This window comes from Aphelocoma coerulescens, chromosome 3 (assembly GCF_041296385.1).
Source record: "Aphelocoma coerulescens isolate FSJ_1873_10779 chromosome 3, UR_Acoe_1.0, whole genome shotgun sequence".
Classification (NCBI taxonomy): domain Eukaryota; kingdom Metazoa; phylum Chordata; class Aves; order Passeriformes; family Corvidae; genus Aphelocoma; species Aphelocoma coerulescens.
In genome coordinates, this window is record NC_091016.1 from 41,344,940 (window position 1) to 41,408,046 (window position 63,107).

General features: G+C 43.7%; 2 protein-coding genes across 2 annotated transcripts; one reads left to right on the top strand and one right to left on the bottom strand.

Moving 5' to 3' along the window:
- Positions 1–17,971: 17,971 nt before the first annotated feature.
- On the top strand, positions 17,972–21,081 carry COX20 (cytochrome c oxidase assembly factor COX20). The gene is made up of 4 exons (XM_069009926.1): positions 17,972–18,169; positions 19,609–19,723; positions 19,866–19,929; positions 20,352–21,081. The coding sequence occupies exons 1-4, from the start codon at positions 18,137–18,139 to the stop codon at positions 20,491–20,493; spliced, it is 354 nt and encodes a 117-aa protein (XP_068866027.1). The 5' UTR covers positions 17,972–18,136; the 3' UTR covers positions 20,494–21,081.
- Positions 21,082–32,460: 11,379 nt separating this feature from the next.
- HNRNPU (heterogeneous nuclear ribonucleoprotein U) lies at positions 32,461–46,254 on the bottom strand. The gene is made up of 14 exons (XM_069009927.1): positions 45,286–46,254; positions 44,326–44,434; positions 44,128–44,201; positions 41,647–41,786; positions 39,942–40,041; positions 38,730–38,842; positions 38,067–38,330; positions 37,683–37,802; positions 36,925–37,053; positions 36,391–36,559; positions 35,617–35,856; positions 35,161–35,363; positions 33,999–34,070; positions 32,461–33,581 (listed from the first exon to the last, which is right to left on the bottom strand). The coding sequence occupies exons 1-14, from the start codon at positions 46,019–46,021 to the stop codon at positions 33,528–33,530; spliced, it is 2,523 nt and encodes an 840-aa protein (XP_068866028.1). The 5' UTR covers positions 46,022–46,254; the 3' UTR covers positions 32,461–33,527.
- Positions 46,255–63,107: the final 16,853 nt, after the last annotated feature.

Genomic DNA, 63,107 nt, shown 5'->3' on the forward strand with positions numbered 1-63,107 from the left:
TTGGGATGCAGCCTGACCCCTGTCTGGTTCTGTGGCGTGGTGGCACCTCTCCTTAAAGATGTGGTGGTCTGGGCTGCGGAGCTGGCAGCTCCTTGCAATGACTCTGGCAGTGGGGTGCCATGGGGCAGCTGCATGGTGAGCCAGCTGGCCCAGCCTCTTCCCCAAATATCCCAAGCGCCAGAACAGAGTTGGCAGCAGCCCCTTGAGGACACGCTTTGCCAGCACCGAAAGGTGTTGGTGCTGGAATTTCCAAAGGGCAGATGAGTGCATGTGTCTTAACTTCTCTGTCAGAGAGACTTCTCTGCACGTTGAGGGCACTGATAAATGGGAGTGCTGTTCTCTGGCTGTCCAAGCTGGTGCTGCCCCCACCTGTCTCTCTCCACAGCTGGGGGAGGGATGTGTTTTGCCACGTTGTACATTCTGAGTATGGCATCTCCATGTGCACTGCTAATGAACAGGGGCTAGGAGAGGCTGTTGGAGAAGTTGCCCAGACACAGATGTGTTCCCTTTTCTGACTGCTAGTGGACCCTAATCACCAGCAAACCTGCAAGAGAGTTTGAGCAACTTGTAACCTATTGAAAGGCAACTTGGGAACAGTTCATCAGATAAAACTAATGTGAGTTCAAGATGATCTCACTTCTGGCATCCAATGGCCAAGAGTGCTTATCAGCTTCTAGCAGGGTGATCAATACACGAAACCACCTACTGCATTGTTGGCTAGTGGGTGAGGGGCTGCATTTAACTGAGCTGCTCTTGAAGAAAAAATAAATGTTTCAAATGAAATTTTATTTTCTAAAAGTTTCTTCAGCCATGCAGAAGTATATGACAAACTTGTCATTGGAACAGCTTCACGAGACAGAGGTTTTTTATGGCTGTAAGCACCTTGGTCCTATCACCCTGCCCCAGAACAAATACATTCTTTCTCAGCGCTTCATACAGCGCCACAGAAATGGCTATTGGCCAGTTCCTGACTTTGTCTGATATCCTGTGGTTTGATCTAAATCAGATCATTAAAAACTTCAAACTTGTCGATGTAACAACTTGTCAGGAAAAGCAGCCATGCTCCACTGGCTGCTCCCACTCCTGCTGGGCTAGAGTAGGAATCCTGTATTTTTCACATTATCTGATCCACTGAAATTAGCACATAGCAAACTAAATCAGGATCTGCCATAAAGAAATGCAAGATCCTTTGCTGGCATAGTTTTAGCTTGCTTGGAGCATGATAGAGGCTACATCCATCCTTGGGTCTCCATAGAGAGGGACATTGCTCATACTGGAGCCATGCTCAATTCTCCCCACCCCATCCAGCTCTGAGCAGCAGCTTGGGACACCTAGGACTAAGGGAACACCGCTCCTGCAAGTTTAAGACAGGTGGTCAGCAGTTCTTGTGGTCTTCTCAAAGTAGTCTGTTGATCTGGAATCCTCAAAGCAGCAAGCCTGCTGCACCTGCTGCTTACCTGCTGTACTGCTTCTGGACCGTGTGGCTGTGTGAGACAAATTGCTGTTAGTGTCTCCTGAATGAAGGTGAAGGAGGGGCTTCATGTGTGCCCTCCAGGAGCTTTTGTTCATGGACTTTAACTCATTATTTCCTTTTAGGGAGCCATTTTTACCTTTTTATCCCATTTCACCTTTACACAGCCTGAAACAAGGCACCCAGATACAGAACTTCAGGAAGCTGGGACTGTGCTGATGAACTGTTCCTGCTGGGGCTCACCATAGCTTGGGAGGAGTGTTAGGAAGGGGGACAAGCCATCATGGAGGAGAGAAGCCTTTCCCACGTTCATGATACCAGCCCTGTCTGCTGCCCCAGGCAGCTGTGGGATAGAAGTGTGGGGGTTTTCAAATGCACCCCTTGTGGGGTTCTGCTCTGGTCCCAGCATGGCTGATGGTCAATATGGGTCCTCCTTTACAGTGAGATAAGGGATGTGAATCAGACACCCCCTGGCCAAACAGGGCACAGACAGGTTTTTATCAGGCTCCAGTGAAACATGTCCAAACTCCCTCACCAGGCAGGGATGGGGGCGGAGGGGACCCTCTGTTCCCAGTGAGCGCCTGGGTGATGTGGAAATGCTCCCTCATGTTTCCAAAGTTGGAATGATCATTACTGTTAGCTCAAGCAGAGCCAGGGCTTTCCTCCTAGAATAAGTATAAAGCCCTATTAAACCCACCTAATGACAACACAAATCAAATTGAACAGAAAATGTCTTGTGTTCCCTACTTAGGCTACGGAGGCTTGCGGCTTTTGTCCTGGTTTTCCCATTCCTAATTTGCCTGTGGGAAACGCTGCCTTCCCCCAGCCCTCCCCGTGCCAGCACACAATAGCTGCTTGTTTTTTGCCTGGAAGGAATTGCTGAGCCTTTAAATAGCTGGAATTGGGTTTATTTTTCTTCTGTACTTCAGCTCATTCATTACTCAGTCATAGCATCCTAAAAGTGAAGATTTCCAAAAGCATTGCCATTTCCCTCCTTTGTTTTGTTTTGTTTTTTAACCACAGAAAGATGCTCTGCATCTTAAATTTCATGCACCAGCCCGGTGTTAGTGTCACTAACTAATCCTGCAGTGAAGTGTCAGCTTCCAACAAATTAATTCACATGCCATTAAGCAAACATGAACTGAGTAGTGAGGACTAGCAAGAGCTGATGGCAATGTACCTGGCTCAAATGCAACTGTAAAGGTCAATTATTTTTTATGTCAGAGAGACTTGGAAAGTTTAGTAAAAGCACTGTGGCAGCTGTCCGGGCTTGCTCTTCCCTCCAGCACTCTGGAGTCGAGGGCAGAGAAACACCTCAGGGAGTGTCCGGCTTTTGTGGATGCTCTCATCTCTGCAATTGCTTTCTTTAAGCTGCTTTGCCCTTCCAGGAGCCTCGTGGCTTCTGTGCATTTTAAGAGGTTTAAAGGAAGGACAGACTCCGTGGCCTAGAGCGCTGCCTCTGCCCGTGGCTCCCTGCACAAACGCTCCCGCAGTGAAATGCCACACCATGGCATGCACCCAGGGATGCCATGCTTAGCCCATGCTTTTGGAGAGTAGGGATGAGCATGGTATGGGAACCTGCAATGCATCCTTCAGACAGACAGGCAGCTTCTAGCCCCTTTCCAGCTGGCACTGAGCTTCAAAGGTGTAATGATTGGTGCTAATATTGCTGCAATTATTGGTGTTAATGTTGCTGCCTCCAAATGAGAAAGAAAAAAAGGCTTTTATAGTAAATAAACTGACATGTCATTATTTACTGATAATAAACTAATACTGCAGAATTAAACTAAGTACAAAATGGAATCTGCTCAGAGCTAGACTATGCATCTTCCTGGTTCTGGCCTGTGGCATGACCTCTATGTACAGTACTTCCAGAGCAATCAGCTCCTGAGAGTCATCTTTTTCTCCCTCAGTCTCTCCCCTGCAGATGTTCAACTTCCTAAATGGTCTCTGAGGGTCTGCTTTTTACTTGCAGACCAGGTAGCCCTATTGGTCATGACAGTCTTCCCTGACTGTGTCATGAGCTGATCTATACTTCTTCCTAATCTGGGGAGGTTTACTGAGAATGTCTTGCAACAGCAGCAACTCCCCCAGAAATGTGCTCTTGTTTAATGTCCACCGGGGGCAGCCTTTGCAGCATATCCCTGGTAGCCTAGGAAAGCTCACTCGCTCCCTCCTTGCAGGCTTCGAGGTGATTTTCTGGCCGCTTTCCAAGCTCACAGCTGCCTTTAAGCCATGTGTGCGAACACGAGGAAAGAGATGAAGTAGGATACTTTTTAGCTGCTCACCTTCATAAATTTTAATATTTCAGTTTCATAGGAATAAAAACCCCACCCTAAAAGTGCACTTTGAATGCTGGCTTGACTTTGAGTAGCCAGTCTGTGAGAGATGTTAGAAACTCCACATCCATCAGCAGCAGGAGAGGCTAAAGTACTTGATTGACAGCTATATTTTCAACTGTGAAAGCCTGTTCTGTTGGCATCATCCTTCCATGATAACCTCAGAACACGAAAACCTTTGCCCTCCTCTCTGAGCAGCCCACATAAGCTCTGTGCAACAGCAGCTTGCTTTTGGGACAAGAGCCATGGGGTGCACTGTCTGCAAGGCTGCTGCCACTGGAGTGCTGCAGCAGACACAGGGGATGCCCTGTGAGGGGACCTGAGCCAGTGCCACTCACATGAGCAGGATGGGCTCCCAGAGACACAGCAAGGGATTTCAAGGGCTCCCCCCTCCTCACAGCATCACTTTACTCATTTCAGAAGCTGCCCTGACACAACTGTTCTAGCATTAAGTGACCTTCCAGCATGAGGGGGGTTGCCACTCAGGCCAAGAGCTACAGCTGCTTTTAAAATTAAAACCAAACATACTCCATGCTGGTGCCTGCAGTTTGACGAAATGCAACCAAAAGCTGCAGCTGAGCCTGGGTCAGACAAGTCCCCTCTCTCTTCCTAAATACACAGACAAAACTGCTAGCTCTTGAAGAGTGTGACATAGGTTTGTGGCTTTTTAAGGACCACCACAGGTAACAGAACCTTCACCTGGAGAGCAGATATTTCTGGTAGTAGTTAGGAAGAACTGCAAAAATATTTGCAAATTTAATGCAATGCATATAGGGCTTTATTATAAATATATATATCTTTATTTTATTATAAATGTTTATACCTTTAGCAAGTTGACCTATAGGAGTATTCCAGCAGCAGTGGAATAAATAAGTGAGACCAAAGTATCTGGAGTAAGTGGGTAGCTAACCACAAGTCCTTCCATCTACTGCTGAGGCCTGGGAATGATACAGGGATGGGAAGGGGAAAACACCTATAGACCCTTCCTCCCTCTGCCCTCCTGCCCTGGGTGCAGGACAAGTTGCCCTGAGAGGCAGGAAGGATGAGGTAGGATGAGGAGGACATGCAGCAGCCAGGAGAGACACTGCACTCAGGCTGCTGCCAGTGGAATGAGCTGAAGCCTTTGAGCCTGGGCTTGTCCACCTCATGGCAATGAGCAAAGGATGTGTATGTGCAGACTGAGGGAAGCCCATCCACAGGGGCCAGGAAAGGACAATCAGGTCAGCTGTCTTCTTTCCTACACATGCTGTCAGTCGTTTCTTGGTTTCCATGGAAACTGGCTGCTGCAGAAATGATGTTATGAAAATTACTTCCGAGATTTAAAGCTAACAGATTTGCCTTGCTCTAACGGGAGCAGAGAGACTCATCACTGTATTGCCCTGTGTGTGGTGTGAAAGTGGTTTCAGAGAAGCTGCAGGTACCCCACAACAGCCTGCACCACCTGCCCTGTGTCACTGACAGCCTGTGCAGCCCCAAACCCCAGCCAGGGCTGAAGGGGAGGAGGAGGAGGAGGAGAAGGAAGGAGCAGAGACTTCAGTTCTCACTAGCTCCGTACCGGTGGGTACACCTCACACCAGCACAAGAGGCAGTGCTGTTGCCATCTCTGGGGGCAGAAATTTATTGTCTGCCCTGCCAAGTCCAGGCCACCATCAAGCCAGCAGAGGCACCACAAATGTATTGAGCTTGTGGTGAGATATCCAAGAGGCTGCAAGAAGACTGTGCTGCAGCACCTGGAGTGGAAACAGTAAAGGCAGCAATGGTGGCTTGGAGCCAAGTGCAGCCACTGTGAGGCTGCCTGTCCCTCTTACCCAGGTACTGAGCAGGGGACTTTATTCAGTGTTTGCTTTCATATTTGCCATGGCCACTGAGTGGTCAAACATCAGTCTTGTTGGATAGGCCAACTCTTACATAAGTTGCTCTCAGAAATACATGTATTATTTAATAAACCAAGGTCATGCCTCGCTGAGAAGCTCTGTAGCAACAAAGCGAGCCAGTCTTAGATGGAATAATTGGCAGAAAAACATGCAGAACTTAAAAAGCTTAACTCTCCCTCCATTTTATTAATTACTCAATCGAGTTTCATTTGGAAGGAGTCCATGAAAGTATAAAGAGGCATTTAACCTAACAAGAGAAACTCCACAGCCCAGGTTAGACAGTGTGGTGGAGGCCTGTGGTCGATGATCAGGACTGGTGGTGTGAAGACCAGCTGTACCCACCACAGCAGTGACTCACATCTCCCATGGAAGGAGGCAGGATAGATGTGTAGAGCCCTGTGCCTGTTCAGCTTAATGCAGTGCTTGCTGCACTTCAGCAGAAGAACAGCCTTCCTTGTGGATAATAATCAGGGAAATCACAAAGAACATCTGGAAACAGATGCCAGTAGGGTGAAATTAATTTCTAGCATGAATTTTGATGTTTCTAGAAGTTGATCCAACATTTTACAAAAATGTTGTCAGTAACACGGAAATGTTGAAGGCAGCCAAATCAGACATCAGTTCTTTTTTTTTCAGGTTCTGCCAAATGTCAAATGACAACTGATTATAGCACTAGCAAACAAGTGTTTGTAGTTGAAAAGTTCCTTGGTGCAGTGAGAGCTACTTGATCCTGGTATCTTTCTGTGAATATTTTTCTGCATCTCTGCTGCAAAATCCACTCAAAATTACTACACCAGGTTACCCATGACCCTGTTTCTGGAGAGACTCCCTCAGCAAGGCTCTACAAAACTTGAGGATGTAAAACTAGAAATCCTGGGAGCAATGTGTACCTTGTTGTGGAGTGCTTCATCTCCTTATGCAGTGTTAAAGTGCTTCTGTGCAGGCCTGAGGAGTATAAACACAAATTACTGAAGCCATGTAACTGAAGTCATAAAGAACTTTACAGTACAACTAATAACCAATCAGATACTTTTTAATTTAGAAGCAGAACTTGATGGTCTATAGTCCATCAAAGGAGGAACAAAGCCCCACAGAAGACAGATGTGGTGTTTTATGGAAGAAGCGTGTAGCTCACAAAATGCCAGTAACTGCATCATTGGAAAATACACAGCATGAACAGACACATGATTGGCAAAGGCCTGGTTTTACATGTAAGCTTAGCCGATCAATAAAGCGTTTAAAAGAACATAATGGCCACTCCATAGAAGAGGGCAGCAAAAGAATAATGCATTATGTGATCTATATAGGGCAGTGATTAAATGTACAGAGAAGGGAGCTCTGCTTGGGTTCTCTGGACTCAAGCTGCTGGACAGGCAGGGCATGATTCAGTTGCCTACACACTGGCATTGGGTGCCTCTTGATTTAGTGCATAAGGTGCTTTTCCAGCTGATTTAAACCTGTCATGGGAGTAACAAAACACTCATACCTGAAAGGAACTTGTTTGGCATGGATGGAGTTTTCAGGATTGAGTAAGCTCATCATCATGTAGCCTTTCCCAGATTTGCTTCAGAACCTTCCTCCCAGCTCATGTCAGAAAAGGCTCAGATGTTCCTTGGAGCCTTGCCAGAGAGGGTAGAGGCTGATGTGAGGGAATCAGCTTTCCAGCCTACTGCCTATCTTCCTGGATGAGCAATTTATCTCAAAGCTCTCCACCTCCTCTGAACACCTCTCACCCACGTGGGTAGTGTTCCCTGCAAGAAAGAACAGCTCAGTAGTTTTCCTGATGAGTTTGCAGAGTGGTTGGCTTCATGCTCCAGCTGATCCAGCCATGGCTTAGCACTCAGGAACTTCTAGGAAAAGCATAGTGCCAGGGTGTTGTCTAAGTGGTTGGGGCCAGAACAGAGTCAGGAGATGGGTCCCATAGGTCCCACAAATGTCTTGAAAAGCAACCAGAGAAGCCAGGTTTTGTATCCAACTAAGATTAAGGAAGAAGCTTTGTCAGAAGATAAGGCGATGTTCAGAAGACAAGGGCAAGAGCCTGGACAGAAGAGAGGGACTCAAGGAAACCATAAAGACTGTCTGCCTTGTAAGGACCCAGTGGGTAAAGGATAGATTTGTTTTCAAAATCTTTATTCTGTCTTACAATGTAATTTAGAGAGTTGTGTTGTCAGCTTTAACTCCTTTTTCTGTTCTAACAAGACAGCCTTGGACAGCAGTGTGATAAAAGGTGCAGAACAGCAGCACATGGTCAGTTCAGCTCAGTACCCTGGGTGACTCATCCCAGCAGGGACAGCAACCCTGCCAGCTCAGGGATGCCAGTCCACACCTCCCTCTGCTCTCAAAGCCTCAGGCTGCCCCTAAGACAGTCAAAACCTCAGATCAGGGAATGAATGCTCATGTCTGACTACCAGATTGTTCAACTGGTCCTTCTTTATTCAGCCAAACACATCAATCAAAATCACCCATCAGTCCTGTGCAAATTGTTATCTGAGAATCTGACAAATGCACTTTGATCACAAGTGATAACTGAACTCTATCTCAGATCACAACAGCGGCGCCTTCTGATAGTGTCGCTGAACATTTCCTCTGTAGCTTTGTCTCGCAAATCAAGGCATTCCTTCAGCTCCCTGGTGCTGCCGTGCTGCTGCTGGGCCACAGCACTGAGACTTGAGCATCCTCAGCACTGGGAGAAGAAACCAGGGCTGGCAGATACACACCCAGAACTGCTGCAGGTGAGTCCAGCAAACGACACATACGAAATCTGTGTATCCTGAGTGATAACACAGGACAGGTAATTTTTTTTTAAACTGACCCAAGCATTTGGTTTCTCTGTCTGAGGGCAACATGTATGTGAGAACTTCACTTCCAGGAACCAGCAGGATTTTCCCCCAGATGGAAGTTCCTTGGTCAGTAACTGGGGCAGAGACAGAAAGGTATTAATCATGCAGGAGCAGGAAGAAGTTTCCTTGCTGAGAAGGTTCCTTCAAACCCTTCAGGGCAGAAGCCACCAGTTTCACCTCTGACCTCTCTAACCTTTATCAAATTTTCCATCTGTGGCTGTTGCCTACAGAGGCTTTTCCAAGTTTCTCTACCACTTTTTTTTCCCCCAAAAATTATACTAACAAACGTAATAAATTTGAAATTATCAATAAGCTTTAAGATTTTGAGAGGTTGGTGTTTTGCTAAAATATCAGTGAATGTGTGTTAAGATGGATTCTGGAAACTTTTCAGAAACTTAGCTGGTTTAATTATGAAAAAATTACATTTACTAACATAAATCTGCAGACTCTGGACAACTTGTATCTGACAGACCTTTACAAATAAGCTACAATAAATCCACATGCCATTCTTTGTGACTACAGATTGAAATTGTTCAAGAATGTGGATTTAACTGAAAAGCAGCACTTTTGTGGATAATATAAAAAAAAATTAGCACTTTCCTCAGCTGAAGTCTGCACGATTTTGTCAATTATCTGTCTTAGCTCTGGATGTGAAATCAGTCACTTAAAAGCCCAGTGACAGGTGACAGATTGTTCCTAGCAGACACACCCCTAGTTACTAAGGAGCTGATGGTTACTGAGGCTTAAATAAAAACAAGTGCTTAAATTCTACTCCTCTGAATGCACAGCAGCTCTGCATTTTTTGGAGAAAGACCTAATAAATGAAATGGTGAGGGTTTGGAGACCATCCCAGATTTAACTTAAAAATAAGAGCATAATGCCTGAGATTCTTCTTAGGGATTGGTCTTTTGCCACAACTTGTCTGAGCAGATAATTATGTCAATTATAGATAAGATTTTAAAGAGACCTCTAATATGTTCAAAATCTGAGACTTGCCTGTAGTTAAGTTGGGAAAAAAAAAATCCAGAACTTTGAACAGTATTAGTTTTTTAGTACTCATTATGGGCATTTGAAAAAGATGGGGATTTAAGACAAACTGCTGTATTGCAATGATCATCTTGAGTGGAGTTTAAAGTACTCTCACAGGAGGCAAAAAAATGTAAAAAGGAAGCCATAAACTAGGGGAATGCACTTACTGCTCCCAAGCACAAGAATGAGATAAGAATCAGAAGGAACCAACACCATTATTCAGAATTATACTGTCAGAAGCCCAAGTTAGTGCTCTGAAGGACCATTCATCACAGTAAGCCCTCCTTTCTCTTCCTCACCTGAGAAATGGCCCCTCTCTGAAGTACTGGATGTGGTGATGGTTGTTGTTGAATATTCCTGCCAACAGACATTCCCAAGACTGGAAGAATAACTCACCAGCCACCTTTGGCTGGTGTTAGCCTAATTTAGCTTTAGCAGATGAGAAAAACCAATCTATCAGACATCAATTATCTAAGAATTTTAAACAGTCTGTAAGTGAGGCAATTAAGCACGTGTTTAGCTTCTACTTTTATTCCTGCAGAGGTACTAAGAAGGCACAAGTCAGAGATGCTGGGAAAATAGAACTATCAACATGGGAAAATGTATGGGAAAATAAAACCACTAGTATAAAGGAAGAAACCTTTCTGCATAATTCAGTGGCCCCTGAACAGATGCCTGTGCTCAGGAGGTCTGAAACTCAATTTAAGGAGGAGGTTGTTGTCTCACTGGTGAGGGCAACAGCACCGGGCCCTACCCTAGGGAGACTCTGGAAGGCTTCCCCGGCAGCACCGCTTGGCACATGGAGGGGAACGGCAACAGTTCAGTGCAGAGAGTGCACACAAACCCCCCCATGTCCTTCTGGGAGCAGTTCCCCCAGCAACCCAAAGAGCTCCAGTTGTCCTACCATTTTCCAAAACCTCAGAGCTCAGCTGCTGCAATACACCTGCTCTCCCCCTCCCACCAAATTCTGATGGCTGTCTTGCATCAGGTGCTCTATAGAGTTAATGACTTTAGCCCAGCACTCCATGCTTTAGGCAGGAAACCAGGATCCTCCAAAATCAAAATATGACAGAAGGTTGTAGCCCTCGGTAGCCAGTCACCAACAGACTGACTCAGCCTTCAGCCAGGTCACAGTGAGGCATCAGGAAAAGAGCAAAAGTACTGGATCCGAAAACACTAAGCAACAAGATATGAGGTATTTTTAATCTCTGCTGCTTCTCAGAAAGCAGCAGAAACCACACCAGGTAGAGAAATATTTATATGCTAAATTAACACTCTCAGTGTGCAAGACATGAAGTCATTCCTGTCACGAACGAGAAAAACCTTGAATTCTTGCCAGGGAATCTGGACACCACAGCAGGACACCTAAGGTGCCTGCAAATCTGGAACAACTGTTTGGAAATAATATGTTGTGTTTGACTTTGAACTCTCAAATCTCATCCATGCAGACTGCCTGTTTCTTGTGAGATCCTTCTGAAGCCATGTGCAATTTTTTTCCTTTACCCCTTGCCAAAGGTGTGTTATTTTGTGCAGGAGATCCTGCCCTAGCGGACTGAAACCAGCCTTTGTAGCATGATGAAACAACATACACTGAATTCTCTGAGTCTCTCCATATAGTTTGGATGGTGGCTGTCTCAGGAATATACTGTAACCTCCACTGGAACAAAACACCTTGCATCTGGCAGGGTACTAGCAGACAGTCGTGTCACCAGACAATGTGGGGTAGGGCTAAGCCAGTGAAATCTACTTTAAACTTGACTACAAAACTAAAATAGAACCCACAAACTCCTTGCCCTCCCCCACCTGCTGAAGAGAAAAAATAAAAGCAAGAAAACCAAACAAGATATAATGAGATCTACATGATACATCATAATTTTTTTAAGTTGGTACATGGCATGACTTCTGAACATCCTCTCCAGTTGTCTGGTTTGAGTGTCTACTTTGATATGCTCTACTCTTTGAATGTGACTCCTCTCTCCCTGTATGCTGCTAATTACACATCCACTTGAACAGCACACTGCATGCAAAACACATCACCAAAGTGGCTCCTGGCACACCGTCCCTTTCCTCTCTTACCCTTCAGTTCAGTGGTATCATTGTATTATGTCACTGTCTGTGTTATATCACTTTCCCTTCTCTGGGCTTTAGCCTAATCTTGGCAAAAATGCAAGAGCCCCAGTGAATCATGCAAAAATTTAATTTATCTAGTTTTGGATATATAGGGAAAAGTGTAAGGACAGGAGAAGCACACCATGATACCTCCTCAGAATACCCTTGCAGCCTCCAGTGACTTGTGCTGAGGGAATTCTTATGTCTGAGAGGGTGCCTGAGCATTTAATAATCTTCAATATATTTTTCCCCTATGAATTTTCTAATTTTGTTGTGCTATTTAAACAGCTTATTTCTAAGTAAATTTCTTACTCGTGCAACTCTTTTCAGTTTGTTATGAATTCTCAGAAACCACGTCCCAAAAGAAACAATTACCATACAAATACCTTATTAGCTCTAGTCTCCAGTTTTCCCTCAGGAATTAATAAAGATTAAGCCTGACACATTCATATGACAGACGTGGAACACGAGGCGCAGAGTTCATAATAACCACCCTCCACACTCTTCGTGATAGAAACCTCAGGGCAGCTACTGTGTTTTGAAAAATGAAGATGTGAAATGGAAGGGGAAGTTTTGAAGTCAAGTTAGATGAACACCTTAGGAATGAAACAGGCCAAAGGAAAGTAGCTCTGAGGCAAGAAAGGAGTCCCTTCCACACTCCTGTGCCTATGACCCTGTCATCATTCCAGTTTGTGTCAGAAGCAGTATAAATCTCCCAATGTCTTCAGTTTCAAAAAAACAAGTTCTGCAACTTACAAAATTGCAAATTAAGAATAAAAGGACTAAACATGCAGAAATAAATAGTACCATCATCTGCTTGAAGTGGATTATAGTGACATGCAAGAAAACTTAAGTGTCTGTTAGTATTTGCCACTAATACACTTAAGACATGCTTTATAGATAAAGCAATTTACATTCTATGGGAAAAAATGGTTATTTAAGAAAAACTGCTCTATTTTTAGTCAGAAACATCCTTAAGTACAATTTATATTAGTAAGTCAGGAAATTTTAAATCTAGCTCTACATCCAACAGCATGGCTGCAATTATAACCCTTATGTTTTATATAAGCCGCCTTTTTAAATATAAAACTCTCTTCCTCTTTGAATCAAGTGCCTAAATAACATAAAGAGATTAAAAGATCTGGCAGAAAAAACCAAAGCTATTAGAAGCCTGCCCTTATTTCCTTGGCTTTCAGAGGGGCACATTAAATTAAAATCTCTTATGTGTTGCAGATGAAAAGATCATTTGTACCAGCAGTTAGGAATAAGTTAGGCAAAGTCAACCCACAGAAACGATCAGCAAAGCCAACCCAGAATAAAACTGTCATGCAGTTCAAAGTTAATTTGCATTAACATTAATGCTTGGGGGAAAAAAAAGGGGTTTTTTTATTCAATTGCACAAGCGTGGTTGCTGACTGCCTTGGCAACAGCACCCTGCACACACTCCTTGTGCCAGCCCTGACCCCACAAGGGTTACTCTGACATAACCTACAGCACAGTTCCTCTGCAGCCATCATAATAACAATTTACTCCCACAAAACCATTGTAGAATCACAGAATCATAGAGTACCTTGGGTTGGAAGGGACTACTAAAGATCATCTAATCCAACCCCCCTGCAATGAGCAGGGGTATCTTCAACTAGATCAGGTTGCTCAAACCTCCATCCAGTCTGACCTTGAATGTTTCCAGGGATGGGGCATCTACCACCTCTCTGGGCAACTTGTTCCAGTGCCTCACCATTCTCACAGGGAATAATTTCTTCCTAATATCCAATCTAAATCTACCCTCATTCAGTCTAAAGTCATCACTCCTTTCTTATCACAACAGGTCCTGCTAAAGGTTCCCCTGCAGCTCTCTTGCAGGCTCCCTTTAGGTACTGGAAGGCTGCTATAAGATATACCCAGAGCCTCTTCTCCAGGCTGAACAACCCCAGCTCTCTCAGGGTGCCTCCACAGGAGAGGTGCTCCAGCCTTCTGAGCATCTTTGTGGCCCTCCTTTAGGCTCACTCCAACAGGCCCATGTCTTTCCTGTGCTGAGGACCGCAGAGCTGGATGGAGCACTGCAGGTGGGGTGTCATGAGAGCAGAGTAGATCAGAACTCAGCCGGCTGGCCACTCTCCTTTTGATACAGTCCAGGATACTGTTGGCTTTCTGGGCTGCAAGTGCAGCTCAGAAATACATAACTCCAGAACACATAATTCCTACACACTTGCATTCAGTAACATAATGTCCTCCTCTGGAAGGACAGACACCCTCATGGCAACTGAGGACATGAGTGGAATAATCATCCTCTTCATGACGTCTGGCAATTCTTAGTACCTCTTGCTTTCATGGCTTACAAAATGGCACATGGTTACTACAAGCAATTCCTTCCCTGCTACTCAAGTAGCTTCAGGGTGACCAAGAAGACAATACCCCGCCGGACATCTCCAAAATTTGCCTTAAGGCATGCCTCAGCTCCAGCCCAGGAACCCAATGGCCTGCTATCTTCCAAACATCTTCAACAGAGCAACTTCTTGAAGCACTTGATGTAGATCAGCACTGTTCTCAGAAAAACAGCCTGTTTCTCCCCACACCACAGCCAGGAAGCAGCTTTTTGTGTAGTGCTAACTTTCAGCTGCATCAGGCGGCAGCAGAGCTGATGACAAGAGAAGGCAGGATTGCACAGCAAAGAGGAGGCAGGCCCGGACCACCTCTGGTGTCAGCAGCCCACCTTAGAACAGTTTAAACTGATATCTATGGATATGAACAGGCAGAACAGCCTCCACTTGCCAGTAACAACTGCTATGGACAGACCAGGAGAGCCTTTGCAAACTCCCTGAGCAGAGCATGCTCAGATGGAGCATGGGAGGTGCTGAATTCACCAGGAAGTTTAGTTATCTATCCATGGTGGCCATCAACCTAAAGGGGTTGTCATCTACACTGTCTAATAAATGTATTTCTATTTCTTAGGACAGGCTGTCACAGTTCTTGCAGGTGCTTGCTTTTCCACAAGCTACATAAACAGCCTATGGTATAGGAATAACTTACATGACCAAGAGGTGCTAAAGATAGAAAATTCCAGGCTTGTGTGATGGTTTCCTCCTTTTATGGAGTACAGCCCAAAATTGTGTCAGAACTGACAAGATCCATGTATGTAGGGATCAGACTCCTCAGTGAAGTTTTCTGATGAAGGAAATAAGCACTGGAGAAGTCAGTGAGCCAGGTTCCTGTCTGCACTGTTGTGATGTGAGCACTTTCTGTCTGCTGCTTCATGTCCTGTACATGGTGGCCTCTTTCCTGCTGCTGGACTGACAAGAGTTTTGCCTGGCCTGACCTTTAAACACAGAGGTGAAGGGTGACAGAACAAAGACGCTGTCAATGACCAATCCAAACCATTTCCAAGCTGTCAGTTTCAGGATAGAGAAGCATACAGCTAAGGATGCTACACTTTATTTATCAGTGCTAATAAAAATAAGAACTGCATAAATATAGGAAAAGTTCAAACAGCTGAGAGCAGGTGGCAGCAGCACACTATGATGGATAGAACTGACAATGCATAGGCAGGTCAGCCAAGGGTCTCCAGCTCCGGTCAATGTCATTAGAAACGCGATTGTTTAGATATATCAGTCGTGTCCTTTAGGGTCAGAAATTCAAGGCAGCAATTCCAAACTTGCATATACAAGATGGCTGGCTTCCAGAAACAGCACAGTGTCCTTGTTAATGGAGGAAGGCATGCATGCAGGGGCTTTTGCTCTACCACCTTCCCTGTATGCACACTTGCAGGATACAATGGAAGATGCTCTGGGATGTGCCTCTGCTGGGCCAGGTGTGCCAAGGGCTTATGTAAAAGTCGGTCCAGCTCTTGCAGCCGGTCATACTGGCAAGGCAGTGGGCATATTCTGTCAGCTCTCACATTTCCTGTGTGATCACCCTTATAAAGTACCACATGCTCACACAGCCCCAACCTCCTTTATCAACTTACAGGCCAAAACCTGCATTTCAGTGAGCTAGAAGTAGCTATCCTCATTTTTATTTGAATCCAGCATGACATCCTAATTCCACAGCCTTCAGAGCACAGGAGGGTAAAGCAGCAGAAGTACAAGGCCCACACTTCAAGAGCCCTGCCCGCCTCAAGTGCTGGAGCACATCACCCCATGCCCTCTGCACACCCTGGCAGGTCCCTATGGGACACGAGGGAAAGTTGGCTGCATGCTTCAGGCTATCCCAAGTGTCCCTCTGCTTTAAAGCTAAGCAGGCTCCAGCTCCAACATCGTCACTGATCCAAAGCACTGACAAGCAGCCCCGTGTACTTCTAACTCCACAAAGGGTAATAGTAATTAATTTTGGAGCAGCTCCTGAAGGTCAAGAAGCAGAACTGTGAAGTGCAGCAGTAAAGCACAATAATGACCAAGTACCAAGGAGAGGGGGAAAAATTAGAATGGTATGTTTATTGCTAATGGATAGTACAGTGTAACTCGTGTGATCTGGGTATTTGGAAAAAGGATAAATGACACATTGGGAAAACCCTGCACTTCTCCTTAGCTTATTCTTGACTATCAGACAGAAGAGGCTCTATTTGTGTACTTTGCTCTCCACCATCTTAATTCTTTCAAAGCAAAGAAGATCCTTCCATTCTTTTCCTTCAAAATAGGAACTGCTGCAGGCCAGGCCACCTCATTGGCAGTAAAAGCAGTGTCTGTTTTTCACCATTGTGCCCTTGTTAATCTCAGACATGTTAGCATTTTCTTGGGATTCCTCGCTACATTCCTCAGTATTTGTCACTGCTTAATTTTTAAACCAACTAAAATAAAACTGGACATTACAGGCTTTTCCAAGAGCAGATTATGCCAGTAATTTTGGTTTTCGCATCATATAGCAAATGTCCTGTGTTTGCATCACTACATACATAATATACATGAACTTTTAACATGCCAAACCACTCACAATTCAAGTTACTCCTACTGGTATTTTTAAAATGGACAGCAAATGTATTGAATCAGTGTGTTCCGTGAATTCAGAGCTCTGCCTGCAAGGTCGACAAAGATGATGAAACAGTGATACATTGGGACTGTTGGGAAGGATTGAGACATTTTTCTAATCCATGGGAGATTTAAAATTGCTCATGCAAATGTGCAGTAGCACCTTTCAGCTACTGACATGAGAATCGATTGTGTGAAAGTGCATTGTTTCCAAAATCCTGCAAACACAGGAAAAAAGAAAGGAGTGACAGAAAATTCAAGTGAACATAAATTTCAGAGTGTGTAAAAGACCATTTTATTTAGCACAGGATTAAAAAAACCCAAACACATAATAATATTTAACAAGGTCTGAAGGCATCTCCTAAGTAAAGACATACTATTTTTTAAATCAAAGAGCAGTACTGCACATCTCTCATCCCTGTTATACTTCATGGCTAAGATGGAAAAGGTCCTACACTGAACCTACCCTATAATTTGCTACTTAGCAGGGAGAGACTGGTTTTCTTGCAGCAAAATGTATTTTTACAGTATCTTGGAGAAATGTACCTCCGTCCTAAGTCACCTGGCACTATTTACCTTTTCTCATCCTTACTGCAGGTACAGTTACACCCCTAAGGGGTCATTTCCAGCATGTCCAAGTGATTTAGCACATGCCTTACCCCGGCTGAACCCTGGGGTTGTGCCTGATGTTGCTCCACATGGCCTCACGGGAGGCCATTTTCCAGAGCACTTTGGAATCAGTTCTTCCTCCACCTCCTGCTTCCCGCTGCCACCCGCTAATTCTTCGCCCAGCCGCACGAATCATCTTTTCCTCGTCCCATTCCAGCGCCCTGGGATGCTCCCACTGACAATCAGCTCCCCCCCATCTGGGGTAGGGGACATACACCTCCATATCCTTCCGGCTGCCCACAGCCCGCGAAGGATCCCATAACCTCCTTCTCCCACTAGGTGCTACCCACTGAGCGCGTTTGCACCTCCCAGCCCTGCTGTTTCTCCTTCAGCTTTTAACAGCCCGGCTCAGCCCGCGGCAGGGCCTCTCTCGCAGGACTTATGGCGCCCGGGAGCGCGGAGCGCGGCGCGGCCGCGTATTCCCGCCGGGAGCCGTGCGGATGCCGGGAGCCGTGCGGATGCCGGGAGCCGTGCGGATGCCGGGAGCCGTGCGGATGCCGGGGCCGCCCTCAGCCGCCGCCCTCAGCCCCGCCCGGCCCAGGCGCGCGCCCGCAGCGGGGCGGGGCGCGGCGCGAGGCGGGGGCGGGGCGGGAGCCGGCGCCCCGCCCCCCCGCCCGCGCGCCCGCGCGCGCGCCCCCCGCGCCGTGACCCATTTCGCCGAACAAAGGATTCGCGCTGGAATCTCGCTCAGCGCCGGGACCTAAAATGGCGCCGGCGCGCCCGGCCCCCCCCCTTCCGCGGGCGCCATAGAGACGGGGCGGGCGGAGCAGCGTCCCCTCGGCGCCGCTCTGTGCGCGGGCGCGGCCCCGGCTCGCTGGTGCGGGCGGGACGGCGCTGCCGCGGCATGGCGGGCGAGGGCGACTCTGAGCCGGGGAAGGTAATGGAGGGCGGGGAGGCGGCGAGGGGCGAGGAGGAGAATGAGGATGATAATGAGGAGGAGGAGGATGATGATGAGGAGGAGCTGCGCGGCACCCGGCTGCCCGCGGCAGCCCCGCGCTGGGGACACGGGAGGTCATTGCAGAGCAGCAGTGACCGTCCGTCCCCGCCCCCCGCCCCGCTGCTTCACTCCCCGAGGAAATAATTAGGGAACAATGCACGGAAGCCCGCGGCAGAACTGAGGCTCTGCAGGGCCAGGCGGGTGGGGCGGGGGCTGTGTTTGTGGTCCCCCGGGCCCCTCCGTGGGACTTTCTCTTGGTGGGCGAAACACCGTGGTGAGACTGGGAGGGTTCGTGAGGCCGGTGGTCAGCAGGGGCCAGAGACGTAACAAATGATGCCCAGTGTGGCAACAGGTGAGATGCTATTTTAAAAGGATGCATCACGCTGCATGGATGTAGCAGGGATACCTTCTTGGCCAACAACAGCAACATATCAAGTGACTTCTTCCACGTGAGAGCACTTGAACTTACTAATTAGGAGATACGACCAACATAGACCACATCCTTTCTGTCTGGTGCACAGGGACAGCTGATGGCTGACCCTAGGAAATACGGATAAAACTAACGATGGGGATTTCCATGCTTGCCATCCCCATGACCACAGTGACACAATGGCTCCTCTCACAGTTGTCAGCCCTCCACAAGCAGTTGAGTACTGTAGTACTCCGTCTTCAAAATCTACTTTGGCCAAGGGGAATACCTTTACAACAACATAAAACAATAACCTTTGATGAATTTAGATGCAGTCGTACACATGGTTCTTCATGCTCTAATGATTTAAGCACAATAGAACGAAACGTGTTCTCACACCGTCCCTGAGCAAAGGATTGATAGCAGAACAATGTGCAGGTGTTACTGTGGGGCAGCTGCCTTGGCCCTGACCCGTGTGCCCAGTCCCTATAGGGTTAGGTTATAAATTATGTTTTTGTTCAGTATAAGGTTCTCTACTACATGCTCATTCTCCAGTAACTTTTTTCAAGCACATTTGCTGTTTCAGGTACTAAAATTACATGGCATTACTAACTGCATAGTTGATTGTAACCTTCCTTGTTTGTTGTAACGAAAATCCTGGATTCTCAAGGGTCTTCTCCCTTCCTTTTTTGGGGAATGTAAAGGTAAAAAATGAAGTATTAATATTCAGTAGAAAGGACGGATCAACGGTTTTGTGTTATGTAAATTAATAGTTAACTCTTCCAAAAACATCCCTGATATGTCTGTGCCTGTTCACTTTTGGTCAGCTGTAACCCTGGAGGCAGTAAGTCCTCAACTGGTTGTATTTGACTACTAAGATAACAAGTCAGTTTTACAATGGAGTTGGCATCACAGACTTCTACAAAAGTGATTTTTGAAATTTATGGTTTTTTTCTTTTTTGTCTTACAGTCATTTAAACTCCTGGGATTTCTTGATGTGAAAAATGTCCCATGTGCACGAGAATCAGTGCTCTATGGCTCCCTGGGGTCTTTAGTTATGGGTCTTGGATATTTTTTAGCAACTAGTAAGTACTTATCCTTTTGGGTTTTACATATTTATTTACAAGAAAAAAATAACATCTGTTTGCTGGTAGGTGGTATTAATAGTGGGAAGTCATACAAGTTGTTTTCTCTTAACTTTTCAGAAGATTTTTGTTTTTCTTTCAGGTAGAGTTAGAAGATCTTGTGATGTTGCAGTTGGTGGCTTTATTTGCACAATGTTAGGATATTGGTATGTAAAATGCTTCTTCCATTTTCACAGGCCTGTGTTGGCTGAATTGTACAACATGATTCCCGTGTTTCAGTTTTCAGAAACAGTGTTTCACGTTGTTTTTGAAACTGCATTTTAAAAATGTGCTTAGCAAAGCGTCCTCTTCCTTCTCCCTAAAATACTTACCTTTTTTAAAGGAAAACATTTCAATGTGTTTGAATGTTTATGTTTATATATTTCTTTAAAATACTTGCTATTGTTATTTCCATTTATCTTAATTCTTTTTTCCTTTGCTTACCCCACCCTTGTGTCCTAATTCCAAAGGGAGCATGCTGAATTTTACTAGCATTATCACTTGTGGTTGCAACTTTTCAGCTGACTGTTTTGATACTGCCACTCATATAAAGCTGGGAATCATGTTTTCTTTTCAACCCCTCCTCTAGGTCTTACTGCAGGTACAACTTGGCCCAGCAAAGGATCCGGCAAAGAATGCTTAAAGAAGGAATGAAAAACAGAATTCTGTTTGAAGGCAGTTATCTTGACCCAGAAAAGGGACAAACTGGCAGTGAAAGAAGCGATTCATAGGCTGCTCTGGAGGAGTTGTGGTTTAAAACATCTTTGGGAAAAGGTGGTCCAAAAATGTGAGTCTACACTGTAAGCCTGTGAGGTGTCTAAAACTGGTAAATCATGGTTTTCCTAGCAAATCTGCGCAGGAAGTTCACAGTGAATCTGTTAAGTCTGTACAAGCCTTGCTTTGTTTCATGTATGTATGTGACTGCACACATTTGGGAATGACGTCCTGTCAAATATCTGGGAGCTGATGTGTTCTCTTGCAGGGTCTCAGAGGATTAGCAACAGTGATTTGGGACTGCTTTAACTTCCATTACAAACAGAGTGTGGTTTGTTTTAGCAAAGTTGTAATTACATCTCATTTAAATACACGAAAATATTTTCATCAGCTGTTGAGTAAATGTATCCTTCAGTGCTGTTTGTGAAACAGGAATATTTAAACAGTAGAAGGCTTTGCATATGCAAGATGGGTGATACCAGCAGCCTTTATAAGATTTCAGCTGCAAGATAACCAGATAAGTTGCATACACTGTGAAGCTGCAGAATTTCCATCTTTGTTCTGTCTGAAACTAAGAATAAAATCACACTTCAGAGCAGTCTAAACTATGTAAGTAAATAATTTTTTACCTCATTAAAAATCTTGCTATTTAAGACACTTCCCTACTATTTGTGGAATAATAATTTACATTCTTTGTAACTAGCAATGGTCAGTAGTTTGTTCATTTTTTCTTTAAAGGGCATGTTCTACTTAACTATTTCACTGTACATTTTTCAGTTAAAAGAAATATCAGTACATAATTTCAAGGAAACCATCTTATTTGGAAATACAGTGTTAGGTCTAACAGCATGTTGGTAAAAAGATGAGTGATGACATCATAGTCCTTGCTTGCTTCTGTCTGCAGGAGTGACACAATGTTTTTATTTTTTCATATAATGATTTATGGTGTATTATGCTGTAAGCACTTTCTGGTCTAAAGGCATTTCACCAGGCAAAAACAGTCCTTTTCCCCCACCCTGTACTTAGTCTGAGAGAGTTTGTGATCTGTTACTAACTCCCATTGGTGCAGGGAGGTTTGGGAATCCAGATGTAAATAGCAGTATTGCTCCACTTATTTATTTGGAAATATACTTGAGAGCACTAAACAAGCGTGCTATTTACACTGAGAAAATTGAACTTTTACCTTCTATGGATTAGCCTCTTACAAGAAGAAAACAAACCTGTATACTCTTAATTCCTTTTTCCCCCCTCTATTCCTCCTGTTTCTTCTGGAGGAAACAAAGATAAATTTTATTGAATACATTCATTTCAATATTTTATATAAAAAGTCTTCAGAAGAATTAATGCAGTGAAATACTTCCTGTCCTCACTGCAAAATCCAAACTGAGAAGTTAATTGGTAGCTAATTCAGAAGAGAAAAATGTTTTCCCTGGTCCTGTGTTGGGTGGGGGGCCAAGGGGACGGGAGGCTCCTTCCCCTGGGGGTGGGAGGTGTTGCTTCCTAAAGCCCTCAGAGCAGCAGTGGGAAATGGAGTGAGCCATGAAGCTGGTCTTAACAAGCTCCTGCTTTAATACATGGTTGAGTTCTTTCCTATCTGACCTAAGAAAAGAAAGTGCAGCCTAAGCAGGGGGTCTTTTGGCTGCAAGGTCATAGGTCAGCTGGGGAGTTTAGGCAACAAAAGCACACTGATGAAAATTTACTCTTTGGGAAAGAGCAGTTGTAGAGAGAGAAGAGAATGGTGTTTTGTGCTGATAGGAAAGAAGTTAGCATGTGCATAATGGCATCCTTCAAAACACGGAAATACTGTGACTGGTAAGAAAGTAGAACCAGCTTTATGATACTGTGTAAATCAAAAAATCTGGGGTAAACTGCAGCATTAAATCCTCTCTGGTGTTAATTGGTGTTGGTTTAAGTTACTGCATTTAAGGATATTAGCCCAATAGCAGCCTAACTACAGTTTTAGCAGTAACTGTGAAATGCTAGATGTAGCTGCATTGCGTAGATAACCCACCTAATGTTTCTTCTTCACCATGCAGACTGTAAAATGAGTGTGCCAGATGTTCACAGAAAAACTGAGGAAGAGGCAATGTGCAGGCAGCCTGGCCAGCACATTTGAGCTTCAGTGTTTACTAAAACTTGAGGTGGAATTGAGCTGACTGGAAGTCGAAGCCTTTGCCGAATAGGGCAGGGTGGGAAGCTGTCAGCGGGACTCAGTGTGAAAGGGGAGGCCAGCAACAGCAGAGGGAAGAATGCTCATGATCAGACATGGAGGGGAAAAAGTCTGGCATAATTCCTTGAAGTGCTGGCTCCAGCTGCTTCTGTGCCAGCTATGGAGAGTGAATTGAAAGTGACTGATGGGTTACCCCAATTAAAGGGTGAGGGACAGGATAAAACAAAAAAATCTCAAAGCTATTAGTTGTCATAAATTAGGATACATTGTCAAGAAAAAAATTGCAGTAACTTAAGTAATTCTAACATTTGAAAACAATGACATAACTATGTTTTAAAATTACTGAACTGTATCCCTATTTATCTGTCTTAAATCAGTGGTGGAAATATGTAGCACACCTCTGTATTTTATTATCAGACTTGAAATCTTACAGTATTGCAGCTAATGACAGATGTGATAGTTTTTCCTTTGCTAACTTAAATTAAATCTTACCAGACAGTTACTAGGAAGAAAGAGAAATAGTAATTTTGAAGATTTGGTTTTCAGCCCCCTCAGAATAAACCATAAAAAGGGAGAGTATGAAGCATAACAACCTGAAACTGTAAAGTTGTTAAAACCGTGTTTATTTTACCGACAGTTGATACTGTCACTGAAAGGTGACTGACAAGCCAATAGTTTTTATCCCTGAAGTTAGTAAAATCCTTCCTTAAAGCAACCTAAACCACCAGCAAAATAAAGAGATGTGTTTATGGCCCCACTGCGCCTCCACACCTTTCCCTTCCTGTTGCCTGCAGTAGCAATACTCTGGGAAAAGGCATTTGCAGCCTCCTCCGGCAGGAGCGCTCACTTGGGACTCCGGCAGCAGCCAGAGGCCACGTGTGCAAGGTGTGCCCTCCCGGTCCTTCAGGAAGGGAAGTTGCTGTGGAGGCACCAGGCTGAAACGTGGAGATCGAAGGTTAATTGCCAGCCCCATTTCCTGAGCTGTGTGTGATCAGGTGGCCTCTGCTCTTGGGTGTCTCTCACTGAAGCAAATGTCCTGCTTCAGCCATTGACAGGTGCAACAGGCTCAAAAGCCAGGAACTTTTCTGAATGTGACAGCTGTCCATCCCAAACTTGTAATTTACCTCTTTACCCAAGCAGAGATTTTTGAGAGATGTTGGCCCCCGCTGCATTTTGCAGGCTTCCAGAGTCGTTGTGTGTCACCGCCCACCCCAAGTCCTTGAGTGCTGCAAAGGAAAGGTCATCTCCTGTCATTGAGCCTGGCTTTTGGTAGGGTTTTTTTATTTGTGTCTGGAGGAGGTACATTTGTTATTTCTGGTATAAGCAACCCAGGTAACAGTGAAGTACTGTGTGAATTCAGCTGTAATGAGCTCTCAAGCTACAGATTTTCTTCAGCTTAGTAGACTAATTCCGCACTTCTCTTGTTCCTATCCAGACATTTAGCTCAAGAGCTCGGTGGCTACCCATGAAAGTTGTGTGCTTGCTCCATTTAACTCTCAAAACAAATACATTGTTCTTGCTGTGGAAAACTGATCAAAGTTTTACAGTATATTCAGATGCTCAAAAAGATGGTCCTTTGTTTATTTTTTTTTCCCCTCCTAAGTGAAGAACCAAGAACTAATTCAGTATCAGAAGTGGACCTGAGTTTTAGTCAATGTGACTCAAGGCCTTGGAACAGGTAACTTTGTTACACTTAAAATGAAAATATATTAAGCATGTACAGCTGCTAAACCTTCAAATGGTGGTGAAGGAGCAGACTAATGAAAGGTAGAACCTTGGATGAGACAGTTTGAGGAAAACAGACTTTTGTTCATGGCTATCAGCACCTTGACTAAGGGTAGGTCCCCTCTTTTTCACACACCCTTTCGGTTTTTTTCTGCTGGAGTGCATAGTTTGCCTGAGAGCCATCCAGCAGGGTCTGTCTGTTCCTGCGGGAATAGGTCACGGCATCCTTATGTCTGCTTGTTTTCAAGATTAAGAGCAGTTTGTTCTGAGGCTATTTTAATCCTGCCAGCTTCTGTCATCATGAGCAAGACTGCGTCAAAACCCTCAACTCCCCTGAACGTGCCAGGAGCCCTCTGGCAGTACCGAAAATGTACCATGGGAGTGGACAATTACCACTGCAGGGATCTTTCTCTTTAGCCTGGCCACAGCTCCAAAAACACCCAGCTTATATTGTGGTGATCTATTTAACAGAAACAAAGATTCCCCCTTCTGCTCTGGAGAGAAGGAAGCACATGCTTTGCATATTTTTTTAACTCCTTGTTTGTTTTGTCAAATGCTGTAACAAAGAGCAGCAGGTGTGCTCTCAGCCAGTGTGAGTTTTCTCCCTAGACAACAGATCCTCACCTCTCCTATTGATGGCAAATGGCTTGTGATAACTCTGGTGCTCTCAGTGTGCTTTTATCCATGACACATCTTGGCCTTCAATCCTGCATATACATGCATGGCAGGTCTTTGGAGTTCACTTGCAAGCTTTACAACTCTGGCTGATACTCATGCTTTCTGTCATCCAGGTCAAGAGTTCTTACCACCTTTACCTTTGCCAGGTGGCCACAATGAGAGATCCTTCTCCGCCATCTCGTCACTGTGACACTGCACAGATGCTGTGGAAACAGGATGAGAGATGCACACAGCCCACCTGCCCATTGCTCTTGTTATGTTACTTGAGCAGTTAAAGGGAAGCTAGTACCCCTCCCTTTCAGGAAACTCTGTTCAGGCTCTGGCTGAGATAGTGGCAATATCTCTGAAGATGAAAAGCCAGTAACAGGTTTATTACTGGGCTGATACATTACCACAAATGGCTGTTGTAGGAGTCCTTCACAGAAAAAATACAGAGCAAAAAAAATTTCTAACAGCCTGTTCCTCAAAATACAGGGGAGGATACCCTATTCAGACCCCCCAAAGAAATCTGGAGCTACCAGTGATTGTTACGTGCTGTGCTTATAATGCTTTCATCCAATATTTAAAGCCCTTGAGGGCTATCCTGAGGCAGCACTGGGAGGCCATGACAGAACTTGTTTGACTCGGTTTTTTAGGTCTGATAGTATCCCAGTGTCATATTCTTCAGTTACTGCCTATTGAGACTCCCAGATGGATAAAAAGAGCTCAGCCTTTTCTTCCTAAAGCTCATAAAGTCTCCTTGAACCAGTACTGTAGAGGGCTTCTTACCCCCACTAACAAGAACAACAGTCCTCTCCTTCCTGAAATCCAGTCAGCATTAATTTCTACTCAGAAATTTCTCCCTCACCATTCATCCTTCTTCTGAGGACACCATACCTCAGTCTGTACATCTCTGTCACTCACAGCTGCATTCTTCAGGAGACTTATCTTGAGAGCACCTAAGTGGGTCACGGAGTGGCTACCTAGCAGATGGCCGGGAAGCCGCTCCCTCGGAGCACTGCCCAGTTCCAGCAGAGCGAGGGATGCCCCCATAGAAGGCTGTGTGGACAGACACGTGTAGCCACGCTTCAGGAGCGCTGTGAGATGCCACAAACCACAGCTCTGTATGAAGTCACACAGTCCTGGTATGGCAGCAAACCAGACAAAATTCAGAGGGGTTCAGATACTGATACAGCAGCAGCACTGTCCATCTACTGGTGGCCTCCTGTGGGATCCACGCTAATTGGAATGCAGCCACCATTGAAGGAGGAGCCCATGCACTCCCTCCCTTCCCCCACCACCCTTTCAGCAGTGTAATCTTCCCTGGTTTGTTCTGGAACTAGAGAAGGATACTTGGACTTGCTAAATAATGGACCTTTCAAGGCAGTAAGTACCTATAAAAGCAAGATCATTCCTGAAAACTTTTCTTCACTGTCTGCACGAGGATCTGCTGAAAGAAACAGTTGGAGTTTCTCGTTTCCCTTCTGCGGGTGTTTCCTTAAAGGAAAAAATAAAAAAGGACTGGCTGGCTGCCAGGCTGTGGAGGCACATAAATAACCCGGGGCTGTGCCAGTGCAGCCGCTGAAGCAGCAGCAGCCCCCTCCCAAGAATGTCCAGGAGCCAGTGGGGAGATGCTGATTTTCAGGAAGTGTCTCCCAGCCTCCACCACCTTCTCCACCACCAAGCAGACTGTGGAGTTTGCCCAATGCCAAGCAGGGCTGGGCTCAGCGTGTAGCCCTGCGGACTGGAGCGCTGGATCACAGTGATTGCTCCCCCCTCCTTTCCTTCGGAGGAAGCAGCTCCTGTCGCAGCCACATATGGGAACCAGCCAGTCATCTTGAGCTTTGGCAGCTGGTGTGATGCTTAGTGGCCCCCGCTCCACACAGGAGATACTTCTCCTTGTAAAAAAGGGGCAGGCAAGTTCATGCAAAAGGTGTTATTGAAGGAATATCCTAGGTCTGGAATCCAAATGCCCAGATTGTGACATTTAAATGTTGTGTTCACTGATCCTTAAGTACTGAAATAGTTCTTACAGTACTATCACAGCTGCTTTCTCCAAGGTCTCTCAGACTACACGGGGGAACACACAAGACATTCAATTTGCACAAATTTACAGCTAATGTTTCTTTTTGAGGTGCTTGTCTCACTATTTAACAATTTAATAGACAAGGTTTTTTTATTATTGTTGTTTTATAGGGTTAGCTGCTTGCCTAAGGGAGTGTCCACTAGAGGCTGGGAAGCAGCTAGCTGAGAGCAGCCCTGCTGAAGAGGATAGGACTTAAGAGTGGCTGCCAAATTGAACGTAGGCCAGGAGACCAATAAGTCAAACTGCAGTCTGGGCTCCATCAGGAAGTATGTGGCCAACGAATGAAGGGATGCACTTATCCACCAGTACTGACACTGCTGAGCAGTGCATCTAATATTGCTGTCCAGCTTTGGGCTTCTTGCTCAAGGATGTTGAAAAACTGTAGAGACTCCAGTGATGGGCTCCTAAGGTGTCCACAGAACTCGAGGCCTGCCCTCTGGAAAGACAGTGGAAGGAGCTGGACTTAGTCTGTGGGGTGAACTAATAAGAGCCCAATATTACCTGCAGGACAGTTATAAAGATGGAGCCAAACACCTCCTGAGAGCCGCAGGAGATGTGGCTGGGGCAATGGCCACAAACTCAAGCTTGGGAGCTCCAGGCCAGGCAGCAGGACAGGCCTGTTTTACTCTGAGGGCAGTGCACTGGGTGGCCCAAAGAGGTTGTGTAATTTCCACCCTTGCAGGTTTTCAGGCATCATCTAGACAAAGCCCCCAGCTGACCTGAGCACAAGTGCCAGTCCTGCTGCAAGTGGGAGGATGAACTCCATGTCCAGAAGCAAATCTCTGTGATTCTGCAGCCTACAGAGAAACAGAGAATCTGCAAAACCCAAGGCGGGAAAAGCCCAGTACCACGCAGAGGACAACCTGACTCACACAAGAGCATCCCGTTTTGCCTTCAGGAATTGTTCCTCCAATGCAGTGCTCCCAGGCTGGGCCAGAGGTCCCACAGCACCCCAGGTGCTCTGGCAGCAGCAGGGAGCACATAGCAGGGAAGACAAAGTGTGCACAGTGTGGACATGCCAGGCTTTGGGTACACAGCTCTGCTGCTCACAACCTGTCTGTGGAGCTGCATGGGGACTTGCCTGTGCTAGCTCAACTTTACTGAGTCTTGTTTCTCAGCATGATGTGAGCAAACCCCAAGTGTCATTGCTTTCAGAAAAAGATATTACAGTAAATACCTCCTTAGAGACTTACTCATTTCCTTTCCCCCATCTCTCACTACTTTCTTAACTGCAAAGACAAAAGTCCTTTTATAATACTAGGCTTATCTTACCTACTTGCTCAACAGCCCCACAAAGCTGAGAGTTCAGCAGAGCCCCAAATACAGCTCTATCTTGTTAATGAGTAAGTTACATGAGAAAGAGTGAGTCAGACCTTTCGTGCATCTCCCACCTTGTAAACAATCACTGGTACTTTAAGTGTGTATTTATGTCCAGGGAGATCTTCAGTACTGTTCTGGGCCTTTTTATTTTGCAATTGTCTTGGGCATCCAGCACCATTTCAGAACTCCCCATGTCTGAGGCAAACAGATCTTTGTTGATAGCTGGAGGAAAACCTCCAGAGCACAGAGTGGCAGAAGACTTGTTGCAGGGTGATGTGACATAAACAAAGGCCACGCTCAGACTAGCGGACACATCCTTGCATTTATATGCTACAGGAGTTATCAGAGGTGTCCTAGTAAGCAGCCATCTGATCCTAGCTAAGGGAGAATTAACACTGGGAGAACAAGTACCCTTTAAATCCTTTTGTGCCAACCAGGCAGCAGATCCCCCCATCATTAGTGCGAATTGAATCTGCCCTAGGCTACCAAGTTGTAAATAGTTTTTGACCATGAAAAGGTTTGAGGGAAAAACTGAGTTGTCTTACCCATAGTTTTGATTTTGGTAACTTCTAGGACCAAAAGTACTCTGCAGATCAAAGATTGTCTACGAAAGCAGAAGAGGTAACAAAAAGTTGCTCTAAAGTAACACATATCAAGTCACTCACATGAGTAATTGTATTTCTAAGTTTTTTACACTTGCCGTTGTTTTTTGCTATTGATGTTGACAACATGTTAAGCACTAAGCATCTTTTTAAGCTACAGCTAAGTTTGCATAGCAACCAATTCATTGCTAAATCCTCCAGCCACTCCCAGTACTGGCAGAAAGACAAAGGCAAGAATTGCATCCAGAGTAATTGCTGGCCAAGTCCTGATTTCAGCCAGTTCCCTGCAAAGGCTGGCTCTGGAGAGGCCTTCTGTGCTGGAGGAGATGGCTGGTGCCTTGCGAAGCAGAAAAGTGCACAAAACTAGCCACTAACCTGCCGTTGTTTTAAGATAAGGCCTCCTTCCCTCCTCTACCTGCACGGAGTGCTTTGCCTGGGATGAGGATGTGCGTGAGAGGCGCTGCTCTAACTTCACCGCAGCCGGTCTGTTACACGAGTTACAAAGCTGGTCTTCTGCGTTTCCCCTCAGCAGCTTTTGCTGACATCCTGGAGCTTTCCCCATCCTCCACAGTGCTTTGGGCCAAGTTGTCTCCAGCTGTACTTACTCCTCCCTTGCTGGTTCACAAATACATGTGCGCACTTCTTTGCTTGGGAGAGCCCAGCCCCCGGCAGTTAAACATCTGCGGAAGTGTCGAAGTATTTCATGTCTCTGTTAACTGAGTTTGATTTCTTGTGGCTTAGTCTGAGGCTGCCCTGTTAGGAAGCACTGGCCTAGTTTTTCAAAAGGTCATGAACAAGGAAACTTCCTAATCTTAAAAGATTACTTCATCACCTATTTCTATTAAAAGCATTGCTTGGAGTGTTTCAAGAAAAAAAAATTAGTGGCTTACACCATGAATAAGAATTTTTCTTTTAATACAAGTGGCTTGGACTGCACATGGCATTACCAGAAGACTGATTTAATTCATTCCACTATCAGAAAAAGTGGGCACAACGTCTAAAAATGTCTTCGCTGCTGAGCTGTCCTGCAGCAGGCACTGAAAGGAACTCGTGTACAGGTGCCACTTCCACTGAGCTCCTACACACAAGTGCAGCACAGGAAACAGTGCAGCATACTGGAAGGGCCAGCTCCTGACAGCAGAGCCGGGTTCGGCGACCGGGATCCCATAGGCCGCCCCAGAACCAAAGCCTCCCTTGATGTCCCACAGCTGAGTCTGTTTACAAAGTCCTTTCCCGCAGGACACAGCCCCTTGCCAAGACCGTGGCGTGTGGGGGAAGCACCTCCCTGTACACAGTGTGTATCCTAGCGACTGTTACTAGCAAAGGCAGAAATACAACTGGAGTTTGTTTGGTTGTTAAATGGGCGCTTCCTCCCGGGACACCCAGCACAGCCCTGCCTTGAGCCTGCAGCTGAGCGTGCACAGCCCCCTCAGGCACGGTGGGACGGCCACAGCCCGATGTGCTCTTACGATGAGATGGCAGCAGCTTCATCAGACAGGGCTGCAAGGAGAGTGCCGCCAGCAGCGCTGGCACCGCTGCCAACAGCTGCACGGGCATCGTGTGCCATGCTCCGACTGCCACAGAGCCAAGCTCAAGGCTGTCCAGGTTTCTCTATTTGGAAAAAAACCCACCTCAGTTAGAAAACCAAACCCAGTTTGCCGTCCAAAAGGAAAAGCACCCAAATACGTGAACCCAAACCCCAGTGCTGTATGCCACTATCCGTGCCACCGCCACCAGCAGCACAGCTGCTCTAATCCAGGTACTTTTCTCCATGTAAACAAGCCCTTGTAAGCTGCGAGGAATCACTGAACATGACAGATGGCTCAGCCCTCTCATTTTGGCAGTGCACAGCTGTGCCCTCACCTTTCTGTAGCCACCAGCCAAGTTTCATTTTGTCCTTTTCAAATGCAAACGATGGTTTCTTTGGTATTAGCGGTGCTCTAGGTAACTGCTTCTCTATAAAAGCCATTTTCACGTGGCAAAATAAATCCCTTCTCTAGGAATACTGAGCTACGTTGAGAGTGAGTCTGTGTGGGCGGACCCAGGCAGAAAACACGGCTCCATGCAAGTGCTGGTCTCCACTCAACTGTGACAAATCATGAGCGGGACGTACTTGGACTTTTCCACCCCCTCTCTGAGCTACACGTGTCCCCGTAGTGCATGTGCTGAAGCTTTTTGAATTCTGTTCCTCAGATAGTGCTGAACTTACCAAAACAGCGTTTGTCGGAGTGTTGTTAATAGAAACAAGATTCTCCTTTTTGAGTGAGAGTTGAAGCACTTCACGTGTGGCTGCTTTGTTGGATTTTTTTTTTTTAAACACCATACAGCGAAGAACTGAAAACAAAACATCCCAGACTTCTGAATTGAAATACAGGCTTTACAACCACATAGTAAGTGTAGGCTCTTATATTTTAGTTTAAGACTATATCATTTTATAGAGTACCAAAATAAGCAAAGGATCAGCACTCCATACAAAGTGTTAGTTCTTGTGAAGAGGGTAGAAGGGAAATGGACTTTTAATTACACTAAATTGTTTTTTGCAAGTCTAAAGAAAACTCCATTTCAGCAAAACAGATTTGGGTTTCAATTCCCCAACTTTCATTAAATAGTGTTTCTTTAAAGACAATTTACATTTTTCTCATTCAAAGTAAAGGGATGATTTAAAGCACTATTAACAAGGAGGTGGTGCTGTTAATGTTTAATGTCAATATGCAATGGCATCTGCTATAAAGGCTAGAAGAGCAACACAAGTTTATCTTTACTTCTGAAGTCTACTAGAAATTGACTAACACTGGAGAAAAGTTTCAAGCACAGCACACGACTCTAGCTCTAGGCTGCTGCCAGGAAGCCTCTGCTAGTCCATACACTGCCACGGGGACTCTGCCAGCACAGCCCAGGGCCCCAATGGCAGCAGTGAGACGTTCTCACACGTGTACCCCGTGTCCCACTTACAATGGGTACATCTTCTCCCTGTCTTACGGCATTAAAATGCAAGTTAGCAGCTAACATTGCCACTACAATTTTACAGAAGCATAAAGCTGAACAAAATAGCAGTTAAAACAAATTGAAGCTCTCTGTTAAACTCCATGGCAACCCTTCCTCCTGTCCTACACCCTTGTCCAACTCCTTCCCTGACTCCTTCCCTAATGTCTATTTTACAATGAAGAGGTTTAAGTGGATTTACATGATGCAAGCGCAACTCAAAGGCTTTTGCCCTATACATATAACCATGTTAAACTGTGAATTATACACGTGGTAGATTTCTAACAGAGCAACCACCAGTTTTTTTAAAGAAACACAAGTATTTCAGCATGTACAGTAATGAGTTTAAAACTGTCCAACATCGTCGCTTTCATACATTCTCTTCCCTCTTTATAGCATTAACGGGATTTTAGACCTTGATGGCGACAATCCCAAACAAGAGTAAAATGAATTTATTTTATTGCAAACAAACGTCTAGAGTTAAACTTCTCCACCCACTTTCTTTAAAGAGAAAAGGAATCAGCAGGCTAAGGAGATAACACCCATTTGAGAATTGACATGATTAAAAATTAAGATATAAAATGGGTGACTCACAGTTTCATTAGCTTACAAAATGGTGGAGTAACTACTACAAGCACACTAGGTATACAGTATTTTGTGGGGAGTTATACAGACACACAGCTAACTTCATATAGATCCCATTAGACAACTGGATTTACAACAAGTTTTGTTTAATAAGAAATGGGCAAAGCCAGCTTCTTTTTTCAGAATCAAAATGCAGAACAAATGGAAAAAAAATTATGGTGTTGTACCTTCACAAGTTTGAGCCTCCACAAATAAAGCAACCGAGTTTTACAACTTTAAGAGCTTCTACATACACTCCACCATCACTATCTAGCCCCAGGTTTCCTCTTTGCCCCCAACATCTTATTGAGTTCCAAATGTTACAAAAAAGTCCTAGTTATTGCCAGAAACTTTTGCCTCCCCCTCCTCCCCTCCCCACCCAAGAGCTTCATAGAGAGGATGGAGTGTAATAGGGAGCTTTACATAATCTCATGGTATTTGAGGGCTACTAAGATGCCTCCATACGAATCTGGTTGCTAACATTTCTATTGTATTGTGACATGACTCACGACTGTTTCTTAGAAATTGGGGGATGGGGAAAAAGGAGAAAATTCTTTAATAAAAAGACACCAGGTACAAAGCAACGTTTTACTTTTGTTGTGGTAAAAAAAAAGTCACATTTTACAGATAAAATGTAGAACCCTGAAATACTGACACATTCTCTTATCGTGCACAATGCTGAGGTTCTCTTACGAATCACTTTAAAACTGCAATTAAAAATGTACAAAAAAAGAAAAGAAAAAAATCAACCCACAAAGCTTCTAAAAAAGGAACCCGCAGGCACTTCCTCTTGTGGAATGTTTAAAAAGTTAGCCTACTAAAGAAAACAGTCGACTTCTTGTGAAGGTTTTGGAGAAATATGTATCAGTTCATTTATTTGGGTATTCAATAATATCCTTGGTGATAATGCTGACTCCATGGCTTCTGACCCCAGAATTGCTGCAATAGATTAATAAATAGTTAGTTTTAACCTGCAATCACATAATGGTTAAGTTTCTTAGTTGGGGAAAAAAAAGCATTTAACAAACATTTAGTTCCCCTGGAACTTGAGAAGATTAAAGTCCTCTCCAATAGCAGCAAGTTCCTGAACAAATGAAGGCAGTTAAGAGTTCACTTCACAGCAGTAATGTGAAGCCAAGTGCTACATACCATTAAGAACATTAAGCCACAGCTGGTATTTGATATATCAAGACCATCAAGCCAGCTTAAGTTTTGCACAGGAAGCTATTTATAGCGATTTACCTAGCATTACAAGACTTTGCTATGCAGTTTTGATTATGCATCTAATTGTTTTAGTCAGCATTTTGCAACATTCAAGTTAACAATCAGTAAAAATGTAAAGCTGGGACTACTTACACCCTGCTGCCACTGGTTGTAGCCCTGAGATTGGTTTTTGTAGCCACGATTATTTCCCCTTCCTCTGAAGTTCTGCAAGAGGACAACAGTTTTTAAGTACTTCAGCTATATGCATTTTCCACAAGAGGCCTAATAGCAATCTTTATTACCACCAAAATACCACACACCATATAGAAGCTTTAAAACACAAGGTATCAGCCCCAGGTTAGAAGAAAAACACACCACCAAAAAATCCCTCCCTGAAAAACATTAGAATACCAAAAGCCTCCTCCTTCCCCTCTAAGCAACTGCTTTTTAAGCATGGGGCAAGAACCTCAGAATTAATAAACCAGCTCAAACTCTTGTTGCCTGGTCTGGAAAGCTGGCTAATCCAGTTTTGACTCACCCTATTTCCAGCTGCTAAATGCACCAGGACAACTAAAAATACAAGAGCTTGTCTATTTTTAGTTAGGAAAGGCTGTAGCTGCTACAAGGATATGTTATCTGATCAGACAAAAGGATATGGGTCACACAACTGAAAATAGAAGAGCTAGCCCACAAAACTTCAAAAAGAAGTTACAGTACAACAAAGGGACATTGATACAAGTAGATAAAATGTTGCTTTTTCCCTGTTTGCCAGTATTAGGCAAACCTGAGCCATGTTTACTGGCTTGGGCTCCATCTGCTGGCTCTTCAGTAATCCCAATTTTGTTTTCCAATACTTCCACCAATATTCCACCAAATAAGATCTAGGCTAGTGTGTCTTTACTAGATGTGTTTGATACTAGACACCAAAACAAAGACTCTGTGCAGAGCTGTTTTCAGAAAGTTCCCTAAATGTTTGATAAAGATACACTTTGACCCTAAGGCCAAACAACAGTTACTACTATTGGGGAAGAAATAACACAAACAAAAAACCCAACACAAGCCTACATGCACTAAAAATCTTCATTTTTAACAGGACAGAGGTACAGCCCTAACATGAAACGCCCCCATCCGCGTCAGCACCTGTCACACAACATTCAGAGCCCTGGGCACATGCACTGAACTAGAAAGGCCTTGGAGTGTGGCATCAGTGTAGCACCACAACCAAGTTTGTGACTGTTCACAGGCACCAGAGCTATCAAACATCATATTCCAAAGCTCTGTAGTTCAACTAGTCAGTCCCCCCTCAAAGCATCACCTGGTTGTAGTTTCCCCTGTTGGGCATTCCACCTCTGTTATAGTTTCCTCTGTTTGAGTAGCCACCTCTGCTTGGAAAGACAGGGCCGCGAGGATACGGGTAGCCAATTGCTCCGCTGCTGCCACCGCCACCACCGCCGCCACCACCACCTCGCTGAGGCATGTTGCCTCCCCTCCGGTTGTATCCACCACGATTGCCAGGGACTGCAGGGAGAGAGTTACCTCGATCAAGTAATTGTTAGGTCTTATGTATTTCCTACACAAAGATGAACAGTGCAATCCAAGGTTTTGACAATCCTCTCACTCGAGGTGGACAATTAGCTATGCACTAAAATGTTAAAATTTACTGAAACTGAGATCAAGGTTCCCACTACATAATAATTGCAATGCAAGTACTACAACCTTTTCCCCCAGCAGCAGCAACCTCCAGAAGTCACAGACTCATTTCTAGGCTCACCTCCTCCTCTGAAGTTGCCCCGCATGTTGAATCCTCCACGTCCTCTCTGACCCCTATTAAATTGATTTTTATTGCTCTTCTTGTTCTTCTTTGAGCCAGTGTTCTGTTTCTTTTCTGGTGGAAGAGCTTTCTTACTTTCTTCTTTATACTGCTCCAAAAGCTTCTGAGCTTCCTCTTTTTGCAACTCTACATAGATTATTTCATCAAAACATTCTGCTACCTCTGGCAGTGTGAAGTTCCCTATAATTGCAAAAACACTGAGTATTCAGCATCTACATTCAGCTACAATCAAAGCTGCAATTTAACCACCTTTCTCCCATTCTTCCTCCCACCCTCTCCATCCCCTCAGCATAGGGACAAAATTACATAATTTGAGCATTTAGGAAATGTAACAGTGACAAAGGAAATAAACAGGTCTTCATGGAGTTGCCAGTACTGTTCCAAACCTTGAAAACATTCTGCCTATCTTTTTTTTTCTTTTATAAGCCTCCACTCAGAACACCAGTTTCTGCCAAATATGTCACTTATATAGGGCACTTTATGCCAAGACAGCTTTGTGCATCTGCATGAAGCGTATCACCATAACTGAGTAGTGTTAAGGACTGCAGCAGAGGGAACACAATATAGTGTTATCCTACCAAGTTACAATAGTCTTCCAGTTTTGTATAAGTACAACTGTTTAAGATAAAGTGATTTTTTTAGATTTCACGTTTACTTAATCCTTTAAACAGATACTCAGCATCCTAAAACACAGTATAGGATTATGTTCCATGCCTTTCATTTTGAGAACTGCATGCTCTGGAAGATCTTTTCCCTCCACCTCTGCCTTCTTTTGTGTTCTTTGCTTGTAGTCTTCATCTTTTGGGCAAACAACAACTGCTTTGCGCTGGAAGCCTGCAAACAGGCACATTTTTCTCCTCTGCGCAGCTGCAGACACATTTGTCTGAAAAAAATGCAGTAACTTACTACACGTAGCTGTCATTGTAAGAGTTAAGGAAGTCAACTTATGGTGTATAGACTTCACCTCTACAAGAGCTTGCAATGAAGTTTACAAATAACTGGACATAAAGATGCTGCATAATGCAAAGTTACGAGCTCATATCCACGTGTTAAAACACTATTCCTCCCACATCCCATAAATCTAGAGAAGTTCAGACAAGCATTTGTAGTAATATCTCAACTTTGTGTCCCCTGAATGAGTAGTAAGTCAGTAACTGAAACAACTGCTATTATAACTTTAATCCCAATTAATTACTACAATACAACCTATAACAAATTTCTGTAACTGTTTTTCATTGAAGCTTCTACCTGATCCAAAATGAAATTCCGCTTCTTACGAGCCGCAATCTCAATGAACTTTCCAAGACACTGTGGAGCTCTCTGCAACAGTGTGTTAAGCTTTCCAGTGTCTGCCATCTGACGCTTAAAACCTGCAACCTATGGAGAGATTTCCCACAGTTAGTGACTGTAGTCCTGACATGTGGCTAACACTTTTCTTTGCTAAATGTTTTCCACCACACTTCAAGGGCTGTTCAATTCAAGGCCACAGCTGCTGCAAACTTGTAATTTGAAATTCTCAAGCCTCCATAGAACATAAGAGATTTATAAACAAAGACTCCATGAGAAATGGTACCGTTCAGTTCAAGGTATACTCATCACAATCCTAATTCCAGCTAAATGCTCTGTTCTGAGAACAGTGATGTATAGAGAAATAGAAATACATTCAACAGTCAACAACAGCTGACTATTTCTTATGTATTACCACAAAAAGCTTCAGAATCCTGCCATGTGTGAATTACCAGCTCATCAAGGTAATAAAATCTTTACACAGAATCATTAGGTTGGAAAAGACCTTTGAGATCACTGAGTCCAACCTATGACCTAACACCACCTTGTCAACCAGACCACGGCACTAAGTGCCACATCCAGTCTTTTCTTCAACAAGAATGGTCACTAGCTAACAAGCAGCCAGTTTCTTCAATACATAAGAACCCCATGGCAGCCAAGGACCATGGATTTACAGGAAGTTTTTAATATATCAAGAAATAAAATCTCTTATCACTTACCATCATTTTGTCCATAATAGTATTTGTCCCAAGAATGTTGTATTTCCCAGGATTTGCTGCTGCATGTTTGGTAACCCATGTTGTCTTGCCAGCTCCAGGCAAGCCAATCATCATCACCACCTATGACAAAAAAGTTCTGTATCTGAGATACCAGTTCAAAGATTTTCTTTAATACACAACTTAGCCCAGCAAGCCTAATGGATACTGAGAGGAGATGTGGGGGTGTTGGGGGTGGGGAAGGTAGTGGTAATGAACAGGTCATGAGATACTAAGTATTAAAGCTCCCAAACAAAAATGTCAGGAGTGAGGTGTAATAGTCTGCTTAGCTCTACCACTTCCATCCATCTACCTCAACAACTTTTGAGATGATCAGAAGAAACTTACCTCACAATCTTTCTTTTGCTCAGGCCCCTTTGGTCCTCGGACCCTATCCTCCAGGGGGACCTTCTGGATGAAGGTATACTCTTCAGGTACAGGGAAGTAAGGTTCCTCCTTCTGACCAAAGTTAAACTCAACCGCACAGTTATGGCAGAGAACATGTGGAAAGAGTGGTCGCCCATCAAGAACTTCCTTGCTTATTTTGAATGCAACACCAAGCTCTTGCCCATTCTTGGAATATGAGAGTTCCACTTCATCACCATCGAAATTCTGTTTTACAGACAAAGCATTATTCTGGATAAAATTAACTCACTTTATACAGTTAATTAGTCACTTCTCTATACTGGCTATGTTCACTCAACTTCAGTAACACTGTTATTTCATAAAGGAACTAAAGCCAATTTTCTCTTCTAATGAGTCACTGTCAGTGATCATCTTGTTCAAGATCTGATTTTTCATTAAAAGGCTTTAAAGACATTTATGCATGAATATGAAATCATGTTGCCAGCAGTCACTGTTAGTAATAGCTGCTGGTTGTACTGCCTGCCTATGTTAAACAACCTGTCTTGCTCCCGTGATTTTATGTATTTGCTTTACTGTTTCTAACATCAAAGCAGTCTAAATTCAAAGATGTTTTCCCCTCAAAAGAAACTATAAGCGAAAACTTACAGCAAAACATCCAATCACATCATTTTCATCAAACTTCTCACCAAAGTCTTCAGTCTCACAATTGCATGTCTTTATTCCTTTTAGAGAATACCCATAAGAAAATTCTTCTTCACCTGAAGAAACAATTTAAACCAATTACAAACCAGCTTTCCCATCTAGCCTTTTAGACATAAATTACCTTACAGCTACTTAAGTAACTGCTGTTCAGAATATTTTTAATAATGCCAAAACAAGCTATGACGCCCCCCACCAGCTATACAAGCTCATTCTTCTATTTGATACTTTGATTTGTATCTATTTGATACTTCTATTTGATACTTGAGATAGAACAGCAGTATTTCCTCATCGCAGTTTAAGAGCCTTATGCTGCTGGTTCCAGATTCATGCTGACAATGAACCTGAACTGTCAGATAAAGACATGAGCATTATTTTCAAACTGTGAAGACCTGATTATGCAGTGGTATACCTGCTGTAACGTAGTCAGAAAGGCTTTCTGAAGTTAGTCTCCAGGAGCACTTACCCCTCCCATTTTAAAGGGAGTTTAGCAGACAATCAGCCTATGCAACAGCTGAGGATGAAGCTGCAAGGAACAAGCTAACAGCAAGTGTCAAACACAAGGACTCATGTGTAACTTAAGTAGAAAGCTGTTGCTGATGTCAGAACATACCAACTCACCAATACTTCCTCCAAAGATGTGTTTCAGCATCAAATATAAGTTATAAATATTATTATAATAATTGCCATGTATCTCATTAAGTTGTACTTCCTTCTTTCCAGCTATTTTCAGAAATTAGGATTTTCCCACCAAGCAAAAAAAAATTATAATGTAGTTACCACTGGTAACTTTTATACCATGCCCCACCGTTTAAAAGTAGAAGGAAGGGAAACCCCCCTTTTTCTACTTATGACACTACATGAAAAGGAGAAATCCTTTATCTTCTCAGGTATTCAACAATGTTCTCCACAACCCATACAAGATCACTGGAAGAATTAATTCTCAAATTATGGCCCTAACCCTTACAAGTCTGAATACTTTGTGACTTTATTTGGTCCTCGTAATACTCTCACACCATGTCCACTGAATGACTCAAATTAAGACCACTTTTCACAACACAGACTACAATCAGTAAGCTTGTCCCCCCTGCTTCAGAATAAAATTATTTAAAACTTCAGTCACATCAACACAAAAGCAATCAAACACTTAAGTCTTACCAAGCAACATTCCACTTGTGTTCAGTGACCAGCCAACTCGCACTTCATGTATGTCAATGTCTTTTGTATACAGGTGTTTAACAGGAATCTTTTCTGTAACCTATTTTTAAATTATTCAGTAAAAGGTAAGCAGTATTTATTATACACTAACAAGATAGAAGCACCAAAGGTAACATTTGGAACCTTTACACTTTGATTAAATCTTTGCTAAGTCTAAGTGATCACCTTCTGCAAAAATAAAACATATTTAAGAATATGAAACCACAAGCTAGTGACTAAACAGTTCTATCTCCTGAATTAGCAATGAAGATTGAAGATACTATCAATCTTCATCACTTTGTCATAGCAGTCCCTCTCAGTGGTCAAAAGCCTTAAGTCCTTTTGACCCTGTATTAAAATCACAACCAATGTATAAATATATGTATAAAAGAAAACCAGTTGCCATGAAGTTGGGATTAACAGTTAATTACTTAGCTAAGAAAATGTGCAATGTATTAAAAACCCCTGGTTTTTAGAGACTAGGGAAAGTATTACACTATCCCTTTTCACTGTAAGCAGACTTCCTCGGCAACAGGCCAGCTTCCAAACAACATAACCAGATTTAAAAAAAAAAAGGCAACAAACAAAAACACCTCAGAAATTCCAACAAACCACCTAAATGCACTGGAATGTGTATACAACCAGCTTGTTTTTTAACTGCCATTAGAAACTTTATTAAAATGAAGTCAAAAACCCATCCGTATCCTATCAACCTCTGCAACTATTCCAGTCAGGTGACTGAGGTGAAACTCATTTGAAAGTGAACAGGACAATAAATAGTGACATAAATTTCACTTCACTGGCCTTCCAAAGTTATAGGTATCAAGATACAGAAATCACTCCATGCAAAAGCTTGGATAATGGGATCACTACCCAATTCTCACGGTAGCACTTACACTTGAAATCACTAGAGGAAGAGAACAGATTTATATACACAGGCTCATCATATGCAACAAAGCCTTTAACACTGTGAAGTAAAAAAGAAAAAAGAAAAATAAATTCAAATTTTGTGATCTTGTTCCTCCTTCCATCAAGTTGGAGAAATCAGTACATTAGAAGGGTGATTGCTCTTTGTCTTTCTTACCCTTCAGGAGAACTCTTGCTCTCAAAATTCAACTACCTGCTAAATACTCACATCCAATGCATCAAGTCAGAGTTAATAATGTTGGAAAGGACCTCTAGAGGTCATCCAGCCCAAATCCCTGCCTAGAGCAGATCAAACTCATAGACTAAGCAGAACCAGAAAGGACTGTTGGGATAATTTATATCCCATTAAAAAAAAGTGAAGTTTTCTGTAGTCTTCAGAAAGTACAAGTAAACTTCTGACTAGAAACTATAAAAATCCTTTCAGTGTTGACGCATGAGATGCCAAATACAATGCTTGGTTAAAAAAATGAGACCAAAAGTCTCACATTCAGAACAAATACAGTGTTTTGTGTTTGGTTTTTTTGGTTGGGTTTTTTTTTATTTGTGTTTTGTTTGTTAAATGGAAGCTCTTATAAAAGAGGAAACATTTTTGCAGACTGAGCCATCTTCTTGTAAGAGAAGACCACTTTTAAGAGTCCTGTTCACATCAATTAGTTTCAACTAAGTCCAAAACAATCTAACAAGTGTAAGTATTATATTTAAGCATGCAAAGTCTCCCATAAACATTAGTTTAACTCACCTTCATCTCAAAGCAGACTTTGCCTTTAGAAACTCCATAGGAGGCTCTTCCTCCAGCCCAAAGGAAAGCAAAGCTTTCCATGGTCAGAGAGGAAGCACTAAACCGGTCTCTTGAGATTTTAAAATGCAGGTCACAGTTATCTGTTAACATAAAAATCATTCTGTTTACTCTGATTACAAAATAAAGTACAGGTGTCCAATTTTATGCAATAAAGACTATGCCAGCTTTCAAAGATGATTTTAAAGACAAACTGCCAGCAAGTACCCAGGATTTTTCAGAGAAGCAACATGTCTAGATGGAACTGCAGTCTGAAGTTCAGCCAAAAATCTTAGGAAAAGCTAACTAATGAGTAGTTTTCAAGATGCCACCTTCACTTCTGTCACCCAATTTCCCTCTATTTTTTCCATCTGCTTAAAAAATCCTGACTTTCTCCTTATCTGTTTGAACCCTCTTTGTCAGTTACCTCTTTCCATCAATAGAGAGCCATCTGCATTGTGCTCTCCACAGTACCCTCTAGAGACCTGATTCTGAAGTAGTCTTACTGCTCAAGCCCAGACCTAAGGGCTGCTAAGAGGTAAATATGAACACAAGTGTTTTTATTTAAGTACTGAACATAGTCTTTGGTTAATATAGTCAATTAGCAAGTCAAATTAGATTATGCCAATTAATATAAAGGCAGTTAAGTCAGATGTACATGCAGATATGCTAAGCACAGAGAGTGTGCTAAGAAAACCTACTTCAGTGCAGAAACACAACCTACACACTATGAATTCACCTATCACTCTAAGAACGTAAGTGGAACCTTGGTTTTACAAGCATCTTCAGAGCTGCACACCGTGAAACTGCAAATCAATCTCCAAGTAGGTTTCAGAAAGACAATGCCAAGTGTTAACAAGGTGTGCAGCATACAACAAGGAGTCAACAGAAGCAGCTCCAAACCTATTTGATGGTTACAAGAAAGGAGCAAAATGAGCAAACAGTGAGGAGTTCTGCTCTGGTATAAAACCTGCATGATGCCAAAACACACTAAAATGCAGTCTGCTCTGTACTACCTGGGAACTCTTATGCACAAGATTATGTTTTGTTTGCATACAGCCATCCCCAATTCCAAAAATACTATTAGTGATCCAAGTGTCTTCTCATTAGTACTGCTAACTCTTATTTGTTGCATGAAAAGCAGATAAAATCATACAGAAGAAACCCACCTTTGCAGGCTACTTTTAGAACAGGAGATGAGAACAGAATTTGAAGTTACAGCTTCTTTTGAAGACACAGGTAATAAAAAGCACTTAAGAGTGGCTAAACCTCTTACATGCCTGGATCACTATCCAGAAGAGAGTGCCAATTCGTTACACAATTCAGCCTTAAAGCTATGTTTGAATCTTTCTCTAAAGCGTCTGTCAACACTTTAAATCACAGTTTGTCCAGTAACAAGATTTTCCACTAGAAAGTACTATTATTACTAGAAACAGTAATACTGAAAAGTAGCTATTTACTCAGTTATTGGAAAAATCCAAAGCTCCCACAGAAGTAGCTCCTCACCAGGTTAGCAGCTAGAAACTTGAGACTTAGTTAGCAAAATGTCAGGGATGGCATATCCAGCAATTTACATGGCTGTAAACTAATACATCCTTCCATTTCAAAGCATTTCTTGTGGAATAAAACCACCTGAAACTTCTAACAAATAGGCCAGAAAATGCCAAAAGTTAAGCTTTTGGCACTTGAAGAATCCAACAAGTTCCAGCGTTACTTTAAGATCAAGTTTTCTAATGTTTCACTAAGTCCTTATACTTACCCTCAAGAATACAAATGTCAACTCTGCCATTATGGTACACTACAGTAATAGTAATGTTTATAATCTGCCTCAAAAAAACCCTGTTTGCAGGTAGTTCTCGATTTCTATGCTCTGCTGACCAATTCTCTCTACCATCCCACTTGCACAAACCACCACCCCAAGCCCACACACTCACACGCTGCATAAATGGGTCATTTTTGAGGAGGCCTTACAAGCTCTTGTTAAACTTATTAGAAGACAGAATACTCCACTGCTTGGTACATAAACAGGGGAGCTTATGGAGGAAGCTCACTTCCCAAACTGTATTTTATAACCACCTATGCTATTGACTCTCTGAGCTTTCTGGGCAGAAGTGCTGGACAGCTGTTTTCTCAAGCTGTCTCTAGGGCATTCTATGCTCACTCTGTACTTGGCCATTTAAGTTTCCAAACTAGGTTAGTGCTTTGGTTAAGACTTCTTCACAGAACTATCACTACAGACTTCATAGGAAAACCAAGCTTATTACTGCTAATATACATCCTTCTGTATACTAAAAACAGGTGGAAACACAGTATTTTTCTAATTCTTTAAGTTACCTGGTAACGAAAGTCAACAAATGTATCCTCCCCGTTTCAGAAAGTGTGGCATTAAGATTAAAAGCCTTAACACCGCATCTTTCCAGAGCAAAGGAAAGCATGTTTACTCACAAGTGTCAAGACAAACCACTGTGTCGTCAAAATGTTCATCCTCCTCTTCAACAGGTGGCTGAGGGGACTTGGCCCTGAAAAAACAAAAAACAAACAAAACATAATAAAGCTACATGTATTTTCATGAGATTAAAATGACATTTCTGTACTCTATTCCTCCTCATCCACAAAGTGCTGCCCAGCACCAAGTCTGTCTACCTGCTATACTTGTTTTCCTCAATGTATTCGAAGTATCCACGGCCATGGTCTTCACGTGGTCTCTTCACTCCCCTCTTCTTCTCGCCAGGTTTTTGTTCGGTTTTACCATCTGCGGAAACAGATGCAATGATTTACTTTAATTATTTTAAATTTTAGTTTAATCGGGAATAAAATATATATGATGGTTTCAACTTTGCAAACTGCAGGACGCTACAGCATGAGATAAGCAGTAACATCTTAAATAAGAATTTTCCTGTGTTACTAAGGTAAAACCCCTTATCTTGAATTTTCACGGGAGACTCAAAACTTGTCGCCAATCAGAAATGATTTAGCAGACAGAAGTTGCCAACACACCGTGCAGCAGCCAGTACAGCCCTCAATATTAAGATCCCAATGGAAAAGCCAAAAAACCAGAACAAATTAAAAAAAAAAAAAAGAAGAAAAAAAAAGATAAAAAAATCCCTCCTGACCCGCCGCGCCTACACACCCGCAACACCATCACCACCCGCCCACCACGCGGGCAGCGGGACGCTGCCGGCCTCTCGCAAGGGCACCGTGCGATCCGCACGAGTGCGCCTCCTCCCGGCGGGCCACGGGCGGGAGCCCCAGGGAAGGGATTCCTCCTCCCGCCTCCATTGTACCGCCAGGCCTTCCCAGCGCCATCCCGTGCGGCGGCGGCTCCCAGCCCGGAAGTGACGTCACGCGCGCCGAGCGCCGCTCGGCGCACAATGCACAGCGCGCCCCAGCGGCCCCTCGGCCGCCCCTCCCCCCCCGCGCCCCTCCCCCCGCCCCCCCGCCGGGGCAGCACGAGGCGCGGGGCCGCCAACGTCCTCCCGCGCGCGCCCCGGAAGCCGCCCCCCCCTCCCCTCCGGCCGGGCAACCCCCGTCATGGCGGGGGGGGATGGGATTAATGGCCCCCTTTCTCCGCCCCCCCCGGTTCCCGCCGCCACGCTCACTCACCCCCAGCGCCCTGCGCCCCGGGGCGGCCGCCTCCGCCGCCGCCTTCCGCTTTCTTCTGCTGCTGCTGCTGCTGCTTAGCGGGGCCCGCCGGGCCGGAGGCGGCGGCGGGCCCCGAGGCGCCCCCAGCGCTCTTGCCGGGAGCCTCCTTGGCGGCGGCGGCGCTGCGCGGCGGGAGAAGCGGCGGGGGCTGCTGCGGCTGCTGGGGCTGCGGCGCCTGTTGGTCACCGTGCCCGTTGGCGTCCCCAGCCGCGGCCTCCTCCTCGTCGGCCAACTCGTCCTCCCCCTCTTGGAAACCCTGGTCGTCGCCGTTCTCATCCTCCTCCTCCTCCTCTTCCTCCTCCTCGCCGCCCGCCTCCTCCTCCATGGGGCCGCCCCCGGCCCCCGCCCGCTCGCCGTTCTCCTCGCCCAGCTCCATGGCGTCGCCATCGGCTGCCTCCAGCCCTTCCTCGTCGTCGTCCTCCATGGCGGAGGCCGCGGCCTGGCCGGGGCCTCCCCCCTGGCGGAGCTGCGCGGCGCCCCCGCCGCTCTCGGCCGCTTCCCCCTCCACGCTGCCGTTGCCGGGCTCGGCCGCGCCGCTGGCGGGGCCGCCCCCGCCGGCCTCCTCCTGGTCTAGCGCGGCCTGGAGCCGCTCCATGAGCTCAGCCTTGAGGCCCTTGTCGGAGAGGCGCCGCTTTTTCAGCTCCTCCTTCAGCTCCGACACCTTCAGCTTCTTCACGTTCACGGGCGAGCAGCTCATGGCGGCGGCACTGGCGGCTCGGTCCCTGGGCGGCGCGCGGGCGGCGGCGGGCAGGGACGGGCGGGCGGCTCTGGCTCTGCCTGCGGTGCGTCGGTGCCCCGGCGGGCGGTGGGTGCGGGCGGGAGGCGCGGGGGGTTCGTGCGGCTGCGGGAGCTGCGGAGCGGGACCCGCCTGGCGCCAAATCCTTTCACCGCGAGCTCGCGAGGGAGACGCGCCTCGCGGGGCCGCGCACGCACCGGCGCCGCGCGCGCCCCGCCCCGCCCCCGCGCACGTAGGCCCTCCCGCGCTACCGTAACGACCGCATTACCGTAAATACCCGCCCGAGCGCAGCTCAGCCCGCCGCCCTTGTCCCGGCGGGTTCCTGGCGGCGGCAGATCGGCCGATACATCGCTCCGGCACGATAAATCCGCTCCGGGCTGCGAACCGCCCCCGTGCCGGCTCCCGCCCGCATGAGGCCGTAGCCCGACCGAAGTGCGCCCCCGCCACGGGCCCGCATTCGAGCCACAGCCTCGCAGCGCCCTGTCCTGATTCCCCTGGCTCCGTTGCGCCCATGTGGGGCCTAGTCCCTCACGGTTTATTGCGTACAGGCTTTGAGAAGGGGCACTGCTGCTCGAAAGAGCTGCCCTGGCACAGCCCTGCTAACGCAGTTACGCAAGGGCAGGAGCGGAGCTACCCCGTCCCCGCAGCACCGGGAGGCACGCACGGGGCTGAGCCTTGACCAGAGCCGGGTAACAAAGGTTCCCCAGTGCACGAACTCCTGGCCTGGAGCTCGGCACAGAGCCAATCCGCTCACCAAAACTGCGCAGCTTTCCCTCTCTTGTTCCCCGTCCCCCGCTCTGCACAGCGTTAATATGGGGCTCTCCCCAGCCACGCAAGTTGTACAGTGATTGAATTTTGAGTTTTTCCAGTTCGGGCAAAAGTAACATGAAAACAAACAGCGGAGAGGATTTCACACAAGCAGAAACGCAGCACTGATCTACAAGTCGGCTTCCTTAGGGAGCCCGGATAAAAAGCTAATTTTCATTCCCAGGAAAAGAAATGCAAGTCAAACCACCAGAGGATCAGTATGAAGTGCAACAGAAGGGAAGGTGTGTTTGCCACGAAGATGCTTTGTGTTGGTACAGATCGTGTGGCCTCCTGAACCAGAAGAAATTCTATTTACCTGCCCCAGAGGAGGGGAAGAGAGACGAGGAAGTCAGCCTGTTTTAACTGCGCAAGGAAAGGGCTCTTTCACACACGTACAGACACACACTGCTCTGTTCTCAGTCAGGCTACGTGTACTTGGAGAAAACACGACTCTGTCGGCAAGGTTAGCTCAACCCAGCACTACAGAACAGCTTGTTGGAACAGGAAGAGATGCAATATGTACAGGTGAGGAAGGTTACCAGAACATTTCCCTCACTTTAAAGTCAAGTTAGTAGATTTTAGCTCAGTCCATTAAGTCAGTCACCTCAACAGTGGAAGAAAAGGGTAAGAGTACATCAATGCAAAGGAGAGGTCAGTGTGCAATTATGCTGTAGCACTATAAATCATTGCCTTTGTCCATTTCTTCATGAAAGAACCATCTTAGTCTGCTGAGGGATTCCTGACATACTGTTCTGCCAAAGTGACAACAAAACTAAACTAGTTGATATTGCAAGATTACTGACTGAGACAGACAGATAATCTGCACTAATTTGGATGTCATTTGCCTATCCAACCCTCATGTTCTTTTTTTTTTTTGTAGGTAAACAAATTTAAACAGAAAATACATCATTAACTCTTTATGAGTTGTAGTATCTGAACCTCAGACAGAGCCCTGTGTTAGACCTTGATCTTGCACAGGGCTCTTCACACATTGAGTTACGTTTCTGGAAGAGTTTAATCGACCCTGATGTCTGATAATCCCTCCCACCACCGCAAACTTTAAAGATTGATGGATTCTTTTAGGCCAGCTGTGGATCCCTAAGCCTTGCCTTAAATGAGCACATCTGCACATATGGACAGCTCCTGTGTGCTAGAAAACACCCTCATTCAGAATCACCCGAGAGCTGCAGTCCTCACATGTAATCCCATTCCTAAACGATGTCATGTTTCCCTACTTCAGTAACACGCTCATACTGCTTTATACTCCTGTTACCATGGAGAAACAAAACAGCTAACAGTTTTGAGGCACATGGAGAGATTTCTTACCCTAAAGTATTCAAGCCTGTATGTAAAGGCACAAGTAGATAAAGTAAAAATCGTATTTCCCCTCCCCTCCTCCCCTGAAATTCAGCACTACTAACTTGAGGCATTTTTTTTACGTTACTACAGCTATCTGTTTATTAAACCACTTAGAAGACTAAATTTATTATTTTTAAAGGAGATTAACTCATACCATCATATAAAGGGTAATACTTACTATCTAACCACACACTTGATTACACTAGCAAACAGGTGTAGCAAGACTGTGTTTTCAGACTACAGTTACGGTTACCTATTATTACAGAAGTGAGAAATCCCAGCTGATTTTCAGACATCAGGTGATTCAGTTGTAAATTATAAATAAATAGTTGTAAATAATCATAAAGCTAAGTAAATAAAATGCACACATAACTGAAATAGATGTGTAACCTTAATGACTGCCTCTCAGTGTTAAAAAAAAAAGCGTTTTCTATGTGTAAGTTAGATACATATTTATTACACATCTGTCCCTGGGAAAAATCTCTCTTAAGATACTCCCCTGTCCTCTTTGAGCCCTGTGTTTCAGGAGTTTGCCTTTACCTTATTCATACTTTGAAAGAGAAAAATTAGTTAAGGAGGTATGCTCTCGTTGCTGTACCCTCTCATAGTTCAGATACTGAGTGAATCCTTCAACTCTGCTTTTCATAGAACATGCAGATAGAGAGATGTCAGCCCTATCAAAAATGAGTGTTTGGTAATGCAAACTCCTGAGACAAGGAAGCACTAAGAAAAGCACTTTAAGCTTTAATGTGCAAAGCTGCTACTTATATGATGATGGCCATATGAAAAACAAAACATGATTGCTGGTAACCACAATACTCCCCCATTAAAATTGCCTTTTTTGGTCTCAAAATATATTAAAACAAAATCTTCCTTTTCATTTAAATGGAAAGTGACATGTCCCCATATATAACAGGTGCAATCCTATGCACTTTTTATCAGTTACATGGCATTTTTCTCCTGCCTGTGTTACTTTCTAACCTAAACTGTTTTTCTCTCCAAACCAGTTTTCCTTCTCAGAAGTAATTTGGGATCCTCCCTCTGGGACTTGGCCCTTCAACAGATCAATTACTCTGGTTTCCCTCATTTTTGTTTGTTCTTCAGACTTCAATTAGTTGCTCTACTCACCTATACTGTTCTTTCCATTATTCACACTTTAGTCCTTCCAAATCTCTCTCCTCTTCCTGTTTGCCAAGAGCAGTGACAAAGAGGTAACAAAAAGAAGAGCAAGCTTTCAGGAGGGGACTGAACAATCTCAAGAGTCCAGTCCCACCTGGGCTTTGAACCTTTCCACACACCTTCAGTGTTGCAGGAGAACCCATACATTTGTCTTTCCCTGTTCTGCTGTCTTAGAGTCCTGCCTGTCCTGTTCTGGCTCCTCTTGTTGTGCTTTACCCTACATCTGACCATCACAGTATGTTCCTGGTCTCTCCTGCATGTCCTTAATCCATCTACCCTCAATTAATATTGCCTTCAGATTTCCACCTTCAACACACCATTACTTTAAAAGAGGATATCATTATTGAAATACTCTGCTGCTTTCTATGATAGCAGGCAGCATGTGGAGCAAGTCTTTTTCTTTCTCCCTTTTCATCACTCCTCATGAAATACTCATTAATCCTTGTTAGACCCAATGAGAATTTTTTCAGACATTTTTAAAGTGCTAATTTGTCCCAAGTGAGGTTGCATGACTAAGGGGCAATTCTGATGATTTCTTAGCCCAAAGAGCCCCCCTATTTATTTATCTTCATAGGTATGCTCTATCTTAGGATCTGTCTGCCAGGAGTTTGTTTTGGAGAAATAGCACTACCTTGCCCTATGCTCCTTTTTCCCTGACATGCACTACTGCTCACCATCAGAGTCAGGATGCTGAACTAGATTGACCTTGCCTTTTACAATCTATAATCTCTCCATGATATTTTAATATCAAAGGAGTTCAATTCGTCTCAGAAATGAGGTGGTCATATGCCAAAATAAGGCCTATTATTTGCACAGGAACCATATTAGGTCTGAAAACATCTTCAGGACCTAGTTAGTGTCTAATTACAAGCAGGTCTTGTCAGGGTTCAAGGGACTGAATTTCAGGTTTCTGGCACTGGTTTGGTTAGCTAGTTCTCCTCAGAAGCGTCTTTCTCTTACTGCACTTTCTGCCATAGCACCCTTTGGGCCTCCAGGTGAGCTGTCAGTTCAGAGTCAGTTCACTAGTCCTTTTTAAGATACTAATGCTATTTTGCTTTTCCTGTGGGCTGGATGAAGTAGTTGAGTAATCCCACCAAGCAGAAGGAAGCGCTGCAAAACTACACCAGGATATCACGTATCAGCTACAGCCCATGTTTGTCACCCTCACTGACCCCATAGCAGAAAGAATCCCACCTTCCCCATTTCCAAGGAGTAACTTTTTTTCTTAACAAAAAAAAGCCAAAACCCAAGCCCACGAGTTTCTGAAAAACAGTTTCTCAGTTCAGAGCATTCAAAGACTCACAGTTTCTGAGCCTGGCCTTGGGGAAAAAAGGCTGCATTCTCCAACATTAAAACTAGGATTCATTTTGGCTTTATTCAGAGCCGTACAGAAGTTTACTGACTACACATATCTCAAGCTCCACAAATCAGACATCTGCAGTTCCTGGAAATTTTTTTTGTAACTTGCCACATATACACATTCACTAGAGTGGATCTGTGAACTCAGGAAATTTAGATAGACTAAACCCCTCTGCACAGCAGTCAGTCTGTGGAAGAGGAGGTGCCATTATAAATCAGCTTCCAAAAATATGGTTCTCCTGTGAGAAGACAATGTGGAAGAACCATTTCAAGGGAGTATCAATTAATCTCTCGAAGGGACTACTAAAACAATCATAAGTAGGTTTTAAGGTGGAGTATCAGTTTCAGTGTACCTTTCTGCTCCCATGTGAAGACACATATGGTCAAGATACGTCACTAAACCCAAACAGTCATGGAGACAGGATAATTCACAACTGGCAGCCACTTGCCTAAATGACCAGCTCTTGCCTAATGTGACTTTTCTGTTCAACCTGACTTTAAAAAACAACCCCCACTAAATACCAGATGACCACCTTTTTGGGTTGTTTTTTCTCTCCTATTCTGGTACTTAACACTCTTTGTAGTACACACAGTACATGCCTATCATAATTTTACTCTTCAAGCTTCTTCAATACATCTTTCTCCTTTCCCTCATAAGATGCTCTTGCCAAAAAAGAAAAGTCGCCACATACATTTTGTGGCACCAGAGTAGTGTTAGGTCTTAGGCCATCTCCTCTGTCCCCTCAGTTCACAAAGAGTGGCTTCTACAGATTGGGAAGCCCATGCTGAAAAAAACACATAAATCCCCTAGAATTTTTAAGAATATTTTTTGCTAACTAAAGGTACTACCATGGTCCAACTGCATATCTTAAATCTGTGATAGGCAAAGCTAAGTAAGTGAACTATTTTAAAATATTTATTAATACATGTTAGCATGCTTTCAAGATGGCCACTTCTGTGTGACACACAGCTGAAGCCCAGATAGACGGGTGCCAGGTAGCTTTCCCTGTTTAGGCACTGCTCTGGCAATCCTACAAGGCAGCTGTTACAAAATCCTGAGGTCTGCTAAGCAGACTCCAAAGCACCAAAAAGTAACTTGGAGAGTACAAAACTGCCTTTCCCCACAGTCTTGGTCACAGATCTCTTGGCTTTTACCTTTGGAAGCAGTATCCCAAGTCCAGCTACTTTTCTTTTAAGCCCCAAATGAAGTCAGCTCAAAAAAAGAAAAGGAAAACCCCTCTGAACAGGAAATGAGAAAAGGAAAGGGAGCCTTTTCCTTTCTGCCCACTTGCCTCCCATCATACATCATGGGCTCAGAAAATGACACAAAACCTAACTATGCACTAGCAAATCACAGCACAACCATTAGCAAAACTTAAGACTGTACACTATATCGTCTTTAAAAGGAGGATAAAGAAATGAGGTCAGAGGTTTGGTCAGTTGATTCATTTTAGGAAACTGCATTAGCTGAGTTAACTTCACTGTAGAATGCTCTCTGGAAAGAAGGCCATTTTGTCAGAGACTGCTCTTTAACCCACTCTGCTGGAGCAAATCTGCTCAGCTTTTTTTTTTCAGGCTGAGGGAAACCAGCATCATTTCATACGAAAGACTTAGCAACAGAAACTCTTCTGGCAACACACTAAAGCAACTGCTAGCAAATGACTACAGGTCATTTCCTAGGAAAGCACCAAAAAACTCAGTCAGTCGCCTACAAACTGTCTGAGAACATTTGACAATAACCAGCAGAAGAAAAGCACTGTCATGTAACCTTGCTGTTCCACATCCATAGGCTAAGGATATTTCTGGGACTGCACACTGGCAAGAAGGCAGGCAGCCCTTCCAGCACATATTATAAATCACAACCAGGTATCCCATCAGGTCACACTGTTCTAAGGGAACAGTGCCAGTAAAGTCAGGGAGGAGGAGGGTCAAAACTTTACTAAGGGCTTTCTGCTGTAAGGTAGCTAATCCAAAAGTTAACAAGCTCCTAAACTATCCAACTAAGATTTTCTGAGAGGAACATAAAGCTATCTTTTAAAATAACATCAGGCCAGTATGTTTTGAGCAGCATCCTGAATTACCAGTATTTGCAATCCAAGTCTCTCTATCCTATAGCTTTTCCTGTGTCCCCAGACCCATGTGACTGCTGAGTTCATTACAATGAATTATTACAATCATTACAATGCCTCAATGAGATTCTGGATTTTATGAGTTCTTTTACATACAAAAAAAAAAAATAGAACTGCCTAGCAGTTCCTCTGTGAGACAAAGCATCTGCACTTGTTTCTCTTGCTTCACATACCAGCAAAAGAAGAGATCCTCAACAGCAAAAGTTAAGAGTAAGAAGCAAGATGAGCACAGCATGCCAGTCTTAACAAAGAACTGTTGTAACAATCCTATTATCATAAACAGGACAGTGTGTCTGAAATAAAATAAGAGCTGGTTGCTGTGTGACAACAGTGTGCTTGTCTATCATTTACAAACATGAAAAATTTACAACTGAAAGTATCATTAAAAAGAAGTGAAGACAGACATGCATTTCAAGCACAAATCTGACACCTTCAAAACAGAGAAGAGGCAGATTGTCCACAATATCTAGAAAGATTTTTTTTATCACCAGTGTGTTCCATATGGGAAAGTCTCAAATACTCTAGTAAAAAACAAACTAAAATAACCACAAAAGACTTGAAAAGCAAGCAATTACGTGAGAAAATAATATTATAACTGATCAGCTTTAAAGGAAATTAATGCAGAGCATTCAGATGGCAAATCTTTAAATGAATGCTTAAAACCAGCTTCTTTTCCTTTATCCTCTCTTTCTTCTCTGAAGCTGGTCTCATCACAAAAGCCAACATTTTTTTAAACTCCATAGTAACTAACTCTAGCAATCCCTGTCCAAGTTCTTAGGCTTAACAAGATGAGAGTTTGTACCTAATGCCATGGTGTTGCAACCAGCAATAAATCAGAAGCAAGTTTTTAAATCCATTGTTTATTTGAAGCACTCTTATTATGAGGAAATATTTCTGATGGTATTTCCTTTTGTTCCTTTGTGCTTCTCACTTGCTGATTTATAGCTTTCCCTATCTTCTTCACCCATTTGTATGTATCTCAAATGCTTTCATATACTTGAAATACTTTATCATAATGATGCAGAACTTTGCTGGAATATTGAAAAGTCTGGCTTGAACCTGACCTGCACTGGCAGCGGATCGCAGCTTGCGGCAGCCCACATGAAATGAGCTGAGTATCTCCGTCTGCTTCCAAGTGAACGAGGGCTGCTTTGGAGAACGCTACCCCAGATAACCCCCAAACTGACAGGCTGGGAAGGAAGTGAATGAACATGGGTGCTGAGTCACTTTTCACTTTCTTTGCTGTGAACAGGTAACAAATCCACAGAAATCCATTTGGATACTCAGCAGCAAAATTTGTGAAAATACCCCTCCTTCTCTCATGCCTTCCTCCTCCTCTCCCCAGCACACAAACTGTTACTGGTGTGGTGGGGGACCACATTGGAAGCTTGCACTTTTGGACCCAGGGACAGAGCACTTCCCTTTGCAAGACAGCTAAATGAAACCCTGCAGGAGCCTAGAGCTGGTATGCTCTCATCACCCGCAGCCAGCAGTGCTTTGGGCCCAGTCTGCTCAGGAACGTGCACCTGGAGACCAAAGGTACCTCTGAGACAAGGCTGGAAGTAAGTCTGCAGCCTAACACAAGAAAGGGAAGAATTTGGTTGGGATGAGTACTATGGCTTTACTGGGAGGCTATGGTTGTCAGTCAGAGGGCAGGAAGGAAGAGAGTGAAGTGCAGGAGCTGGAATAGCCCAGCCTGCATGGGCTGCAGGAGAAGGGCTGGTGGAGCAGCAAGGAGCCTGCCTGCACACGTGTACAAGGGTGGGCTGTCAGCTGCCTCATGCTGTGATTCTACAGAGTTTTTTCTTGGGTAGTATCCAGAATAAGTTTGAATAAAGCAAAGTTTAAAAAAACATTTAATAAATACCAGTGGTAAACACTGTGCTCTTCAGAATGTATTCTGGATTTTAAGCATTTTTGTTGAAAATTGAAATTTACTTTCCTTCTTCGGTCAAGTTTATTAAACTAACTTATTGCTTTTCCCTTCTGGAATCACTTCACAGATTCTGTTAATTATAGAGAATATCAAAACTGAGCAAGCTCCTTAGAATTAAGAAAATTTATGAAACAGTGCTCCAATTAGCAATAAAGTTGCTTATTGCAGGGCACCAGCATCTCTTAAAATCCTAACAGTCTCTTTTTCAAAATGGAAAGATTTAAAGCTGGGTAAGAGTATGTTGAATTTCCCCTTTCTGCCCTTTAGGTCTTTTTGCAACCACATTTGTAAGGATAAATAAGTATTTTCTTTCAGTGCTTTTAACAGTCTGATGTTTTATCTGAACTGGAAATTGCATTTCATTCCTGTCTTCATTTTTTTTCCCCCAGCCTTTACTGTGTCTGCATCTGCTGAAACTGGGGGTGTAAGAGAGGGAGAAGTGTGATTTACACTGGTGGAGCTTACTGCTGAACTCACTGGTGTTGTGTGAGGTAAAGCTAAGCATATATATTTGCCTTGTGACTGGGATGGAGTATGAATATATGCCTCAAGAGTGGGATTTTTCCATTAGCCATTTAGATCTGCTGATATTTTGGATCACTAGATCACCCTCTCTTCAATTTTTGTTTGTTTATTTTTGGTTTTTGTTTGGTCCTCCCCCCCAAAACTTAAAGGTTCTTAATATATCATTCTGACAAACACAATTTTTCTGTCTATCTATATGGAGTTTTACTTCCATTTTTTCCTTTTTCTCTGATGCTTCTGTTTCAAGTATTTGGTTGTGGTTTTTTCACTTCTGTTCTTCATTTTTGTTCTATTTTTAAATCCTCTCATTCAGGTTTCATTCTACTTCTTCTAACAGTAATACCTCACAGATCTTTTTCTTCCCAGTGCATAGCTCTCTCAGTTTTTCTCAGTAGATAGCACGTATGCTCTCTCCAGCTTCCAGAAATTAGCACTTTTATTCTTGATTTCCAAGTGACAATATAAGTGATTAATCCCATGCAATTATTTGTGATCACAAAGTTGACTAAAAAAGGGCTCTTACAAGCTAGATTTTTCTGTGAAACCTCATGCTTAATATGCACCCAACTCTTATCTGCTGCAATCCACCAGGCTATTGAAAGATGTGGGGAGGATGGAGAAAAGGATTTGGTAATGGTTCTCTTAAAAACAAAAGTGGTCTTCCCAGGCACTGAATTGCTGCTAATGACGCTGGCCCCTTCAAAACCAACCACACCTTATGCAGATGAGATGCCAGGCCAGGAACTTCGGGTGATCTGTGAATTTATGGAGCTCCTTCCACCCCACCTCCTTTCTAACTCTGATATTACTGAAGATTGTCCCTACTGAGAAAAAGAGATGGGTATTTATTTCTTTCAAAGTCTCAAATCAGAGATTCTCCTCTGTGTTTCTCTTTTCTCAAATCTATAGGGAAGCCAATAGCTCTAGGCTGATAACTTTATGCATTTATATTTTATGTCACTGAACATAGGTTGGAAAGTGATAAAAACAGAGCTCTGAAAATCAGCTTCTTGCTTCTACTACTGAATCCAAGTAATTCCACAAAGGCAAAAAACCTCTTTTAGTCCTTTCTGGGACTGTGTTGTATTTACTGAGGAGCTCTTTGGTCACTCTGGGAATGGGACTGCTGAAAATATACTAAAAAATGGGCTGCTAGAGTTGTTTAGGAGAACAAGAGGTTCTCAGACTTCTGAAATTGTAGATTAGAAGAATCATGTGTATCTCCATGGCTACCAGATCAGTTCATGAGCATCCTGGCAGATTTCTGGTAGCCATTTTGGAAGGTCTCATAGATAAACTGCTTAATGAAAAGACTATTGTGGTCATGGAGGCTTGCTGGGGAGACCAAGAGAGGTTGAACCAAATGACCCCATCAGTGGTCCCTTCCAACCTTAACCATTCTGAAGGCTCTAAATATTTGACCAAGAGTTAGAAAGGAGAACATGCTACTGCACCACCTTGTTATTTGATCTTGTTAAACTTGCTGGTGTCAGGGCTAGTGATCTACAAAGTGGTCGGTTTGGAGTCTTGGGATCTGGTGATTATGGGTCTATCTACAGCTCTGTGAAACCTTGACTTCTAGTATGCAGGTGTTTCACTATGGGAGGAGGAAAAGTGGTGGTGCCACTGAAGGGAAGGCTTCAAGTACGTGTCTGCTTCCAGGAGCATCTTTGGATGTTTAAAGAGGCACACAGGACACAAAAGGAGACTCTTCTGAAAAGAAGGCTCAGCACTTGAGTATGCCATCTGTACCTTTGAAGCATCTTCAGTGCTCCATGCTGCACATAAAAGACAAACTACTTGCAAAGGGGATGGGGGGAGAGATACAAATACTATCTTAAAAATATCTTAAAATACACATCACTAATACTCAGCCTACAAGCAACAGATATATGGTACAATACTCTTCAGATGGAGCATCCTGAGCTTTTGGAGGTTGAATAACTGCAGATGAAGATTCACTTAGATGTCTTGGTGTTTGAAAAATGGGGGTTTAAAATACTTATCCGGGGTCCCAGCTGAAGTCTGGTAACAGAGAACCCACACTTACAAATTTCAATGGCAGATTGTCCCTAGTTTAGCTACAGTGGTTTAAGATTTTACTGTCCCAGCAGCTGTTTGAGAAGTGACAAAATGGGATGTGTGACCACTCCCTGCGCCACAGCTATGTTTATCAATTTAAAGTATTAAATATGCTGTGCTGTGTCATACATCCAAGGCCAGGGGAAAGGAGGTGGAAGGAGACATAGCAGCACATCCACACCCATTGTTATCGGATTCTTCTGTTACAGAGTGAGAGAAGCAAGCTGGTAGTGGAAGGTAAGGTCACCAAGAGACACTATTGCCTCAAACCACTGCAGCAAGGTTTGGTCTTCAGGCTTCCAGAATTTGTGGTTTAGTTAAAAACTGGACTCTGTCTGCTTGGGTTAATCTGAACTGACAATAACTCTAGCTGTCAGGTGTTACTGATATATACAGCAATACCAGTAAACACCATTGTATCATGAAAATATATATAAACCAGATAAAGACTGTGTTATGTTTTAATTATATACTTAAATAAGCAATTAGAAAAAAATAATCTTGCACTGTAAGTGAGGATGATAAATTTTTAGGTTTACTTCCATAGCCATCCTGTTCCTGAGGGTAAATCATGGTGCTAATGACGTAGAACTGGGAGGAGGTTACCTATATAGGGTTTACATATCCAGAGTTTCAGATGGATTATTAACCTTGTATTTCCACTTTGGAAAGTTCAGTTAGCAGGTAAAACTTATGTATGTATTAAGCAGTCCATTTTCACTATCCTGTGTAATCTTAGCCATGACTTCTTTAAGTGAGCAGGTCATTGATCACAGCTTTCCTATGCTTTAAATCTTTATATGTTGGAATAATTTTACATGCTGACCTGTGTGTGATCTGTGTGTCTGACAAGCAACTGTTGCATCATCAGCCATGGCTTAGGCAGCTGTTGCTCCCTACATTATGCTGTGCAAGTCTTTATGTGGCTATTCAGCAAATGAGAACTCATCTCACAGAGTAATAACTCCTTAGTACTTTGTGGCCTTTTTCTATTTCCTGGGTTATTTTTCAGGCTGTTTGTCATTTCTCTGGTGTGGTTCACTGCATGGTTTCATAAATTCTTAAGTGATATAGCTCTGAATGTCCAAACCAAAGACAATTTAAATGGCTTTATCAGGTTGCTTAAGTGCCTCTTCCTGTTAAGTCTCCTTTATTTGCATCTGTCTGCAGTATCTATTAGAATCAGTTTACCATGTTGCAGTTTTCCCTGCTCCTTAGGGCTCTGCATGTGATAACTGCTTGTCTTTTTGTCCCACAAGGCTAATGTCCTTACCATGTTTTCCTTTGCAAACACCTCTACCTTGCAGCTCCCAACGAGCAATTCCACTCCAACAATCCGAATGAGGTAGACTAATAAAGCTACATTTACTTGAAAATGATGACCAATGCACTCTGTTGAAGGGATGCAATTTCTGTTTCGGAGCTGAAAAAGGGATTATATGTCCAAAACCACTGTGGTGTGGGGGTTTTTTTGTTTGTTTGTTTTAGCCTCTCAGCTCTGTCAGCTAGTCTAATAAATGATGATATTTCTTTTTCTGAGCCCTGCTTTTGCTTCCTTCCTTGGTGCACCTCCATGTGAATGGAGCATGACTGGAAGATAATTCAGCAGGCATCTGAGCTGGGAGAAGGCAAGCCAGTGCTGGAACAAAAGCCCCTTCTTGGAGGATTGTGCTGAAAGTGTCAGGCTGCTCCTCGGTGGCAGGTCTGTGTTTCCTCAGCCCCTGTCAGTTGTTCTTACACTGCCCTTTCTGCTGCACTAGCCCAGCTCACAACCTGGTAACCACAACCACAAAAAGAAGAGTATTTTCTAGCTGAATCAGTTTCTTCCTCAGATCCTTTCATGGCTGTGCCTTGGGTCATGGCAGAGAAGGTGATGCAAAAGGAGGTGATGCCTCTGCTTGCCCTGGCACAGTGCCATGGAAGCTCACCAATCCAAAGTATTTGTTACTGCTCGTAGTTTGAGTTACTGTGTCTTAATGGTGCAGTAGATAAACACTTCCTATTTCTAGATTTATGCCATATCTAAATAGTTGCACTGGCAAAATTTACAAGTGGAGGAGTGGTTTTGATAGCTTATTTTCTCAGTTCCCTAGATTGAGAATACAGCAAAATGTCAACTCCTCCTGGTAAAATTGGCTGAACTTCAGCTTTTGACAGTCTAACAGTCTATTGTGGTATGAATATTTTACATTTATAGCCAACATGCAAAGTCTCTGAGCACAGATTAGATTTTCATTAATATAGCTATCTATCTTCTTGCCACAGTGCATCAAAGTTCCCTATTCTTCATGAGGGAATCAAATAGGAGTTCAATTTCTTTCTTATTCTGAAGGTAGAAAAAATGTTTCTGGGGCATGTCTTGGTTCTGTTTCTTTTTTTCCCCCCTCTTAAAATAACAAAGTATATTTTTATTTCAAAGCAACTTTCATTTTATAATAGTAAGTCTGTATAGGAAGTCTACAAAACATACTCTGTACAGTATATCTCTAGTTAAACCAGAGTTAGCTTTATTTAAATATGGAAATTAATTTAATACCTGCAAAGTTAAAGCTTATATTTAAGTAATAAATGAAATTCATGAACCTGGAAAAACAAGCTAGCCATGCAATTAGTCATTTGAATAAAAAACCACTGAGATGAATGAGAATTGAGGTGGTGCTTATGCTGTAACACTAGGCTTAATCCTGTGCCATTTGTTTTAGTGGAGATGAATAAATTGTGAATTAAGATCAGTCCCCCAGACCTTAACTTGATTCCCACTGAAATTCTGAAGTTAACCTGAGCAGGTAGCAGGGTCAGACTTGTAAAGTAAAATCCTGAACACATTAATGGGACTTTTTATGGAAGATGATTTTCTCCCTTACTATCCTACTGTAGATTTAAAAGGATAGTGTTACATCAGTTCTCCAACCATTATCTTCACAAGCAGATGGTCTAGAATTTTTTTAATAATTGAAGATTTGCATTCTGAAGAAAGTAGAATAATCACAAGTGCTTAAATTGATTAATTTTCTATACCCAGGTTCATTTGTGTTTTGATTATTACTAACTTAGTGAGTACAGCAACATTTTCATGCCCAAATAATCTTGACAGATGATTGAAAAGGAAGTAGTTCTGCTACTCATAAGCTAGGAGGATTTTTCTAAGTATTAAAAAGTACTATATCATGTCTCATGTGAACTGATTAACTGATATGATCATTCAGATGTATAACCTTAGTTTCTTCTCTCATCCCAAGGCTAACTACTCCTATGTCGTGGCTGACAGCTTTGTAAATACACTTTGGGCTTATTTATCTCTGCTATGGCCTTTATACCCTTAAATTGCATGTTATGATATAAGAAACAACAAAGTAAGAGGTTTTTTTAGAAGTTAGCTTCACAATATTGGTAACATAAATATAATTCCAGTAGTCAACAGCCCCATTCAATTACAATTGTCCAAATGTCAGTCTGAAACCTTGAATTTGTGTTTTCCTCATGTATCTCTATTTTTAAACAGCTTCTAGATAACCATATTATCAGGGGGGCTCCCTTAAATATTAAATAATTATCAAGTAATCTTTTGCTTTTTTAAGAACAGCGAAATGAACCTTCTGGGACATGTCAAATGTCCATCTTTTTGAGTACCCTTTCTTCTAATGAGGCCTAAAGCAGGTGCTCAGTGGAGAACCACACAAATGACTATCTTGGATACTCTGTCTCTCCTACCAATGTTTTGTGATTCAAGGATTTCCTGAGCTGGGATGTTACAGAGTATTTCCATACCTTCAGTACCACTCACAGGTTCTTCTTCTTTTCTTCCTAAGTGTGAAAATTCAGTGATTTGATAGTATGTTATTGGGGATTGTTTTTGGCATGGTATTGACACATGCAAAGAAGTTTCTCAAAAGAGCAGAGAAGGGAAGAATGGAGTTTTGATGGCACTGATGTTCCCAATGTCATTGCTTTTGCCTCTTGCAAGAGCAATTCCACTGACATTGTCTCAGTACTCCAGAAGTCCCTCATTTCCGCATTTCAGGCTGCTGGCTTCTAGGCTTCAGAGGAAGGTCTTAGAGATGGAATGCAAGGTCTTCATTTGAGGAAGCAGGCTTTCTTTACCAGTATGGGGCCCTTGAACTTGGCTCTGCATTCAGTGGTGTGCCCTCACAGCCTGTTGAGCACAGGGAGAAGTACTCATGGCAACCCATGTTGCTAGGCAGATGGATGATTGTGTTTTGTTCCTGCTACCGTGTTCTTGGGGATCCTGGCTTCGCTTCCAGATATAATTAATGGTAATAAAGTCTGAAGGTTAAAATATATGGATCTCTAGGGCCATTTCTGTGCCTGGGTGGGATGGGGAGCAGCATCCTGGCACTTACATATAAAAGAAAGAGCTTTTTTCTCCTATGGTTCTTTCGGCATAGTCCCAGAGGCCAAGCACTGCCAGCAGCTCCTTGACATTGAAGAATATTGCTGCAGTAAAGCAATGCTTCCTTTTTCCTAGCAACTCATTTTTAATGTATGTTCAGTCACTTTTCCTCAAATGCAGCTTTGTTGAAGCTGGACAGGAGGAGCTAAAGATCCATAGGATTGTAGCTGTAAATGAGCAGTAAGAGCTATTTGCCAGGACAGTTCCAAAGCCATCCCATGGACTGAGAAGGGTTTGAGATGCTGCTATTATCAATAGCCTTCAAACCTGATTTTCCCTCTTTGTCCTTCAGTGTTTTACTTACAGACTCAGCCACTGAGTCTTTTCTCTCTAAAAGAACATCTCACCCTTCCTGCCTTCCTCTCTATTTCTTCCTCTCTTCTAATTGCAGGGTCCAACTTCCTGGATTGCTGATTGAGATGCTTGTCAGACCCTTTTCTGAATTTCTTAATAGGGCAGAATACTATTCACTTTTTGATGGATTGTATTTTTACTACCTCTGTGACTCATATTTGCTCTCAGTTAATGGCAGAGCCAGCACAAGGTAGAAGGAAGATGTGCAGCCAGCAGTAGGGAAGGAAGGGCAAGACTTGAATATTCCCCTTTCAGCATTGGTGAACTCCATAGTTGTCAAGGAATCATACGCTGACATTTTATTTAAGAGGTCAGATTTTGGGCTTCTAGGTTTATTACCTGTAGAAAAAGTAAAGGAAATCCCTTGCCAATTTACCTACTTTTTGCTGTTCTGTAGGTGGGAACAGGAAGACTTATTTGTTTCAAAGAAAGCAAAATTATGACAGATAAGGTTAATATAAATATACCAGCAGCCCAGAAGAGGTCAGTGGTAGAGGAAATAATGGAGGGCATGCCTGTATGTCTGTCTCTGCCCACTCTGTTAGGCTTCTCTTCATCTAGTCCAAGCATAGGATCAAAGCCTGCAGTTACAAAGAGAACAAGCCAGAGGAGAAGCTGTCTTCCCCTCCTACACATGAAGGAACGAGGTAGCTGCTGTCAGTGTAATTTACCTAAATTCTGTAGGGAAAGATACAGTATAGGCAAGGAATGATGGAGACTTTTTCTTATTTTTATCTGGTTGCTGTGTATCATTTGGGTGAACAGCTAATGTTTAGATAATACTCTTTTTTGAAGAGTCTGTTTCTGAGTCACTGAAATCAGCTGCTGATCCCAGAGGAAGAGTGGAATGAAGGCACCCTTGGGTCATTCGTGTCACATTGGTGAAAAAGGGTAGGGTGACATGGA

What these genes read in the sequence shown, in the direction of transcription:
- COX20 (XM_069009926.1), top strand. Translation starts at nt 18,137, where the DNA reads ATGGCGGGCGAGGGCGACTCTGAGCCGGGGAAG. An exon ending in GCGACTCTGAGCCGGGGAAG is followed by an intron (nt 18,170 to 19,608) that starts GTAATGGAGGGC and finishes TTTGTCTTACAG; the next exon opens with TCATTTAAACTCCTGGGATT. An exon ending in TGGATATTTTTTAGCAACTA is followed by an intron (nt 19,724 to 19,865) that starts GTAAGTACTTAT and finishes TTTTTCTTTCAG; the next exon opens with GTAGAGTTAGAAGATCTTGT.
- HNRNPU (XM_069009927.1), bottom strand. Translation starts at nt 46,021, where the DNA reads ATGAGCTGCTCGCCCGTGAACGTGAAGAAGCTGAAGGTGTCGGAGCTG. An exon ending in ATGTGATTGGATGTTTTGCT is followed by an intron (nt 38,331 to 38,729) that starts GTAAGTTTTCGC and finishes TCTGTAAAACAG; the next exon opens with AATTTCGATGGTGATGAAGT. An exon ending in ACAACCAGTGGCAGCAGGGT is followed by an intron (nt 33,582 to 33,998) that starts GTAAGTAGTCCC and finishes AATCTATTGCAG; the next exon opens with CAATTCTGGGGTCAGAAGCC.